This window comes from Cupressus sempervirens, chromosome 2 (assembly GCF_028749045.1).
Source record: "Cupressus sempervirens isolate cs-2001-9-10 chromosome 2, ASM2874904v1, whole genome shotgun sequence".
Lineage (NCBI taxonomy): Eukaryota > Viridiplantae > Streptophyta > Pinopsida > Cupressales > Cupressaceae > Cupressus > Cupressus sempervirens.
This window is the reverse complement of record NC_143119.1, coordinates 189,459,731-189,531,819: the sequence shown is the minus strand read 5'-3', so window position 1 is coordinate 189,531,819 and position 72,089 is coordinate 189,459,731. Positions and strand designations below refer to the sequence as shown.

The following is a 72,089-nucleotide window of genomic DNA, read 5'->3' as shown; positions in this document are numbered from 1 at the left end:
ATTTTTCCTATCATGAGTAATAGATTATGTACAAGCTTTCCAAGCCTTGCCAAATTTAGGATCCTTCATATGTAATTTATTGAGTTCCTTGAACCTAACCACTTAAACCTGCATATCAAAAAAGCTTATCTTCTACTAAGAGCATTTACAACTCTGTTAGACTTCCCACTCATGTGTTTCAAAACAAATGTATAACTCAAAACACAACCAATTTTAAATTTCTTTGACTCAAATTTCCTTGACTATTCCAAGATAGTGTCTCCACTTCTTCAATGCTTGAAATATAGCATACATTTTTTGATCATAAACTAAATGCTTCCTTTTGGCATCATTCAACTTCTCACTAAAATAAATAATAGGTCTACCTTCTTGGCTCAAAAAAACTCCTGTTGTAGTACCACTAACATCATAGTCTAATTGAAAAACCTTGCTAAAATCTAGAAGTATTAAAATATGTTTCTCTATAACTTTCAGCTTCAACATACTAAAACACTTATATGCTCCTACAGTTCACTTAAATTATTTTCTATCCCCTCTCATCATTTGAATCAAGGGTCCACAAATACTACTAAAACCTCTAATAATGTTTCTGTAAAAACTAGCTAGTCCATGAAAAGATCTTTACCTTTTTTGCACTCCATGGAGTAGGCCATTTGAGGATATCCTTCAATTTCTTAGGGTCCATTTTTGGACCATCTCCTGATACCACAAATCCAAAGTACACCAATTCCTTCTTCACAAAACTACACTTCTTTAAATTTATCAACAACTTCTCCTCCCTCATCTTATCAAACACCTTATGAATGTGCATCAAATGATCCTCCCATATCTTACTAAATATAAAAACATGATCCAATAAACAATGAAAAACTTATCCAGCAATATTCATGAGCTTCATGAAAGTCCTCGGTGAATTTTTTAGCCCAAAATGCATGACTAACCACTTCTACATTGTTTCCATTGTCTTGAAGGAAGTCTTACACTCATCTCCTTCTCTAATGTGAATTTGATGGTACCCACTCTTCAAATATGTCCTTTTAAAATATAAAATTCTACTCAAATAGTCCATAATATCATCCATCTACAGTAATAGCAATATATACTTGATCATGATTTTTTCAATAGCTCAAGAATCTATACACATCCCCCACTCTCCATTATTCATTAGTTCTAATACTATCAACACAACACATGGAATTAGACTCTCTCAAATCAACCCCTTCTGCAAAAACTCATGAAATTGTCTGTTCAACTCCTCACTCTCTGTTGGTGTCATCCTATGTACTTCCTTACTTGGAAAATTGGCTCCTAGAATCAAGTCCATCCAGTGACTAGTCTTCCTTACTAGGGGTAATTCATCAAGGACATTATCTAACAAAATATCAAGAATCTCTCGAAACTAATCTACTTCTATAGGTACCTCCTCAACATCTTCTTTACCATCTTTTAGGATTATAGAAAAACATATATGCTCACACCCCATACCATTGAGAAACTCCTTTCCATCAACCCAATATATTCTGGCAGCACTACATACCTTCTGTTTTTTCTCCCTAAATGGCTTCAACTTATGTTTCACTCCATCTTTTGTCAGAGTGTAGGTATTTTCCCACCAACCATGTACAACATGCCTATCAAACTACCATGGCCTACCTAGGAACATATGACATATGTCCATAGTTATGATATCACACAACACCTCATCCTAGTAGCTTCCAATCTTGGATTTCACTAAGCATTTCTCATTGACCATGACCTTGTGGTAATCCTGCACCCATGCAATATAGTATAGACATGGGTATTTGTTCCTCTTTAGATTTAACTTCATGACCATTTTTCCAACACCATACCATTTATGCTTCCACCATCTATGATCACATCACAATACTTATCTTCACATTTACACCTAGTGCAAAACAAGCTCCTCCTTTGATCAGGATCACTCTCGCAACTTTAAAAAAATCTTCTATTAACTAGGACTTCTCTTTCAACATCTTCATAATGTGATAATTTAGCATCTTCATCACTATGTGCACCTCTGGCCTAACCTTCTATTCTTCTATCAATCCTTCCTTGCCAAAAATTTGAATGCTCAATGTCGTTCTTCTTCATAGTGAAAGCATTTTCCATGAAATCCTCCTTTTCCAACTCCTTGCCCCCTTCCTCTTCCTCTTTGATCTCTATTATTTTAATTGTAAAAATTATTGGAATTTTTTCATCTCTATCTACTATTGCTAGCCTCATCCTTGTTATTTTGATCATCATTTTGACCTCCATGAGACCGTCCACCAAATCTTTCACTCGACCTCTTCTACTATATTTTTCAATCAAATTTCTTGTTCAAATTTTCCTTGACTCTTAGGGAAAACTAGTACACCTCTTCAACATAGTTCATTTGGACTAGAATCAATTCCTTTTGAATACTTTGCCTCAACCCATTAACGTAATGGAAAAATTTCTCCTTGTCAGCTTTTGCACACCATTTTCTGATCAGAACTCAGTATAAATCCTCATTATAATCCTAAACAAACCTTCCTATTTGCTTCAACATTTTCTTTTTATTTAGTAGATCAAGCTCATAATCCATGGAAATGAATTATTGCTCCAATTTTGCTATCATATGATCCCATCTGGTGATTTTGTCCTTTCCTCTCTTATTTTTCTCTAGTTATATCTCCAACCACCAGATCTTTGTGTGACCCTTCAGTTTGGTGTTTGAAACTTTGACCCTATCTGATCTTCAATATCTTCATACTCAAATTATTCCTCAAACTCATTGATCTAATTGATCAATCCCTCCAGTTTAATATTTCCTAAAAATGTGGGAACCTCAAACTCGGGTCTTTTTCTAATCCTAGAAATGGCCTTAAAATTCCTCTTTTCTTTAGGGTTTAAAATGGTTCGATCTTCACAATTTTCTTCTTCTTCTTCATCATCTTCATTTTCATCCCTTATGGTAAGATTTATCCCTGTGCTCATTTTTTCTAGCAATGCTTACATTTGTCTCTAGAGGGCTCCAAAACTGTGAGGTGTAACACATGCAACTCTTCCACCATGCTCTCTTCATGGAGACATTTTCATGATTTTCTAAAACCCAAGTGAAAACTACCTCACAATCGATAATATGTCTACATGCTCAGCCCAAATCATGGTCCTAGTGCAATTGTCTTATAGTCAATAATCTATTTACATGCTTAGGAACTTCCTCTATTATATAACTTGATGAAGGGTGCTTCCCTTAATATAACAATAAAAAATATAAATAAACAACAAAAATAATTGAGATAATAAAATATGGGCTTCATATTATTGTCACAAATGTGGAATTACATAATTACAATATGCCAACCTACATGGGCACCTTCCTTACAATAGTCTGCAAGATAGAGCTATGACTATCACCCAGAGTTGTCCTAGATAAGCAACATGTCTTCCTTATATAAGCACTTTTAACTACTTGGGAAGGTTCTAAACACTAAGCCCTAACCTTTGAGGTTGACCAACCTTATATTATATTATTTTATTACACTTTACTACATATGATTAACTCAAGACTATTAAAAATTACATTTTCAAAAGGGTCCACTTCTGGAGACTATGATTAGTAAACAGTTGACCCAATGGGCTATTATAACTGCATTTGAGAATCCTTGGATAGAAATCTACAAGAGATGATTGTGTAACCATCCATTATTTGAGGTTTCACCTCATTTTGGAGCCATTTAGGACTTCGTTGTTGGAACTAAAGTTTGGATAACCAAAATCCATACTGAAAATCTACAATAATTGTACCAATACATATGATATAACAATAAAAATCAACTAGAAGAATGATATATATATATATATATATATATATATATATATAAGATGAATCTCCACATATGAGATTACAACAATCTGAGCACAGAATACCAACTTACTATAATTAGCAAGTTCCCACAAATAGTAACTCTATATAGGAATAGTCCCATTGCTTTACATCTATAAGAATTGCCTAAAGTGTTCCATTTATTCTCATGAGAGATGGATTTATGTTGAATCGCTACTCATAAACCATGGATCAATGAGTTTTACTAAAAAACTACATAGTTAAATCATAATATCAATATCTAGAGGATTCTAGTTTGAAAATTAGGTGACCTCATCAACTTACTTTGTTTTCATGCCCAAAAACTAGTCAGTACAATATTTTGGGTTGAATTACAAGGATAATTTATGATGGCAGTGTTATTTGTGGTGATTTTTTTTTTGTAATTTTTCTTGATGTCATTGCAATATTGATGTTGGAGTTACAATTGTGATGCCCCCACAAGCTTAAACAAAAATAAATAAAATATGATATAAATCATTTTCCATTTATTTTAACTGTGAAGAGCTACACACAAAAGAGGCAGAGAGCTCCAAACGATGGTGGAGAGATGTGAATGTTTCCATGCACTTGTGATCAGTGCATTTGGTTGCTATGCCCTCATGATCTTTGCATTCCGTTTTCCCCTATTGCAAGATTGGAAGTAGTGAGAACTCTACTTTCCTATTTTTCTTACAATAGAACCAAAGTGTACCAAATGGATTTCAAGTCTACATTTTTTAATCGAGTTCTAGAAGAAGAAGTCTATATGGAACAACTTGAAGGATTTATTGATCCAAACAAAAGTGATATAGTATATAAGTTGCAAAAAGCTTTGTATGGATTGAAACAAGCCCCTAGAGCATGGTATAAAAGGTTGCACACATATTTCATGAAGATTGGTTTTGCAAGGAAATTTGATAATGAAAATCCATATTTGAAAAATGAATTTGAAGATGGGATACTGATAGTTGAGATATTTGTGGATGAAATCATATTTGGACAAAAGGATGCATTATGTAAATCATTTGCAAATCAACTGAGGAAAGCGTTTGATATGTCTATGTTTGGAGAGAGAAAATTCTTTGTTGGCCTACAAGTATATCAAATGAAGAAAGGAATCTACATTACAATCAAAATATATCAAGGAGATAGTCATAACTTTTGAAATGGAAGACTCAAGACCAGCTAGAACACCCATGGCTACTAGACACAAACTTTTGAGGAATGATAATTCTAGTAATGTGAAATGAACTTTATATAGATCAATGACTAACAAACTACAATATATTGTTCATAAAAGACTAGATATTTGGACTAGCAGTTGTGATGGTTGTTATATTTTCTACAAATCCTAAGGAGAATCATATGATGGTTGTGAAAAGAATACTAGGATATCTAAAAGGAACATAAGACTATGTATTGTAACACAAGAAGAATGAAAAGTTTGAATTGAAAGTGTATACTAAAGCAAATTGGGTTGGAAATGTCCATGACAAAAATAGTACAAACAATGGAGCTTTCTTTCTATGAAAGAGATTAGTTTCATAGACAAGCAAGAAGCAAAATTGTATCTACCAATCTACAATAGAAGTTGAATATGTAGTAGCAATAGTTAATTGAGCTCTAACATAGTGTGGATCAAGTAATTATTGAAAGGAATGAAGGAAGAGATCACTAAACCAATTGTCATATTCTATGATAACAAAAGTGTTATAAGAATAACTAAAAATCCTATGATGCACACCAAGACCAAGCATATTGATATCAACTTGTATCATTACTTGAGTGAGTTGGTACAAGACAAAAGTGAGATTGGAGTATGTGAATACAAAGGAGCAGGTAACTAATATATTCACAAAAGCCTTACCTAAGGATGCACATGAATATCTAACAGGTAAATTAGGGGCGATTCCCCTAATTGAGGCTACTTAAGTTGAGATTGAGCTCTACATCAAATTTTTTGATCATAATAACTTACAAATTTAAGCAAAAGGGCACATTTTAGGACCTACCTAAAGGTGTGAAGAGGAAAGCACAAGATGTTGAATTAGTCATAAGGAAGATGATAGAAGAAGAACCTAGTGTTAAGAACTAACAAAGAGATATCTACATGTGAAGTATCTTTGGCATTATTATGTAGTGCCTGCCCCTAGGTCGCATTTTTGTTATCATTATCGAACTCTTATAGGGCTAGTTTTAGGTTGATGGTTAGTAACATTATTTTGAGATTATCAAAAATTGTTTTAGATTCAGTTTATTATACGATGAGATTACTTGGTACTTTATAGTTCATGTATGCATGATGATTTTTCAAGTGATTTCAGTTATTGATGATGATTAAATAGATGGTTTATTCTATGTGTTTTTTCATGGATACTTACCCCATACTTGCATGTGTATGGTGTGTGTGTGTTTGTTTTCTTTCTGTATGTCATTTTTGATGTGGTTAAGGAAGGGAGTTGTAGTCACCTGCTAATCGGGATCTACATGATGCACCACTTCCTGCCATTGCTTATTTAGCTTAGCATATATATATATATATATATATATATATATATATATATATATATATATATATATATATATATATATATATATATATATATATATATATATATATATATTGTATGTACATGCATGGTTTTTATGTAGGTTGCAGGTACCGGTTATCGACTTCCTTGAATTGCCAGGATGAGTGTACCCTATTGCATTATCTCAATGGTAAGAGAGGGGAGATAAATTCTCAAGTCCAAATTTTGAGTACCCTTTGAATGTGTCAGATGACGTAATTCATGATATTAACCCTTTTGGTTTGATTTTGTATGTGTTTTGCTATAGTGGGTTTTTCGGATTTTATTTTATGAGTCTTTGGTGTATTTTCTATTAATTAAACGTAATTAAAAGATTTAATTAATGGTATAATTTAATGGAAAATTAATATGGTATTTTAATATTTATTTTATTTAATTAATTAGGAAATCAATTAAATAAAATAATTAAATTTGAAGATAAAAGTTATAATTTTAAAGTTGGAATGTGATAATATTTATTTAAGTTAATAAATATTTTAGCAATTAATTTTGAAAAATGAATTTAAAGGTGGAAATATATTAAAATTATTAAAAGATTCTAGATTGCATGATGTGTGCATGTGATTAAAATATAAATATATTAAGATAAAACAAGTGGAGTTATTAAAGTGAGTGCATGAGATTTAAAAAATTAAAAAATTAAATTGAAAAGAGTAAAGTGAATATTAAATTAATTAATGTACATTATTTTAATATTCATTCACATAGGAGTATGCGAACTCTTGTGAGTTTTCATGTTGACAACACAGGAGTTTGCACTCTAATTATGCATGTGTTGTCAACAACACAGGAGTTAGCACACAAATTAAGCACATGGTGTCTACAACCTTGTGACTCATCTAGAAGGTTGGAAAAGACTCATGCTTAGTTGTCAACACCTTCTGGTTGTTTCTAGAGACATTTTAGGTGCTTCCTGAGAGTTCTTTATATTCAGGCACTCCTAGAAGCTTAGGGAGAGCGTTTGGAGCGTGTTTGGAGGACTCGAGAACATTGGAGAAGGAATGAGCTTGCTCTGCGAGATTTTGAGGAGAAGTAATTTAGCATCAGTGTCCAGGTAGACACTTGTGATTTTTGCATATGTCATTTTCTCTTCTTGCACTTCTTTTCTTCTTCGTGTCTTCTAAATGCTTGCTGAGGATTTACATATCTTGGTTGTATGCATTTTGTCATGGATAGTTAAAATCTTTATGAGAAATTTTCATATGTGTAGATCTGAGGAATCTATGGGGTTAGGGTTAAAAATTTATATTCAAACCTATTAGAAGAATTAATGGGTGAATTTAAAGAACCATTATTTTAAAGGAAAATTCTTAATTTAAAGAATTAGAAGACCCTTTTTGTTTAGAGCTATGTATATGTTCTCATTTTAAATATACAAATCTGTACATATATATACATGTATGCATATACATATATATATATATATATATATATACACACACACACACACATATATTTAAAAATGTTGTTTATAAATTAATCGCAGTGGAAGAAATCTTGTAAATGCGTATTGTGCATGCTAAACATTTTGTAAAAACGTTATAAAAAACAAAATTAATAAGGATGGGAGGGGGGGGGGGGTTTACCCCACCCCGTCCCCTTTTCATATATATGTCGCCGGCAGTCCGTGCCTATTGTCACAAGTACTGCAACTATCGTCACAGGCCCTGCGACAGAGGCAGGACCACACGATCGAATTCATTATGGCAGTGGCTTTAAAAGCCTGCACCCGAGTTTAAATTCGCAGAGTTAACATTTGATAAATATGCATCATTTTATAATGTGATTCAAATGCAATTCGGTTATATGTATGTATGTATGTATGTATGTATGTATGTATGTATGAATGTATGTATGTATGTATGTATGTATGTATGTATGTATGTATGTATATATGTATATATATGTATGTATATATATATATGTATGTATGTATATATGTATGTATGTATACATATATATATAAAATATATTAAATATGTGATTTTTAAAAATTATTATATATATATATATTAATTGATTTTAATATTTGATTACTTTATAAATGTTTATGTTGATAACTATTAAATATGAAATGTTGATTTAATAATAATTTGTCAATTATTGTTAATCAGAAAGAGATATTGAATTATTAATTTCAATATAAAGGGAATAGAAAATGGTTGATTTTTAATATTAATTTTATTTAATGTATATTAAACACTATTAAATAATTAAGAGATGGTAATTTATATTGTGTTAATAATAGTTTTTTAATGATGATTATTATAATGATTTAAATTAAGAGACTTAAACTCTAATGTTATTGGATTAAGATTTAATTAAGTATTATTAAAATGATAAGAAGTCATTGTTATAACATTTTTATAACATTGCTACAATTTGAATTATTATGTTATTAATAATACGTTATGTATTATTAAATAAATTATTGATATACCTTAACTGTGCTAAGAGTTAGTTAAATATTAACCAATGAAGTTTTTGTAAGGTTTCTCTAGATCGATTAATAATAGTTTTGATGAGTTTATTATTTATTAATGTTTGTTGGGTCTAACAAATTATTAATAAATAATAGTATAAATGGTCTAAATAGTTATCAATCAATCTGATTAAAGTTAATTTAGTGGAGATTAATTAATGATTGAAATTTTGGTAAAAGATATTAATCAATTTGGATTGGTTAATAATTGGAGGGGAATAATTAATCAATTTATTAACCAACGTACATAGGAGGAATTTATTTGAGATATTAACATTGGGGATTTATTATAACTTGTTATTATTAAAGTATTAAATTGAACATTGATGGAATGAAACATAGTTGACTCTTAATGTACAAAATTATTATCAGATGATAATCATGTAGTTATTAACATAGCTACTAGTTAATTTAATCGTAGAATTAATTAAATGTAATTGATAATGGAGTTTTAATTTTTTAGTCGATAATAACGAATTCAGGGAATTTGTGGGTCACTTAATTGAAGGTGATAAGTCTTAATCTTAAAATTTAAATATTGAGAGATGCTCTTTGGGAAATGATTGGTGACATTGATTTTGAGGAAGAATGCAAATGATATGGATAAGTAATTATCTTCGAATTATTCTAGGAAATTATTTTAAAATAATGAAGGCATAACACTATGTTTAATTCGAAAAGATAAATGGGTTGACTTGTGGAAGAACCTGTACACTTGAAGAATACTTGCAAACAGAAACTGAAACCTCCACACTTAATTCAACTATGTGATTTTAGCAAACTCAAACATGTGCTTGCATTGTGTTTTCTCTATGCTTCTTATTTTAGGTTTTTGGGTTGACTAGTGTTGACCAATTATAGGATGTCTACCAGAGGCTCGGGGGTTATGATTGTGATGTCATGATGATGTCTTGATCTTGATTCTTTATAAACCCAACCATGGTAATGTGATGGTATGCTCTATGAGATTTTTGTATTTACTAATTGTTATTGCTCATTAGTATTCTTGAGTGAAGCTGAGTTATATGTGTATGAGACACTTGACCTAATCATTTTTGAGTCATCGATCAGTTATCTTTGGATTACTTTCCAGTCGCCATGATGGGACTAAAATGTTTATTTATTTCTTGATGTTGTCATGTTGTGACATGTTTTGACTCAACCATTTTGGAGTCTCCAATCAGTATGATTTTGAGATGTATTTTGGTTATTGAGAACCAATGGATACTTTTGATTATCAGTGATACCTTCAGTTGCCAATAGAGAACTTTTGTGGTCATGATTATCTATGGATTCTTTTCATGTGCTCATGGAGATTTACTACTCTTATTATGGATTATTCTTTTGGTATTTTTCCAGTCACTTGTATAGGACTGTGGTGATTTTGTGATTTATGATTCCATGAGCTTAGGGTAGGTTATCTACTTGTAGTGTCGGAAAGTGGCTCGCAATGGGGGTCAGAGCCCTAAGTGGCTACCAGGCTAACTCATTGTAAGTTGTTTTAATAAGTGAAAACATTTACACTAAATGAGGATTAAATGAACCTAATTAGATAACTGTATGTTCTCATCCGTGCCTCGAGTGCTAGTACAGACTAGGATGGGAGTAGAGAGAATTCTTGGTTGCGACCTTGCATTTTGTAGTATGCCTCATCTATATGAGAGGATACTAGTGGCCGCACAGGGATCATTAGGGGGTCGGGGTCTATTGAGAGACTGCCAAGGTAACTCTAGTGTGATCTGTGCCATGACACTTTCTCGCTTGCATAGTAGGTTTCCTACATGTCTTTGTTGTGCCTCTGAGAGTAGATGTCGATTTGTGATTGGAACCTTTGAGTTAGTATACTTTTAGGATTCTTGGACTTAGAGAGTATTTGGTTTATCTAATTTGATAGCCTGTTTGGGACTTGAGATTATCTCTTTAGTGCGGTGGGAGTGGACCATTTAGGTTCCACACGGTCGGGTGGTAGTGCTTTTTCACTCTTACCATTTGAGATCCATCTGAAACACCGTGGCTAATGCATTCTTTGTTGGCATCTATCTTCATGGATTATGATGGTAGACATGTATCCTCACATTGATGATTTGCATATGTTAGATGATGTTATCTTATGCTTTACTTTCCATGTTAGATTACTTTCCGCATATGATGTAGTATGATTTAGGAGTGACATCCCTATTATGTTAATACCGATGATCTCTTTGATGATTTGAAATGTTATGCAAGAAGGGATGGCTAGGATCCACGATGGTCTAATGATGCTATTTATGATTGGGAGGAACTGTGCACTTAGTTAATTATGTTTGTTGTTTTATGATGAAGATGTATCATGTATGACATGCGATTTCATTTATGTTATTGCATCATGGATTAGAATTAGTAGGATGATGTACTTTATTTACATGGATGTACATTCTTTTAAGCCTTTCATACCCTATGACATGTACAGTGGATGATTGAGAAATCTAAAATGTACTTACTAAAAGGACACTTGTATATTGTTTAAATATGTTGGGTGTATCATTATTATTTCATGAGGATGTGAGGTTAGATGAATAGATAAATTAGATGTGATTTAACATTAAGGGATCCTTGAAGAATGTAACCTATTATGTTATGTTATGTTTACTTTCAGTTGAATTTTTGTTATTGCTTTCGCTACTAAGTTATGAATGGTTTTCCTTTCATGTTTAAAAAAAAAAAAAGCTACCAAACTTAGTGAAACTTTAGGATTAATTCTTTGGTTCCTTTGGTGGGGCATTATGTATTGTGAAAGAGGGAGGTACGTTAAGAAGTTACCATACATGAAAGAGGGAGAAGTGTGTACATTTTATTACCAAGAATCAGAGAAAGATGTGTTGCCATGAAGAGATATTGAAGAAATTTAGAAGATGTATAGCAAAGAGGGAGACCATGTTTTGATATGTTCTAATTTGAGCTACATAGATGAGAATCAAAATGAAACTAAAAGATGAGAATTAAAACAATTGTTGGATACTGAAATGAGAATCATAATGAAACTAAGGATATTAATGAAGATCTATTACTAACCAAAGAGAGAGATTGAAGCAAGTCAATTGTTTTGGATTGAATGGTAACTAGAGGTATTGCCATCAATGCCAAAGAGGTAGATTGTTGGAAACTACAATCGAAACAATTTTTATGTTGTCATTTATGTCAAGTTTTATTGGTGAGATAGTTGATACTTGAGTAGAGTGTATATGAAGATGATTGATGAAGAATATTTGAGAAGATGAGATAACAACAGGACCTAGTGGAAAGGTTGAGTTATGTGGAATTAAAATGTGAACTTGTTTAGTCAAACTTTGACAAGATAATGTGTTGTTCAATTATAACACTAAATGGTGAAATTTGTTGAGTTGAATCCTAGAAGAGATGCAATGAAGGACCAAATACATATGCTAAATCAAGCTTCAAAGGAAAAAATTAAGAAACCTATAGTTGAAGCCAAGCTATGCTAGTGTTGATAGAGTGAACAATAGAAGCTAAGAAAATATAGTATCGTTCGAGCACCAGTAAGGATATAGTATTAGTAAAGTTAATTTAGTGAAGTTAGTATAAGCTGAGTAAGATAGTTAGTGGTGACTAAGTTATCTAGTGATGACTAAGGTCAAGGAACACAGTTTTGATCGAGTGTCAACATTTGTTATTTTGTGAAGGAACCAAGATTCCTTCTTGACATAGTTGAATTCTTGAAATACGTAAAGTGTGTTGAAGATATAGATTGATGAGTTCAAGCAGTTCATGCAAGAGGAAACTTGTTTGAGAATTTCTAGGAATGGATTCAAAGAAAAGTTTTGAGAAGTATCTAGAAGGAGAATGAGGAAACAAAATGATGGAAGGATTCAATGAATTTGACCTAAACCTAAGAGAAATGATGATGTTTAAGTGAAAAAAGATCAAAGCTACCTATTTAAGGAGGAGAAAGGATTAACCTAGAGAGGTTAGTAGTTGGTAATTTTATGGACTAGCAAGCTTTTGTAGAAGGTTGAGAAGAAGGAGAAGAGATGAGGTGAAGAGTATTTTCTTGAAGGAGTTCCAAGAAGATAAGAGACAATGATGGAGACATGAATCAATCAGTGAGTTAGCATATGAACTACATTGTGATCTATATTTGCAAAGTAAGTTGTATTTATTAGATCAAACTATTGTTACTTTATAACCATTTTATTAATTGAAATCTTATCATCAAGGTTGATTGAACAATCATTTGTAAATCCTTTAATCAACGCTACATTTTAATGGAATGTTCTTAAGTCCTCTAACAAGGCCACTCCTAATTGGGTGATTAAATCCTTTAATAGGGTCATACCTAATAATGTGTATTGTAACCTTTAACACAGTTGCCTCCTAACATAGCTCACTTCAAAAGAGTGAAAATTTGGTTACATGTTACTAGTGGTTTTTCACCAAATTGGGTTTCCACATTAAATCTTGGTGTCTTACTTGTGTGGATTCATTTGAGATGTTTTACTATTTAATGTTTTACATTTTGTAAGTTAGTTATTATTGGGACAGTGGACTACAAGTTTAAGTTACTAATGAGTTGCTATAGAGACCAAGTGCATTAAAGATTGGGTATAATTTATTTGATGAATTCAAAAGTTGAATTGGTACATTCAAACTTGATGATAACTCACTCACACCCCCCCCCCCCAAGTTATCCTAAATCATTCTAGCAGTATATCCCAAGTATTAAAATGGATTGCCATGGAAATGAAATGTGGAAGGTGATATTTAAGAATAATATCTCAAGGGGATATCTATCTAAGGCTTCCTTATGGAGGAAGTTAAACATTTGTGACCTCTTGTCAGGATATTTTACAATAAGAGTCGAAGGCTCTAATGTGTTTAAAGAAATATAGATATTTTAGGAGATGGTGAGATTACATATGAATGATAGTGGAGCAATCAACAAGAATAATACAATATGTGGGAAAAAAAAAAAATTGGTGTAACCCAAAACATAGGAAAAACTACCTAGCATTGGAGGTTGCTCAACAAATGAGTTAGACAATATGATTATAATCTTATTCAAGCATATCTTAAAGGAAGAGAGAATTATTACTAGGAAATATTATGCTCCAAATATAATTTACCTACTAATCATAGGAGAACTTATGAAGTGATTGAAAGTTCATGTATACCATTGCTTCTCCCTAGATCAATCTCTAATGCAAATGATATGTTTTTGAATGAAATTCCTTTACCCTGCCAAGATTATTTACAATCTTTTATTTTTCATCTTGGTTATAATTGACCATCTTAACTTTTCCTAGAACTGCTTCCTTGAACCTAAAGAGGGGGGAGTTATTTTCTTAGACATATGGCATAGACTATTTATACCAGAAAAACTATGTTTCTTCTAGATGTTGGAAACTACAATTGAAACAATTGGTATGTTGTCATTGATGTCAAATCTACTTATGTAACACATTTCTTTCTAATCTAAATGTCATATCTATTTTATTGATGAAGAGGATTTGAGAAATTGGACATAACAAAAGCACCTAGAGGAAACGTTGAGTTATGAAAAGGAAGCTACAATGGACATTTGATTAGTTAGACTATGGAAAGATAATTTGATTGCTTACATTCTTAAGACATGTGAAGAGACTAAAAAATTGCATGAGCTTAACTGAGTAATAGAGTAAATATTAAGGATTTTTGAAGTCTATGTTGAGTGATACTAGTGTCAACTGAGCCACTATAAAGTGTCAAACAAATTCAGTGTTGATCGAGCATTAGTATAAACTGATCGATAGTATTAATGTTGAACTAGAAGCTCTATAGTGAATGAGCAAGTCAGTGATGACCAAGTGTCAAAAGTTAATGTTGGCTGAAAAAAAAAACATTTTAATTTTTTGTGAGAAATCATGATTTCCATCCAACTCAGTTGATTTCTTGCAATATGGAAAGTGTGTTGAAGATAAGTATTGACATGTTGCATCATCTAATTCAAGGAGAAGATTACGTAAGATACCTAATGAATCAATTTTGTTAGAAGATTCTAGGAAAGAGATGAAGATGAAAAAATACAATGAATATGTTGGATCAGATCATAAACCCTAAGATCTAAGGTGATTGTAAAAAATGACAAAGGATCAAAATTATCTATTTAAGGAGGCACAAAGGAAAAATTTAAGGTGTGTGAGATGTGAAGAAGAGAAGAGAGGAGAGAAGTTCTGCATGTTTGAAATATTTCTAGTGAGGTGGAAAAATATTGTTGAGGTTGATAAGAAAATATAAGTGAAAGGCTTAAGTTTGTTGTGAAAAAAAGGGTGAATTCTTCAAGGGTTGTCAAGAAAATTGAGGACAGAGCTGACAAGGAAGGCTTATCAGGGATTCAACACATGAACACAATAGAGATTAGAAATTTCAAAGTGAGTTGTAATCATACATATCAAACCCTTTTTTTTCTTTCTAATCATTGTAAATAGTTTGTATTGAAATACTTTTAATCAAAGGTTGACCTAACAGACATTAAGGAATTAACAGTCTATGTAAATCCTTTAACTAGGTAACATTCTAATGGAATGTTCTAAAATCCTCTAACAAGGCCGTTCCTAATAGGGTCATTAAATCCTATAACTAGGTCACATTTAATAGTGTTCATTGTAACCTTTGATAGGGTTAGCTCCTAACAAGGCCCACTTTAGAAGAGTGAAGAACTAGTGACATGTTGCTAGTGGTTTTTCCCAAATTGGTTTTCCATGTTAAATCCTAGTGTCAAACTTGTATTGAATTTTTTATGGTGTTTTACATTTCAAATGTTTACATTCACCAAGTCTATTATATTATGACTATAAACTACTAGTTAATATTGTTATTCGGACTACAGTAAGGATCAAGCTACAAAATAATGTTGAACTAGAAATGTTTAAGTGTCTGATTGTTCAATTGGTACCAATGGACATATACCTTGAGTAAAATATTCACTCCCCCAGTTATTCTAAACATTCTAACAATTGATATCAGAGCACTGGTGCTTGGAAAGAGAAGTTTGAAGGTACTCAAAGCTAAAGATCATGATTCACAAAATGGAAGTACCAAAGTTGAACACGAAAAAATTTCCTGCATGATAGATGTTGGTGAGGCTACATATATCTAATATTAGTGATGCTATAATAAAATTTTTGGACAATGAATATATGAAGATAATAGTTGTTCTTCTAAGTGTTCAATAGCTAAAAGAAAAACAAGAACATAATCAAGCAATGTTGGAGATTTCTTTAGCCTTAAGCTATGTCATGTTTGATGACATAAAGGATTTTTATAGTGCAAAATAGATGTGGGACAAACTGAAGACCATATATCGAGGAGATGAAAATGTCTTAAGTGAATCAAAGAGCCTAAGAGGTAGATTTGATGAAATGAGAATAATAGATGGTAAGAACATGGTGTAGTGTACAAGAATCAAGGAAGTTGTCAATGCTATTTGAGGTGCAAATGGAAAGATTGAAGATGAAATAGTAATAAGAAAGGTATTTAGAACTCTACTTGTATATGACATTATGGTTTTTGCAATACAAGAGCTAAGATGCACTCCATGTAACAAATTGAATTTTCAAGGTGGAATTGGTAGACTTACTAATTTTGAGATGTCTAATTTTGATAATTACCATTGAATCTTCTTTTAAGTCACAACTAGTTCTTAGCAAAATAAAAGGAAAATATGTGATGAGTGATAGTGAAACCTCTGATGATGAACTTGAAGCACTTATTGCAAAAAATTTGGAAGAGGTTGAGATAAATTAAAAGGTAAACTACTTATAATTTATTTTTCATACAACAAGGTTGGTCATATTGTTGCAAGATGGTGCAAGAGTACATATAAAAATGGACAAAAAGAATACATATCTCATTAATGTTTGTTCTTAAGTTTCAAGTTAATATTTGTCAATATATTTGAGTCAATATGTAATGCTAAGTTAAGCCTTGGAATCAATTTGTAATAGATTGTCAAAGTTGTCTAGGATGGTCAAAATATGTAAATAAACCCATGGAAGGGAAAAATGTCATAAAATGTCATATATATTCTATTTTGATATGTTAGTAGGGGTTTTATGAAGTTAAAAGGTCATTAATGAGAAAATTTAAAAAAAAATCAAATATATAATAAAATATTGTCACAAAAAATTGACAATATGAAAAGTTGATGTGGCGAGGAAGGCCAAGAGTATTAGGAGGTATCCAATAGTTGGAGAAATTGGAAATATAATAAAATATTATTTAATGGTCATGATTTATAGGTTGGAATGCTTGGAAATATTTTTGAGAAGAATAGAAATGAAAGGAGTTTTTGTTTTACAAAGTTTTATGTTGATTTTTTGTATAATATTCCAGAAACCCAACTGTTGTTTCTATTGGCATAAATTCATGTGAATTGATACTGACTTGAAACTTATATTTATGGAAAGATATTTGAGTTATCTTTTTTTTTGGTTTTGGTTTGGTTGAATTTCACTATGGCTTGAAGAAGTTATAACTGTTTGAGTGAAGACTGGTCTAAATCTGATTTTTATGTAGGCAAATTTGGAAGAAGAGTAATAATTTTTATTCCAGTTATTATTTTGAGCTATAACTTTGGAAAAATGTGTTTTATTTATAGTACACTCTCTCATTAAATGAATTATTTTTACCTCTTTTTTTGTGAAATTTAAATCATATCTTCTCAAGTGAAAAAGTTTATCCATTTGTTGATTCGCTAATAAGTTTGCAAAATGTGCAATATTGTCGTGATAAGTTATGAAGTTGTAATTATGTGATTTTTGATTCCTTGTATCCTTGCATCAAATTGGTATTAGATACCAAAAGTTCTAGGCAAAGGAAATTGTGTGGAGTTGTTGTTTGTGTTTTGTAACGCCCTGCCAAGGGATCCAAAAGAATTAACCTAAAGTTTTATTAAGTTTGCCAAACATTTTTTTTAAAGAAAGAATAACATACATATCAAACATAAAGTAGAAGAAGCAATAAAATACAATCATATAGAAGAAAAAACATACAATCATATAGAAGAAAACATAACAAATTACATTTCTTAAGGATCCCAAGACATTGAATCACATTTAAATTTAAATAATACTAAGTCTAATAAATACCACATCCACATGAAAGAATAATTACAAATCCAAGTCTATTTAAATAATATACATTTGTTCCGAATGCCACTTGGCAATAAAATTTGAAATTCTCAATCATCCACTATACATGTCACATGGAATGAAAGGCTAAAAGAACATACATTTATAAAAATAGATTACATCATCCCTTTCGAATCCATGAAACAAAGTACAATACAATAAGTGAAATCATTCATCATAAAGATATAACCATCCATCATAATACGCAAGGATAGAATGAAAGGAAATCTAGACAAAGAACTCTAGCCATGGCAATAATGGATGGATCTCAATGGTAAGAGTAAAAAGCACTACCACCCAACTACATGGTAACCAAAAAAGGTCCACTCCCACTACACTAAGGAGATAGTATCAAGTCCCAAATAGGATATCAGTCCAAAAATCAAAAGTGATATCTAAGTCCAGGAAATACTAAAAGTAATCTAACTCAAAGGTTCCAAGATAAATTGACATCTAGACCTAGAGGCAAACACAGACACGTAGGAAACCTACTATGTAAGTGGCCCAGTGTCATTGCACAAAGCAACACTAGAGTTACCCTAGTATTCTAACTTGACCCTAGCCCCCTGGTGACTCTATTCAGCACTAGTGTCCCCTCGTACTGACAGGCATACTAACGATGCATGGTCACAACTAAGTATTCTCTCTACTCCCATCCTAGTCTATACTAGCACTCAAGGCATGTGCGAGAAATAGAAAGACTCTTATTAGGTTCATTTTACTCTCATTTAGTGTAGTTTTTTCACTTATTAAATAACTTACAATGGGTTACCTTGGTAGCCACTTTGGGCCACGACCTCCATTGCAAGCCACTTCTTGACATTACATATAGATAACCTACCCTAGGCTCAGAAAAGTATAGATCAAAGAATCACAAATAATTCACCTCAGTCCTATACAAGAGATTAGAAAGTATCAAAAGATAATTCACAATAACCCATCAGTTCTTTAAAAGCAATTGGAAAACATCACAAAAATACTGATTGAAGATTCAAAAAGGTTAAGTCAAGTATGTCATAACATTCATCTTGTTATCCCATAAGGACACTAAAAGTAATAGCCAATAATATAATCAAACTCATCATAGAGAATACTAACACATTACCATGATTGAGTTTAAAAGATCAAGATTAATTTAGCAGAATAACATAAACACAAAACTTCCAAGCCTCTAGTAGATGTCCTAAAACTGGTCAACACTCTAGTCAACCCAAACCCAAAGCATAGACAACATACAAATAACAGAGTAGTTCATAGTTTGGATTGATTATAAAAGCACATAGTTTTGAGTTAATAGTAAGGTAAAGTTTTTGTTCAATGTATGTTTTCGAACATATGAATTTTACATTTTACCCTTAACTATATAACCCAATTCTCATTTTTAAACAAATTACCCAGTTACCCTTATCTTAAGAAACTCCCAAGTTCACAAGTTGGTATCTTAAGATGACTTAAAATAATTATCTTCAATAAATTATAAAAATAATTGTCCATTTATCAAAATTCATTATGATTTTATTGACAATTAAAATTATTAAATAATAAATTCTTATAACTAACTAAAGTGTTATTAAATAATATTTATTACTAATTAGAAACTTAAATAAATTAAATTAATAAATAATTTCAATTAATAATTATTTTAAACCACTTTATAATTAAACTTTTATTCATCAATTAATTAACTAATAATAAAATTTATTAAATAAAACTTATTAATAAAATTAACAAAGTTTTAAAAGATTATTAATAATTATTTAACTAAATTTAACAACAAAGTTTTTTTTTTTAAATAATAATAATAAAACAAATAAAAAAATGCAAAGTCAGAAAAGCATTTATTGGAAGGCTTGTTAGCCTTTGGAAACCATGTGGCTTCCCTGCGACTATTACAAGGACCTGCGATCGTGACAGTATAGAGTATTGTCACTATCACAATACCCTACATCAGCGGCAATTAAGCTGCCTATAGGGTAAGGTGGGGAGGTGGGGTAAAACCCCCTCCCTTTTTTATTTTAATTTTTTTTAAAGATTCTATTTTAATAAAATTTATTCTTCAAAACCAATCCTCCCCCCAATAACAAATTTTTATATATATTATTTTTATAGAATTTCTTATGAAAACATTGATAGGAAAATTACAGCAAACCATTTGAATTTTCAAACTAAAAATTCTATTTATTTCAAACTCTCCTTGATTAAATTCTACTTTGCAAAATTACTGCACAAGGATTCTACAATATTTTAATCTTTACATATACAGAAGAAACTCGATACTAAAGAACAAAAGATTCAAAACAAAGATTGAAATTTTCATACAATGAAATTTGGGAAACATATTTCAACAATCATGAAGAAGAAAAGAATAATAAATAATGTAATAAACTCAGTGAATCAAAACACAAGAATCTACTTGGTTCTAATGCTAAAATTGCAAACATCCAAAAGATTTGTGAGAGAAATTTCTTCTCTCAAAACCTTCTCTTTGAAAATTCCTTCTCCAAAATTCATAGTCCTTCGAAAATGAACCCTCAATTGTTGATAAGGAGTTCTCTCTTAAATTCGGGGCACTAATTGTGCAATCACGCGAGAGGACTCCTTGCTTCCAACTCTTTAACTCTTTGTCAACCTTCTTTTATGTTTTCATGGATGTTTATTGCAATATAAAATATCTTTATTTAAATTCACTTGACTTCTCTTTTTAATTAATTTATTAAATTTTAATCTCATGCATACTTATGCAATCTTAAAAACTCTTTAATAAATTAATATTTTTTTCCATTTTTTAATTTATTTTTGAAGCATTAATTGATAAAATATTTATTAACTTAAGTAATAATAATATTTAACATTTATTTAAAAATGATCTCCTAAATATATTATTATTAAATTAAACTAATATTATTATGCTCTAAAACTAAACTTGTAATTTTATCTTTAAATTTAATTCTTTTTATTTAATTAATTTCTCAATTAATTAAATATTAAAAATATCATAATAATTTTCTATTTAATTAAATCTTTTAATTGGACTTAATTAATAGAAAATCACCAAAGACCTATAGAACAAAATATGAAAACCCATCATAGAAAACCACATACAAGATCAAACTAGAGTGTTATAATCACAAATTTACATCATACAATGCATTCAAAAGGTAATTAGCTTAGATATTTATCTTAATTTTCTAAGAAAAATGGGTTTAAAGGTTAGGATTTGGACTCAAGAATTTATCTCCCCTCTTACCATTGAGATAATGTGATAGGGTATGCTCATGCTGGCAATTCAGGGAAGTCGATACCTGGTACTTGTAATCTACATACAATCCACACATGTACAAGCACATATATACTAAGCTAAATAGGCAATGACAGGAAGTGGTGCATCGTGTAGATCTCGACTAGCAAGTGACTACGACTCCCTTCCTTAACCACATCAGAAACATCATACATAAAGAAAATATACATGCACACCATGCACATGCAATATGGGGTAAGTATCCATAAGAAAACACATATGATAATTCATCTAACTAATCATCATTAATAACTGAAATCACTGTAATAATCATCATGCATACATGAAGTATAGAGTACCAAGTAGTCTCATCATAAAATCAACCAAATATGAAACAATATCTGATAATCTCAAAAATAATGCTACTAATCATCAAGCATAAAACTGGCCTAAAAGAATTTGGCAATAATAATAAAATGTAAAGTAGGGGTAGGTACTACACGTTTTGTAGGTTGAAGAGAGAACCTAGATGCCAAGAAACTAGGTAGTGGAAAAAAGAGGAAAACCTAGGCGAGGCAAGAAAAGATGGGGCAAGAAGATATAATCTTGCTTGGAGGTTTAGGATTTTTTAGGAAGTATTTTTAGTGTAAGGATTCACAAAAGGAGAAGAAAGATGATGAAAATAAAAGGAAAGAATAAGAAGAAAAGAAGAGGAAAAATGAAGAGAGAAGGAAGAGAAAAGAAGAAGAGATGAAGGAGATAAAGGAAGAATTAATGAACTTGAAAGTAAAGTTTAAAAATATGGAAGACAAAAATCAAGCCTTGGGAGAAATGATTGAATCTCAAGAGGAAGAAACAAATCATGAACCTATTGTCCAAATTGTTAAAGAAGATGAACAAACTTCTTTATTCATTGTGGAACCTTCACTAGAAAATACTAGTGTTGATAATATGGTTATGGTTAAAGACCAAAAGGATGGTACCATTGTTGATGAATATCATGGTGAGAGTTCTATTGAAAAAGAAGAAACCAAGGTTGTGTATGAGAAAAGAGTAGAGAGTGATCAAATGCATGTTGAAATTGAAGACATATGTGAAGAGTTCCCAAGAAGACTTGAGAGAAAAGATGCAATATTTATGATTGAATTTGATACTAATCCCATTGATTTTATCCATAAATTTTTCATTATGTTCTTTTCAATGCAGATGATAGAGAAATTAGATTGTGAAGTGCATAAATATTTTCATGACAAGTTCATCTTCTTAAGCAAGAGGATTGAGAGACCAAAAGTGAAGATGAAGATAAGCTTTCTTTATGCCCCTTTCCAAGGGACTTGGAAAGATTTGAAAGTTGGGAGTATGGTGCAGGAGCACATAGAAAAATGGGGGAAAAAAAAAAAAAACATATCTCATTAATGTTTGTTCTTAAATTTAAAGTTAATATTTGTCAATATATTTGAGTCAACATGTAAGGCTAAGTTAAGCCTTAGAATCAATTTGTAATAGATTGTCAAAGTTGTTTAGTATGGTCAAATTATGCAAATAAACCCATGGAAGGGTAAAATGTCATATATATTCTATTTTGATATGTTATTAGGGGTTTTATAAAGTTAAAAGGTCATTTATGAGAAGATGAAAAAGTTTTCAAATATGAAATATAATATTATCACAAAATTTTGACAATATGAAAAGTTGATGTAGAGAGGAAAGTCAAGAGTAATAGGAGGTATCCAATAGTTGGAGAAATTGAAAATACAATAAAATATTATTTAATGTTCATGATTTATAAATTGGAATGGTTGGAAATATTTTTTGAGAAGAATAGAAATGAAAGGAGCTTTTGTTTTACAAGTTTTATGTTAATTTTCTGTATAATATTGCAGAAAGTTGAGTGTTGTTTCTATTGGTATAAATTCATGTGAATTGATACCAACCTAAAACTTATATTTTTGGAAAGATATTTGAGTTAGCTTTCGTTTGGTTTTGGTTTGATTGAATTTAACTATGATTTGATGAAGTTATGACCATTTGAGTGAAGGCTGGTCTGAATCTGATTTTTATGTAAGCAGTTTTGGGAGAAGAGTAATAAATTTTATTCCAATCATTATTTTAAGCTATAACTTTGGAAAAATGTGTTTTATTGATAGGTACACTCTCTCATTAAATTAATCAGTTTTATCTCTTCATTTGTGGAATTTATGATCATATCTTCTCAAGTGGAAAAGTTTATCCTAGTTTGTTGATTTGGTAATAAGTTTGCAAAATGTGCAATATTGTTGTGATAAGTTATGAAGTTGTAATTATGGTATTTTTGATCCCTTGTATCCTTGCATTAGATGTCTTGATGAGAAGACTAGGATGAGAGAAAGGGATGCAAGTACAAAGAAATGAGAGATGAAAAAGACTACAAGAAGAACAAGGATGACAAAGGTAAGAAATATTGTTACATTGTTGAAGAAGAAACTGCCACTGAATATGAAAGTATTAAGTAATGATGATGAAGTTATCTATGTTGCTATGAAAGAAGATTATGATGAAGATGAGAAAACTACCTTAATTTCATATGTAAACAAAAGTAGCAGATGGATAATTGATAGTGGTTTCTCTAATCATATGACTAGTGATAGATATAAATTTGAGGACATTGGACTATAAAAGGGTGGTTTTGTTAAATTTGGTAATGATATTTCATGTATTGTGAAAGGTAAAGGGACTATTCAATTGGATGACAAAATCAAGTGTGACAGTATTTATTGGGTGGAAGGACTTAAGTAACTATAATCTATTGAGTATTTCACAACTAAACAACTCATGATACTGTGTGTAATTCCATCACAAAAAGACCAAGATATATGCTGCTAATGGCAAGTTGATTGGAAGTGGTGATCAAACAAGAGGTAACTTGTTCTATCTAGATTTATCTAATGAGACATGTTTATTTTCACAACAAGAAGATGTTTGTTTATGGCATAAAGGGTTATGTCATGTAAATTAAATGACAATTTGGTGAACATTAGTAATATGAAGAAAGTAAGAGGGTTTCCAAAACTAAAGAAGCCTACCAATGTTATGTGTAAACAATGTCAATTGAGAAAAATGACAAAGTCTAGTTTCAAGAGAAAAACATACACATCCAATGATATTTTGGAGTTGGTTCATACTGATGTATGTGAACCTATTAATGTTCAAATCTATTGTGGTGATAAGTATTTCATTCTATTTGTTGATGATTACTCTAGGATGATGACTATAATGTTTCTTAAATCTAAATATGGTGCTTTTAAATTATTTAAGTGGTACTTAGCTAGAGTTGAAAAAGAAATAGGGAAGAGTCTAAAGTGTTTGAGATCTGATAGAGCTAGTGAATTCATTTCCAATGAGTTCAATACATTTTGCAATGACAAAGGAATCAAGAGACGGATGCCAACATTGAATATCTCTCCTTAGAATGGGATAGCTAAAAGGAGAAATAGATCAATCATGGATTGTGATAGAACATTGATGATGGATAAAAATATATCACAAAAATATTGGAGAAAATATGTTAGTACTATTGTCTATTCTTTGAACAAAGTGCAAGTCAAGATTGGTACAAATGCTACACCTTTTGAACTATGGTATGGATATGCTCCTAATGTGAAATATTTCAAAATATTTGGAAGAAAATGCTACATTTTTAAAGATAATAGAAATAAAAAATTTAATGTCAAGAGTGATGAAGGTATATTCCTAGAATATTCCACCAAGAGTAAAGCTTACAAGTGTTTAAATTCTAACACTAAAAAAGTTGTGAAAGTTGATGAATTTGTAAAAGGAACTTGAAGATTATAGTACATTCATATATGTTGATGATAGTTCCCCAAGCATTCCTACTAAACAATAAAACAAAACTAAAGTTTTCCAGTATATAGGGAATGAAAAGGTACAAAAATTGATTGTCAAGTAGTAGACTGTGGGTGTCAAGAAACATCCATAAGATGCCAAGTCACAAATAGATAATGCCAAGCTTTTAGAACTACATTCAGAATAAGAACAAGAAAGATATAATGAACCTGAGATAATTTTTCAAGATGAAAATGTTGAAGAACAAAGAAGGATACCACTTGTGCTAGCTAAGTATCTAAGAAGGCATCATAAACCTAAACAAATTATTGGTGATGTAGAATATAGTGTTATGATGAGAAAGAGACTCAAAAGTGGTGCATTCTTACTTTGTGAATTTGAGCCCAAATCAGTGAAAGATTCTCTAGATAATGAAGATTGGATCTAGGCAATGAATGGAGAAATTGAACAAATTGAGAAGAATAACACTTGGACTCTAGTGCCTAGACCAAAGGACGAAAATGTTATTAGAACAAAGTGGGTTTTTATGAATAAGCTAAATAAAAAAGATGAAGTTACAAGGAACAAGGAAAGATTGGTGTACAAAGGATATGCTCAAGAAGAAGGATTTGACTATGTAGAAACTTTTTCTCCTATAGCAAGATTGGAAGGAGTCAAAACTCTGCTTGCATATTTAACCTACAAAAACTTTTAGGTATATCAAATGGATGTCAAATCTGCATTTTCTAATGGTATACTTGAGGAAGACGTATACATAGAACAACCTCAAGGATTTGTGAACCCAAACAAGAAAAATATGATATGTAAACTGCACAAAGCTCTATATGGATTGAAACAAGCTCCAAGAGCACGATATGAAAGACTTTACAATTACTTGGAAAAGATTAGTTTTAAATGGACAAATGATAATAGTAATCTATACTTGAAGACTGGTAAGACCAATGATGTAATGCTATCTGAAATATTTATTGATGACATTATATTTGGAGGAAAACAAGCATTATGAAAATTATTTGCTAATAAAATGAAGAAGGAATTTGAAATTTCAATGTTTGGTGAAATCAAATTATTTGTTGGTTTACAAGTATATCAAATGAAATATGGTATTTTCATTACTTAGTCCAAATATATCAAGGAGATACTAAAAATATTTGGAATGGAAGAATCGAGACATATGAGCACACCTATGTCTATAGGACATAAGTTATCCAAAAATGAAGAATTTGTTGATGTGAGCCAAACACTGTATAGGTGAATTATTGGAAAACTAAAATATGTAGTTCATAGTAAACTTGATATTGCATTAGCTATTGGGATAGTTGCTAGATTTTTAGCAAGTCATAAGGAGAACCATATGATGGTAGTGAAAAGGATATTGAGATATCTGAAAGGTTTAGAAGACTATGGATTGTATTACAAGAGGAGTGATAGATTTGAACTAAAAGTATTCACTGACTCTGATTGGGAAGGAAATATTGACGATAGAAAAAGTACTAGTGGAGGTGCATTCTTTCTAGCAAAGAGATTGGTGTCATGGAAAAGAAAGAAACATAACTGTATTTCCCAATCAACAGTTGAAGCTGAGTATGTGGCAGCTGCAATAAACTATTCAAACATTATGTGGATCAATAAATTACTAAAAGGAATGAATGAAGAAATTATGGATCCAGTGGTTATCTATTGTGATAACACAAGTGCTATCAACATATCAAAGAATCATATGATGCACACAGAAACAAACCACATTGCTATCAAGTATCACTAGTTGAGAGAACTAGTTCAAGACAAAGAAGTGAAGTTATAATATGTACACACAAAAGAACAAATTGCTGACATATTAACTAAAGCCCTACCTAAATATGCTCATGAACATCTTAGAGGTAAATTTGGGATGATTCCCCTAAGAAAAGATACTTAAGGAAAGATGGTGCTATGCATCAAATGTGCTAATCAGAATATTGTATAGATTGATGCAAATAGTTCTATTTTAGGAGATGCTTAAGGTAGTCATGCAAAGTAAAAATGTAGAAGAACAACATAACAAACCATTCATTTATAGATGACAAAATTCAACCCTAACATGTAGTTATCTACATAATCAAGATGTATGAATAAAATGAAGCCAAGAGAGATAGTGTCTTTGGCATTGTTGTCAAAGACGGATAGAAGTACTAAAGAGGGAGAGTATGCAAGGGAGAGATTGTATCCAAGATGTAAAAGGGAGAATTTACATAAATAAGATGTCAGAAATATCTATGATAGAGGGAGTCTAAGCTCAAAACTTAGAGGGAGTTTCTAAAATTGTATGGATGAGAATCAGAATGAAACTAAGGATATTGGTTACTCATGGAAGTGAACTCTTTTGGATTGCATGGTAACAAAGAGGGAGATTTTATTCATAAACTAATATAATTGAGGTATTTACGTCAATGCCAAAGAGGGAGATTGTTGGAAACTACAATTGAAATAATTGTCATGTTGTCTTTGATGTCAAATCTACTGATCAGATATGTTGCTATCTAATATAAATGTCATATCAATTTGATTGATGAAGAGGATTTGAGAAATTTCTCATAAAAAAAGCACCTAGAGGTTGAGATATGAAAGGGAAGCTACAATTGACATTTGATTAATTAGACTATGGCAAGATAATTTGATTGTTTTCATTAGGAAGACATGTGAATTTACTGACAGATTGTATGAGCTTGATCGAGAATCAAAGTAAAGATCAATGAGTGTTGAAGTCTATGCCGAGTGATGCTAGTGTCAACTGAGCCACTGTAAAGTATCGAGAAAATTTAGTGTTGACTAAGCATCAATATTGACCAAGTTACATTATTGATGTCAAGCTAAAAGATTTATAGGGACCAAGAAATTTTGTGATGACCAAGTGTTAGAACTTAGTGTTGGCCAAGGAGAAAAATTTTAGTTGTTTATGAGAGATCATAATTTCTAGCTAACTCAATTGATTTCTTGGGATATGGAAAGTGTGTTGGAGATAAGGATTGTCATGTTGCATCATTTAATTTAAGGAGAGGATTAGGCAAGATACCTAATGAATAGATTTTGTGAGAAGATTCTAAAAAGAGATGAATATGAATAAATATAATGAATATGTGGGATCCAATCATAAACCCTAAGATCTACAATGATTGTGGAAAATGGAAAAGGACTAGAAATTTCTATTTAAGGAGGCACAAAGGAAAAAAATTAAAGTGTGTGAGATGCGAATAAGAGAAGAGAGTAGAGTAGTTGTGTGTATTCGAAAGATCTCCAGTGAGATGGAGCAAAGCTTCTGAGGTTCATACGAAAATATAAGCATAAGGCTTAAGTTTTTTGTGAAAAGAAGGGTTATCAAGAAAATTGAGGATAGAGATGACTAGGAAGGCTTATCAAGGATTCAATACATGAACTAAATAGAAATCTAAAACTATGAAGTGAGTTGTAATTATACAGATCAAACCCTATTGTTTTCATCCTAATCATTGCAAGCAGTTTGTATTGAAATCCTTTTAATCAAAGGTTGACCTAGTAGTCATTAAGGACTTAACAGTCTATACAAATACTTTAACTAGGTGACATTCTAATAGAATTTTCTAAAGTTCTCTAACAAGGCCACTCATAAGAGGGTGATTAATTCCTTTAACTAGGTCACATTTAACAGTGTGCATTGTAACCTTTGACATGGTTGGCGACTAACAGGGCTCACTTTAGAAGAGTGAAAAAGTGATGACATGTTGTTGGTGGTATTTCTCAAATTGGGTTTCCATTTTAAATCCTATTGTCAAACTTGTGTTTAATGTTTTATGGTGTTTTACATTTCAAATGTTTACATTCACCAAGTCTGTTATATTATGACAATAAACTACAAGTTAATTTGTTATTCAAACTATAATAGATACCAAGATACAAGATAATATTGAATATACAATGTTTAAGTGTTTAATTTTTTAATTGGTACCAATGGACATGGACCTTGAGTAACTGATTCTAACACTAGAACATTCTCTTGCACAAGTTAGCCATCGTCAAAGTAGATAGGGGCATTAATATTAATGACATTTTCTTTGATTGTATCTTTGCTAAAGAAATTTGAGCTTTATTTGGTTTTCATATTGATCAAATTTTAATATACATAATTTCATATTAGAAAATATCTTCAGCACCAAATGATATGTACCCTCAATTGAAATTCTATGGCTTTTGTGGAAAAAAAGAAATGATAACATATTATCCAATGTCTCTAAAAAATCTTATTGGGTCTCCTAGGAGACTCATATATTATAACATATCCTTGCAAGTCACTTTAGTGATAAAGATTAAGGAGGAAAAGTTCAAAGAATTGCTTCAAGATGGTGATGCTATTTTGCTAAAGAAAGAGATCAAATTCAAATACATAATAGAGATAGACCCTCTAGTACCCTCCATCTTTGAGAAAGCAATGAAGGAAACAAAAATGCTTGTTCAGGAAAACATAATACCTCTTGTTGTTACAACTCCAGTGGCAATATGTGATGGTTACACTAGCAAAAAAGAATATATACATACATATAAAAGAGCTAAAGATGGCTCTAAAAGCTTGATAGTGTAAGAATGAAACATCTGGTATGTTTAGTAAACATACACCATAAAAAACTATGTTTGCCAATAAACACTTACATATAATGGTGTCTAGGAATCCCTTCCCAAAGGCTACATTGAATCCCATACAAAAAATCAAAATATGTCACAAATTGATAGTTGCAAAATTCCTTGTGGAAATCCCAACGTAATGTGCACTGTTGGACTTAATTAGAAACAACACCCGATAGTCTCTCCTGTCACTCAATACGATGAGAAGAGAAGCAATTATTGGTACAATATTCTTGGCATAGTACATGGCTAGGAGTGGGAAGTGGCACATAACAAAGCCAAGTAACACATAGCACTGGGGGAACAGGCGATCGAGTCAAAGGAGATGATGCTAACAAGGCAAGGAGAGACCATAATTAGGAACTATTGAAATTAAAAATATAAACAAAGAGAAGAAAGTCATTAAGTTCAGTGGAAGAGCCATAAAAAAATAACTATAGTCCATCACAATCATAATTCACCAATGTGTCTATCAACTAATTTCTTCCCTACATGTGTGAGAAATTTGGAAGGACTAAAATTTGGCCAATAAGGACCACTGGGTTAACAAGTGACAGATCTTTTGATTATGACAAGATTTTATTTTGATTGCTTTAATGATAATTAACAAGCCTCCCTCAACATGAAGATGGTGAATCCCCATACTAAGATCCTGTTGGAGGTCAAATTTTAAATCAAAGACCTCTATAGAAGCCAAAATGAGATTGCCTCACAATCCCTAATTAAGAAACCGATACCAGATTTTCCTAGGTTACTCCTCATAGATTTGTCAAAGTTGAGCTTTCAGAATGAGTTGTTGGGAACTCTCCATCTAATCTCCTTTCTATTAACCTCTTGTTTGAGCTATGAGAATGAAGAACAAAGGAAAGGAAGTTTGATTCCATACCACTTATTTAGAACATCGTTATCCCATGATGTGACAAATGTCGAGGGAGTTTTTGTTGTTTGTATGACTCTACTTACTACTTCCTCAATGGTATTGTCAATTTTGGATATGATATGTTTTAAGGTCATAAATTATTGCCTGAACAACCTCATGTTTCTTTCCACCACATGGAATGTACTATAATTGCTTGGATAATGATCTATAAACAAGCAAAAAATGAATCTAAGTACAAAACAAGCCATTACTGGAATCAATCCCAAACTTTATTTGGTAGGAGTGAGAAATATTGTATTTTAGACAAAACATGGAACCAAGCAGGTTGTGCAAATTCATATGTTAAAAATAAGTGACCCGCTTCCCCTAAGTGATTCTTGCAAAAGATGTAGAAAAACTAATTTTTAATATTCAACTTGACCAGTCTATTGCTAGTTAAAACCCTATATTTAATTGCTAGCCCTATATCTAATCTTGTTCACTCCATCTTTGCTCATATTTTGGTGGAAATTGATATCTTTGGCTTCCCTTAGAAATTTTAATTAAATATTCAAATGGTTGTTGGGTGCAACCCATAGACTATGAAGGAATCCCTTTTAGATGTAGTCATTAATTTCAAATTGGACATGAAAAAAGAAGTGCTAAAGATAGAGTTTCAAAGGAGGTTTCATGGTAGAATGATGTTTCTTAGTGGTACTATACCGTAGAGAAGAGAAATGTAAAGAATAAGAGATTCTTGAAGGTTGTTTAGACATGTTACAAGAAGCAAAAGAGCTCCTCTAAGATTATTTGATGAGAAAGGGTGCCAAACCCAGTAACCCATCTTTCTTAGAATGATCAACCTATTAATACTAGTATGGTTTTAGAGGAGGAAGGTTGATTGAATTGTTGTGGTGTTGTTATTATTTTGGAGGAGTTGGGTTAATTGAGTAGTAGTGATGTTGTAACTTTTAGAAGAAAGGAGAAGAGAAGACATCATTTGTCTTAGGATAAGGACATAGTGGATACCCCAAATGTTGGTCTCACATGGGACAATGATTCTCATTTTAAAAACTAACCAATTAAAGATTATTGAAATGATTTAATCTATAATGATATATATATTTGGATTGACATAGTATGGCAATTAGGGCACAAGATGGATGACAAATTGTCAAAGGAGGAAAAAAGAAGAATATCAAGAATGATCCCTTTGATATGGTTCTCATATCTCACTCTTAGGTAGTAACTCTACAAAAATATAATTGGATTTATGTTGTTTGCTTGGTTTCCTTATGTGTGTTCTAAAACACCTTTAATTTGGGATGGTGGCACCCTTATTTGTTACTGCGCTTGGTCTAACCCAAGCTAGTATCGAGCTTAAAAAAATCTAATTAACTAAATTATATTTAAAATAGCTAAATATTTGTATTTTAAAGTTAAAATTATTTACTCTCCATAATTTAGTTGCTTTTAAAAAAATCTATTGCTAAATTCAATAATTTTTTGTGTTGACCAATAACAAAATGATGACAAAAAAAAATTGTTGTTTAATATTTCTTAAAGTTTTGTCACTCATACTAATTTTCCAATCACACTTATCAATTTTATAAAAATATAATTAAAAAATTATGCATGTCATTTTTAAATACAATGAAACCCTTTCATTAAGAGATTTGTGTCAGAAGAGAGTCTAAATTTAACAACAATGGTTTGTGTAAGCTGGTTTTGAAATGATAATTTAAGCATGTGAGTTTAATGCCTCTAAGTGAATGGAAGTGAGTTGTTTAATTATTAAAAGCAGAGAAGATGGTGTTTATGTCCAAGTTTTTAGCTAGGTGTGGAGAAGACGACAGAAATGGAGGCTTCCTTTGCTATGGGTTTTAACAAGCAATTCAAGGCATTTAAGGGGCCAGTAAGCAAGGAATGACTGAAGGGCCTATTGAATATTAAAATAGAGAGAATGATTGAGGTAGTTTTAGGTGTGATTGGAGCCCAGTTTCAAGAGTGAGCTATGAAACATCACTCTAATTTGGACATGATTGTGATGGTAGTGGTGTGGGGGTTGGAGCTAAATAATACAAAGGAGGAAGTGGACTATGTAGCAAGGTCACTATTTGAAGAAGACATGTTGGGTGGCCTTGATTCCATATTTGAATGGTTTGTTCGAGGTATTGGGTCAGATTTTACAAAGTGCTTTGAAGACAAGGACGAGGGGAGGCGATATGGCTACATCCCCTTCCTAAGATGGAAGGAAAAGGTAGATAAGTTTTCTCTATATAAGGCTGCAAAGGAAGCTTGGGAGAAGCTGCGGGTGGAGTTGAATTGGGTGAAAGGTGGCAAGGAGAAGCCGAAGAGTGAATGGGTCAACTTCCCACGATGATAGCACAATCCACAAGTCGGGAGAGCTGCCTCTAAATGTCAGGGGAAGATAGTGGTGGAAGATTAGTGTGAAACAAGTGCTGCTGGGTAGTCATTGGGGGTTAAAGTTTTTTAATTGTGGTATTAATAATGTATGCAATGTGTTGGTTTTAGAAGAATGTAGTGGATTCGAGCTAGGGGTAGGTTGGTTAGAGGGTTTTTGTTCATGGCTACTAGAGGTTTTGTCCAAGAGCATCAAACCATAGTTGCATATAAGTTTTTTGTTAACTATGGTTTGATGCTCTTTGAGAGCTTATATATAACTATTATTTTTTAAGTTTAATATATATGACTCATTACTGATCAAAAAAAAAAAAAAACTTATTTCCCACTCATAATTATTATTTTTTATTATTTAAAAAATATATTCAAGTACTAATTCTTTGATAAGTAGGAGATAATTTCCACAGCTAGTCAAATTGTGATATGAATATCAGGATTTAACTGTGTGATTTTTTTTTGAGTCAAACTCGATGACCCATGTTTCATGAGTAGTGATTCAACATGAATCCATCTCTCATGAGAATAAATGGAACACTTAGCACTCATTGGATCTAGGTGATGCTCACAGGGGTGAAGCACCGGGACTTCCCGGGAGGACACCCATCCCAGCACTACTCCAGCCTGAGCGCGCTTAACTTCAGAGTTTCCTCCATAGTTAAACCCAAAACTTGCAACCCCATTTGCAAAACCTTCACCAAGTGTTGTGCCTTATGAACCATTCATTAGAAAGCCCCTTAAGCTCATCAGTTGATAAGTAGGAGATAATAAAAGCTCATTACTAATTCTTTCTTATTTAGGTTGTTTTTGATATAAAAGCAACCAAAACTAGGCGACTGCGGGGCATGGCTCTTTAGGTTGTTTAGGTTGTTACTAATGTGTGTTTCTCTATTTTATTAAACACAATATCTAATCAAAATTTTAATTAATATCATATGAATTAATAGTAGATATTATATATTTACAAATGTTTTATTAGAAATAAAAAAATTAAGGTTTTAATAATAATTTTTAATGAACCAATCCCTCTCTTAAATTTATGACTATTATAAGATTTGACATTTATCATGAATTACGATATTTGAATTGTAATGTTCCCCAATCATTTTACCTCAAGGTTTAGCAAATCTCCCAAACTCCTACTTCTCAACAAGACCATCAAACAACATAAAACATAAGTCTTGTCAAAAAATATTATTAGTAATAAATGCATAAAATTTATTTCAATTTTTTTTAAAAACCCAATTATAATTTACCATTGTGTTGTAGACTCTTGCTTGAAATGCATTTCAACTAACTATTTCTTTTTTATAAAAATATACTCAAGTCTATTAGATATTAAATAGAATATTGTAAGATATATCTCAAATAAAATAATTATTAAATACAATTTTAAAACTAGTATAATTTCTTAAATAGAAGATCGTTTAACATTTTTCATAGAATTATTTAAATATATTTTTATTTAAAATTAAAAGTATTTAATTTTCTAAAATAAATATTTTTAGAAAATTTAAATTCTTAGTATTTAACTATTTTTCTATTATTTTAAAGAATTAAAACAGTAATAGAATAAATTATTTAATTTGTATATTTTATTGTCCTAAAATAGTTAAATACTATCCTTCCTCGATGAAATTATTTATTAATCAATTTAATTCATGTCTTTCATTATACTATCATTTAATTTTTATTTTTATTTTTTGATTTTTCATATATTCATACAAATGTTTTTAAAATATCCAAATTGCTTCATTGATAACAAGAGCTATGTTCGAGCATAAGTCCCTGCATTGTAAGGAAGGGAAAAAAATATCAAAACATGTTGTGGAAGAGAAGATTAAAGTATAAAGATAGAAGTAAAATTTTTGAATTGAATTAATTGAATAATTTACATGAAAAATGAAAAATAAATGATTGAATTTGCATATACATTATTTTTCACTTTTACATTTATCCTACCCTCAGGTATCATAATTTGATACACCTTTAAATAGTTATGCCTAAGAATTGACAGTAATTTGGACTACTGATATTAATAATAGATTATGAACAAATTTATCATCTGATGTCTTGCAATTACATGGAATAATACTTCTATCAAAAAGTTACATAAGCATTTTACAATATTGTAGTAGACATATACAACAATGTACCTCTACAAGAAAAGAATTAGAACTAACATTCAAGATAGAGTTTTACATAGGCAAAAAAATCAAATCTAAACATGAAATATATCATATGCATATACACCGAAAAAAATACGGAAAAAGAAATGCCATTGATAACAACTTAGGGTATCATCAATCCTAGAGACTTTGTGCTCCAAGCTTACTTTACAGACCATTAAGGCAGGCACAATGCCAACATTCCTACATATTTCCCCCAAACACTAATAGTAAGAGAGGAGGAAAAAGTGTACCAGATCATTTAACAGCAACAAGAAATAAAATAAACTATTAATTAACAAGACTAACATTGCTTAGTAATATTATAAGCATGCTAGAACCACCTGAATTAATATTTCCATTAAGAAACATTTTTTAGGAAAAAGATCATTTCTTAATATTAATAACAATCTATCCTACAAAGGGAAGCATCACTGGATTAAGAAGGCTGTCATGGAATTTATAGCATTTCAAATATGCATAGGCATGGACTACCTCCAGTTCTTTCCAAAGAGCATGGAGCCACCCATTCTAGTCCCTAAACTTTTTAGGGCTCAAGACTTGCCGCATGCTTACTTCTTTCACTCTAGGAGGCCTCTAGCAACCTTTAAATCTGGGTACATAATATGGGTAGAAAGAGTTCCATTCAGGAAACTCATTAATTGTTTCAAACAATTCCCATAAAGAAATTCTATGTAAACAAAGGTAATATCCTAAGCCGGATGGATATAAATTGAAGTATTGATACCGATATAGAGTTTAATAAACAATCTTCAATATATCTTCTGATATGATAAAGATGCAAGTTTCAAAAATAACAATATCATAACATATATATGCAAAAAAAACTTTTGGCACATAATGGAAAAAATATTGAAACAAAAAATTGACAACCAAAACCTTCCAAATATGACCATGAAAACGAGAAGTCTATATGTAAAAGATGTGTTAGGGTGAACCCACAATAATGGGTTCCACTTTAGTGGAACGAACAAAAATGAAAAAAATTGCAAAATGGGAAATTGAGTTTACCATATGTTTGCGCGAACACACTTATTGTGTTCGCGCGAACTCTTTTTTTAATTATGTTCATGCGAACATATTTCATATGTTCGCGCGAACATATGTGATATATATGTTCGCGCAAACATGATTTGCATGTTCTCACGAACATACATTCACGCGAACATGGCAAACATGTTCGCACGAACGCCATGTTCGCACGAACATGCAAAATCACAAAAAATTTAACCTTTTTTTCTTTTTCTTTTTCTTTTTACTCTTTTGACTGCCATAATTGCAGAAGAATGATCTCCTACTGTAAAATAAAAAATGTCAAAATGTGCTACTCGGAGCAAGCTTTCCAACGACTATAATTTTATTACATAATTTAATCATTAAGACTTTCAAATATGAGTTTAACTCATTATAGGTTCACTACCAATTGAACATCAACTGACTTTGACACCTCGAAAAAATTAGTAAATTAGGTCAAAAAAATTTTGAAAAATATGGAGGCACTGACTTATTGAGATACCTTTCTATTCAAAATAAAATTAAAATGGTTTATGATAAATTGACTTCAAATTATCTGTGTCAAACGGAACGTATGTCTGAATTACAGTTCATGTAACTTCAAAACTTCATAAACTATACAATATTCAACAAAAATAAATCAAACCAAATGCAGACACTGGATATTGATGTTACAAATCCAACGCCGAAAAAATTACTTCATTATCATTTCTAGAAAAAAAGTTATGTGTGTCAAACGGACTGTCACTTTTTAAAATATTGAATTTTATTATGTACCACTTTTTGGAGAAGATAAAAAAAATTGACATAAATTTTAAAAAAAATTAGATTAAAAAATATTGTTACAAAGTAGGAACAAAGTACTCAAAATCACTAGTTTATGTCATCTTGAAATTATTTATAGTTTTGGAGATATAGTCACTTGAACGTGACGTTTGTTGCAAAAATATTGATTTTAGTGTCAAAATTGGTCAAAAAGTGGAACCCATTATTGTGGGATCACCCGTTAGCTTTTCAAAATAAATAGCCACTTTCTTTTCATTTGTATTTGTCTTATCTTCATTTCAATTTTGTTTGGACTAGATACAATATACCATATAATCATACTTGTGTTGTGTTATAAATGGACACACACCTAGACAGTATCAACAAGTATCGAATCCATATTTTAAAAGGATGTGCGTATCTAGGTAAAATTAAGAAAGAGAATATCTGCACATTAAAATCACAGTAAGCACTTGTAGCAATGGGAAGTAGGGCACCAAACTATAAAGCATCAAGCTTGGCCTAATTACCCATCCTAGCTTATAGCAATTTAAGGTCTCTTGCTTGTGGACCTTTCCAAAAGAAAGGTTGCAAGTTGTTGAATGGATAATTGGGTGGGATGGTTGGAGCCCCCTGATACTTTTTAAATATCTACTTTTGATGTAAATATTGTATTCATAACCTTAATCAGCATGTTTGTGTCATTTGTTAATGATGATCATGGGCTATTGGGTTATAAACGACTTTTTTTTATCATACTTGTTTATGTGCTTGGCAATTTCTATATTGGATTCATTTTGTTTATGAAATGCTCTATTGAATCATAATGTCAAATGTCCCCATGGTATGTAGAGTAATTATTTAAATGCAACAACAATCACATGTATTATGCCAATCTGACTAGTTTGCAAAGATTTTTTCAAACATAGTATAGAATGTGACCCAGGAAAAATGACATCAATGAGCAATACTGAATAGATGAAGACATTGTGGTGTTTATCAAGTATAGAAATACAAAAGAATGAAGTACTGAAGAGGTTGATTTTGTTGTTGTAACAATACTTTGTGAATAAATCCCCATAGAAAGGTCGTAATTTCACAATTCAAGTAAAACTAAAAAGAAGTTCAAAATAGTATATGATACCAATAATGGCAAGTAAAAACATTTTTGGCAACAATGAGGCCAAGCTCCCTACCATAATGTTGCCTCGAAAATAGTTTGCAACTTAACTAGTAAGTGGGCTATCTAAATTTCTAAAACAGAACTAGGACACCTTGTGCTCAATATCAAACTTTCCTTGCCTTTGATACATAATCAAATATCTATCACTAGGAACCTGTCGCCATAGCTACAATGAATATGCTAATCTTACCTAATTGTGTCCTTAATAGTATCCTGTAACTAGTGCTCCGCTCATTCATCTATTGATGAAGTCCAACTAATAGATGCCTCTAGCCATGTAATCCCCTCCATATGTTGTGCCAACATACTTTAACATCTTCGTGATTCATGAACAAATTATTGTCCATGTCTGTGACATATGCCATTGTCTAAGGCCTTAATTTGGGCTTGTTAGCAGGAGTTCATAGACCGATGCAAGGTGTGTTGTTCCAAGAACATGGTTTTAAATGATACAGTCCACACTAATGGAGTATAGTGAAAAATGCTAATGTTCAAGATAGAAGTACGACACAAAAGTGTCACAGATATGCTCCAACTGAAAAATATATACAACACTCTATAAGCTCTTAGAGTTGAGCATTGATGATGATTCACTGGCAGCTTATATTACAAATCTTGAGAGCAAGCCATTGATTGAAGATTATGTAGATCAAGTAACAGTTGTATAACTTATAAAAAAAATTGCATTATCACTTTAAAACCCTTCTAGTAGAAGATAATTTAAACTCAAAGGCTATTGATAAATTATCATTGTTCCACTAGTAGACAATTTAAGCAATAGATAGAGATATAAGCAAGATCACTGTTGAATTTGATTCAAGTAGCAAATAGATCCATACATAAAATATTCCTTTATTGTTTCTATGTTGATCAAGCAATTCCCATTCTTTTGATTTATCTATCCAAATAAAAAAGAGGCTTTTTGAAAAATCATTTAGCTATGTTGTAGTCTAATCATGCAACAAACAAGCTGTAAAAAAATCAATTACTCCTGCAATTTACAACAAAGTAAATTTATTCCACAGAAGATAAGCAATTGTAGAAGAAACAACCAACATAGCAAAGTTTGAATATATTAGTTGGCAGACATGTTTACATATAGTAACATTCCATTTGGATATGTGAAAAACAAATTGATTGAACTCTCTCTTGATACTCTTACAACCTACAATTACATTTCATGTGTTGTCAATCCCTAAAGTAGAGCAGAAAAGCAATTGCAAATTATAAAAATGCTTGCTCCTATGGAAAAATAATTCATTTTTGTTATTTCTATGGAGGGCACCTGTACTAAAGTCTTCATGTATGGTAATCTAGTAATATATCTGCTTATATGTTGGAGTTCTCTTTGACTGTACATTTTAATTTGTCTAATTAGAAGATTTAAACTTTTGAAGCATCTTGCTTGTATCATGAAATTAAAGTAATGTCAAAGACTTGTACATCTCTTAACTACTTGAAATTGGAGATAGCTAGGTATGTCCTCTTTTTGTCCTAGCATCTCAAAATGTTTTTAGAATGGAAACGAGACCTCAAGGGACAGGAAACGTGTTCCCATGTAATATAGATATAAATTTATATTATAATGCTCTATAATTGCAATCAAACACAGAAACACCCTTAGACTTAGAAACTTGGTGTGGATGTCATCGATTTTCTTTTTCAATTAATTTATTAAACTTCAATATATGTACACATCTTAACCCTTCTCATTGTTTCCTTAATACTTCTCTAAAGTGTGGGTACAAAATTGTATAATTGTTTTTCTAGGGAAAGAAAAACTAAATTAATTTGTTGTATTTATTTCTTTTTTTCAGCCTTTTGTCTGCCATTTTAAGAAAGGCCAACGTAATTTACATGATATTTTGATTAACCTTTGCAAAACACTTCACAGATTTCAAGGATGCTTCTAGAAGGCATGTAGAGAGATTACATCAAAAAAATTCTACAAATATCCCTATTTAGGTGTTCAGGATAGAGAGATGTTTCTGATACAAGAGAAGGGTACCAAGGATCAATGTACAAACATGCTAGTACTACATTACTTTTTAGGGGTGAAATGGGTATTAATTAAGACTATATAAATGAGTTGTAGCTCAACATAACTGAGTTTAAAAACAATTCCTCTGAACTAAATATATCATCAAAGCCAGACAATAGTGAAAATCTCACTTGGACTAGAAGTCACCACAAAATCTCTTATCTAATCCACATGCCTTGATATGAAATGCCCAAACAATTGTCCTTTCCTATCAAAAAAAGGTGAAGGTCAACATTTTTCTTATACCATATGAAGATAGTACTCATCAAATAATAATTTAAGCAACAATTTGGAAGTAATAAACTAATTGACAACAGTATAATTTTCAATAGGACTTTAGAGAGAAAACCCCCCACAAAACTTGACACAGTAAAGAAAGAGCTATCATATGCTCTTTTAGAAGTAGACAAATTGTAAAAAACTGAAATGAAACACAATAAAAAATACCGTTCTCTTTTCAAAACTCTGGCCTGAAACTATAAAACCTTCTTAGGACCTTCCATAATCAGCATATGGTAGATGGAAAAGTTGGTTGTTCTTGCATGTCATAATCATATAAATAAGATGCAACTCATATATTCTTTTAACATTTGTATGATCTGTGATAGTGAGCAAGCTGAAATCTGAAATGTATAGTTGGAGTAAATTTAATATTTCTTCTTTCAAATTTGGCATTGGTCAAATTCTAAAAAGTAAACATTATTGAAAGGAATGAAACTTTTATGTCTTAAACTTTCAAAACCTTAACATTTGCGCAAAGATTTTTAAGTATTTCCATCCAAAAATGTTCTAAGATCCATAACCAGATTTTGTATTTATAATCTTTATGTACATGGTAATGACTTGGTCATATAGCATCAATGGAAGGTTAATCGGGATGTAAATAGTATTAACTTTTTGAATTTTGGGATGAAAAATATTTGATTTATATTTAGACACTGTTAAACATATTTTGAAACCCTCAAAGACTACTTTAGCACATATTCATATTTTCCAATTTTTAATTTGAGGGATTTTCCTAATGTCTTGCTCTATTTTTGTCTTCTTATGTAATCTTTGTAATATCATTTTTTCATCTATTGAAATATTTATTTAATAGATAAATGATAATGTTCAGTCTAAATGATAATATTCTTATGAATCAACTCCAGATAATGAATGTTACATGTCCTTCCTCAATTTTGTTTATGGTCTTACTATATCATACATTACTATTCCCCACCGCAAGTTCAAATGACAAGCCTATAGTTCAATTAATAAGCATCGCATATGTTAAGATATTACTATGCATCACTTGAGATGTGACACCAACCTGCTCCCAATCGCTTACTGGATTTTAATATGATATCCTTAACTTTTTGATACAATATGGTTAGAATGTCAGTCAGTTTTGTTGGATTGAAAGATTTGAACTCAGCATAATTTTAAGTGCTCATAATTTAAGGGCTTGGAAATTGTGAGGATGGACATCATGCAATCCACAAAAGTGTTGGTAGTTTTCATGCATCACGGTGTGGCCAGTGCACTCCTAGATGGTCTATGTCTCTCTATGTTGCTCTTTGTCAGGCTAAATCCAAAGGAAGCCATGAACATAGAAAAGGGTTTTCTAAACTCTTAGTTTTGGAAGCTGAAAAAGCCATTGCATGGAATATATGCAGGTGCACTAGCTACAGATCGATTGTTGATGTTTGTTAGAGTTTTGCAGGGGATTTTGATCTACAAGAATTGGGTCACAATACCTTGTGGAAGGAAAATGTATTTCGTGACTCTAATAAGTACCCCGAATACAATTGAACTGGAGTCTTTACAAATTTCCAATTTTGTAGACAAAGATGTGAAGATTCCGTAAGACCCACATGGAATTTTTCTTACAAACATAAGTTCAGTGGAGAACAATGTATTTGGATCAGACCATCCAGCTTGGAGGAGATTTTGGGGGCTCTGGAAGAAGCTACTGAAGAGAATGTTGAACTCAAACTAGTTGCAGGCAATACAAGTGCAGGGATCCAAAAAAACATGGGGTCTAAATCTTTTATCGATATCAGCAACATGTCACAGCTAAAGATTATTTCACTTCTTTCACTAACTTAACTTGCTTAGAGCCACCACTCCACTCATAGAACAAAATATGGACAAAAATAAAGGATCGCATATATATGCACAATAAACATAGCTACCTTCAAATGTTAAGCAAAACAAATATAATCACAAGCTTAATTATTTATCCCTATTATTAATAATATTTATAAATCATCAGAGGCATTATTATTTCTAAAAACCTTCGTAAAGCTAAATGTAAATTACATTAGCTATCAATATTTGAGTGAAAATATCACAAATCTGCACAGATGTAATCATACAAGTGTGCAATATCAATCAATCTTTCTCCGTAAGGTCTTTCTAAAATTGGGTATTTGTAGGACTTCGCAAAGAAACCACCTATGTTCAATACTATAAAATGGTAATCGAACAAACTCCTACCTATAGATACACTTGATAAAGTACAAGGGAACTGACATCCCAAAAAGCCCAAAATCCTTGGCATTAAGGATAAACAAATTCTCATATGGCAGAATTCCATCTCCACTAAGGATGAGCAAGTCAAGACTTCAGAATATGAGGCGTTGGAATAAAAAAATTACATCTCAGGCCTGCTTAACATCTTTTGGGATAGTAAAGATATGAAAAAAAACTCATTCCTCATGCTACGTATAAAAATTAGAGCTCAGAGCTAGAGGAAAATGCTGAAAGATTCTTTCACCATTTTCCATAAGACAACAGCAGGTCAAATTAACAGTGTATTGCAACAAAATCTGAAGCATAGAAGGGTATCAAACGTAAATTAAATATTTTATCAGGGGAAAATGAGAATTCGAAGCATAAAAGTAAATGAAAACGAAGCAGGTAGCTGGATGGAGGCACAACGGAACCACAACATATTCAAGTCGTAAGCACAAATATGTAGGAAAATAAAGTTTGCTCGTTGAAAAAAAACTGGCTGATGAAGATTATGCAACGAAAAGGAAGAAAAAGCACCAACAACTGAACATAATAACATAACGAGACTACCATTTAAAACACACAATCTGAAAAATTGGAAATGAAAACAGCAAATTCATAACGTATCCAAACCATTTCAGAAATCATGACAAAAAAATGATGACTCCAACTGAAACATTCGACAAAATCTCCTTATCGAGCAGGAAACTTTTAATGATAAAGAGACATCAGATAAATAAAGAGATGAAGGAAAGCACTGGTAATTGAATTCAACCCATTATGACTGGAATCATGGAAAACAACCCATAGCCACTACTTACCATTTTTTTTGCCCTTTTGTTTTAGACACTAAGTGGGTAACTTTGAATAATTTTAAAATAAAATTCATTATTAATGGTCAAGTGTCATGGTTAATGGTCAACAGGGCAATGCCATTTATCAAATTCCGTACTTGTCTAAATTCTTTCACAGTTACTCTTTGCCCCGACAAAGAAGAATGTCCCTTTTTGAGATGGACACTGCAAGAGGGAAAGAAGTTATAGATTTTAGATTAAAAAATATGTACGAGTACTCTTAATCCCAAGGTAATGCCAGAAATTAAATCTACTAGTATAAAATAAAGATAAAATAATCTAAAACACAAATTTCTCGCTAGGAACTGGGAGAGATGGGCTTCCTTAGCGTGCAGTGTAAAAAAAAAAGATTTTATGAATATTGGGTAGAAGGTTGCAGTATCATAGAATGGAAAATTCCTTCAATGTCGCTAAAAATACAATTTCTCTTGTTAAGGAGTCTCAGATTGAATATACTAAAGCATGAGGTTTTCTATGTTGTCTACTACAGTTTGGGAACATGACTGATGGGTGCCATTCCAGCAAGGGATATTTACATAAGTGCCCTTGATTTTCGGAGCCCACAGCAACAAACCAACAAAATACAGAACGTTGCTATTGTTCCCAACATCAAGGAACGTTGCTATTGTTCCCAACATCAGGGAAGCTTTTGCAGGTGAGAAATAAACCAATTTATGTAAGAATAGTTGTCTGCCAAAAATAAACATAATACATCTAATAACTTATATTAAATTGGAGAACGAAAACACATTTCCTTTTAACATGACCACAATATAATGAAATTGATTCCATTTGCATGAAAATTTACAGCCATAACCTAATACATTATTATGTGAAAATGTTTGAAGAATTTATCTCAAAACTGGACAATAAAAGAAATAATCTCCAAAACAAAGAATGGTGATATGGAAGTCCTACAGGTAAATTTATTTAGAAGACAGTAAAGGCCATCTCGTCTAATCAATCTAGTGAATTTTGAAAAAGTACAGAAATTAAAAAGTTGCATAAATGTTATAGAAATCTTAAATTGTGTCAAAAAAAATTGGAAAATGTACGGCAAAGAACAATTAGAAGAAGATTTTGTGAAGCCTTTTTCACCTTGGTGACAATCAAACAAGTTGTGAATTGTGTAATCAGAGAGCCTATTTCCTTTGATGATAAGTATTACTCATAGATTGCTTAATCAACATTTCCTAGTTTTATCATGTTTTGTACTCTTCACAATTTTAAAATTGGAAAAAATGTAGGATTATCATTTTCCACAATAACAGATATCTATCTTCAAGAGCATGGAATCTGCAATTGTATTTCACCAAACTTTCTATATACATTACCTCTGGAACACTGTAACGGTTGGAACCCTCCAATTTGGCAAAGCCTCGATAAATAATATAAGTATATGCAACAAACACTATTGATTTGTTGCATCGGGGAAGTTGAATCAACCACCATCTCTCCTAGTATTTATCCAATGTCAATAAAAATATTACAGCTTGCATTCAATTTCAACCTTACTTGACAGAAGCATTTTTACTGAAATAATTAACCGGAAAAACTATAGTCTTACCTTACATCAACGGATAAGAGAATTATAAAAGAAATCAGATCAACTTCAACTAGGACTTAACAAAGCTTACTCTAGATACATGCATGTAAGAATTAAATTTTACTAGTGTTGGAATTCCCGTGTAATTATTTAACACCCAATTTATTGCCACTAATAACTGTTTCAAAAAAAACCACACAGGAATACAAAGACAGATTTTTTCATGAGCAATTACCTCCAATGAGACCTAATTGAGCCGTACCCAACCCAGATGATAAATTTTGTCTAAGGCACCCAACTTCATAAATCCTATTACATTTCATGCACTCAAACTAATGGCTGAAATTTTTAGGGGAGAGACAAGCTTTATAGTTTTATCTATCAAATGCAAACCAGTAAGAACTGGTTATAAAGGCAACAAACCTAAGCATGATGGCCCCTGACATTAAAAACGAGTGGTTTTTCCTAGAGAATTTACACAAGCGATGCATTACCCTCGCAACAGAAATAGTTCTAACCCATATAATAGAAGCTCAACGTTCTGCAATCCAAACAAAAAAGGAAGAAGAAAGGAAACTGTAATATATGTTATCAAAAACCATGATCACAGATGTAAAGATGAAAATATACAACGTGCTGGTTGATATAGACTCACAAAATTACATATGACAAACAAAAAATTCAAAACTCTCGAACTTGATGGTTTCTAGAAAAAAAAAATGAAACCAGTTACCTATACCACACTACTACACAATAGAGGGTTTAAAGACATTATTTTAATTTTGTCTTTAATACACGTTTTTATATAAATAACGTATTTTAATATATTTTAATTGAAAAAAACAAGACAACAAAAGGCAGTATTATTGGGTTACATAACTTTTACTTCATTTTCCTCATCTAATTACGGCATTGAACTAGTTATTATCTCTGATCTCATCGTCTGCTGCGCTGAAAAATGATAGAAATGCAGTGATTAGTGGCAGGAATGGGCGGTAACTACTGCAAAATCATGGAAATGCAGTGCTCAACGGCAGAAATGGGCATTATGGCCATGGCGAGAAGTCATTCCATTAAATATTTTGATCGTGGTATATGTAGCATCATATTTTATATTTCAATGCCCTAGATGTCTTCCTTAACCTTTCTAAACGCAAACTCTTCTTCTTCCAACCATGTATCAACGTATTGATCTGGTTTCAGCTCCCGTGTAGCGGCCTGTCTTTGGTCTCACACCCGTCGCGCTTCCTTTCGTCATTTCCACGCGACTTATGCCCTTCAACGGAGAACCCAAATGGTAGTCCCGACACCAAAATGTTCTTTCTTTTCACATTTTTAATACTGTACTTATTTATTTTCAGATATTGGGGTTTTTATTTTCCTACTTATATTTCAAATAGATTTAGCCAGATGATGGAGAATTGTTTCAGATCTAAGCACTTTATGCTAAAGATTATTAACTATTGCTGAGGGCCTTTGGGTTTGCAACATATTGTAGTATAAGAGGGTTTCAGCTGAAATTTTTTATTTTGATTTTTTCTTCCTAACTAGGGTTTTCTTCTTTATCAATGGCTACTGCCTGGCTGCAAAGGCCGTGTCATTTGTTTGAGAAGATAGATAGAATATTGGTCATTTAACCTAGGCTTTGTTCTTCCTATCTTGCAAGATGCATAACCTTTATCGAACATGTCACGAATGTAAATTCAAAGGCTTTATTCAATGCTCACTCTCCAATTTGGAAAAAGGGTTGTAACGAGTATAATAAGTGGAGAGCTGATTTGGTGATTTCTGTATCTCGCGGTGAGTTCTTTACCCTTGGCAACTTGTGTCAATTTTTGTATCAAATGTTTATGACTTGAAAGACCCCTGCACATGTATTATCTTTGTCATCGGAACAAGTTCTTTCCTAGAATGTCCCATCTTTCATTTTCTGTATGGTCCTTAATTGCTCTAATCCGTGCAAACATCACTATATTTATGTCCATTCTTGTAATTTTATATAACTACGGCCTTGCGGGACAATATTATATGAATGCTTCAAATATCCTCAACATATTGGCTTCTAGTTATCATCCAACCATTAGATATGAGCTTAATACCTTAAAAAACCATATTTCTGAATCTATTATTTTCAGAACCATATAAACATACAAACCATATACTGAAGCAAGCATCACCAATCTATAGCCTGAGGAAAAACTCTCCAATGGCATGATTATTGCCCTTCTACCTTCATAGGTCTAGATCAAATCTGTAAAATACTGAGTTGAATCAGAGATTTGACAAAAGAAACAAAGCTTTTTTAGAGTTTTATCCTTAATAGACTTTTATCCTTAATAAGACCTTAGCGCTAATGGTATTTACAATCAGATCATTAATTTTGGTCCTGATATGTCTCGTCATTGTGGATATACTTCTAAAATATGGAGAATATGAGAGTAGAGAACTGAGCTCCCTGCGTAGCCATTCTATGTTTTTGAGAAGAAAGTGCAATAGCACAGTAAGAAAACAAAAATAGGTATTTTGTGATTACTATCTATGACTTTATGCTCATTATACAATAGCTCATGGGTATCCAAATGGTAACTGGTTTGCTACTCCAAGAGGTATTGCATTGATGGCTCTTCTAACCCATTGAACTGTGGATCATATGGGCGTGCATGTGGTTATGTCTTAACTTGCTATGGAGAAAAGTGATTTTTTTTCCATTGGTAATACTCACTGCGAAAGTTGCTTCAATATGTTCCATAACGAGAAATGCTCATTTGGTATCTATAAGGAGACTATGAATAAATATTAACAACAAAAAAGAAAAAAGAAAACCCTGATGTGTGAGCGATTGTATTCTCTGAATACCCTAGACGCACAACACACAAACCCTGTTGTCACAATGTGCCTAAAATTGGTGGCAAGGTATTGTTGAATACTTTTATTTCCAGTTCTCTAGTTATTAGGTAAACTACTTTACATTAAACCCTTTTTTATGATTTAATAACATTCCATAGAATGTTGTGTGTTTGATGGTCGGAGTTTATGAAGATTGATGCATGCACCAGTTACCAAGAATATTAACAACAACTTCACTCCACTATTTTTCCCTTAACTCCAACTCCACCATTCGTTTCAATCTACATATAGTTTTTTATTAGATTAATCATGCACCGCTCCTCCAAATGCATTATTAGTGATTGGTTAACCTAGGCATGCATAGTCTTTTTCTTTTAGTTTATTTTTGATGTCCACTGTAGTTTACGTATGTTTGCCTTAGATAAAATAGTTCATAAATCAGTCAAACTGCTACGACAAGTGGTGGAGTATAGTTTATTTTCCGTAATTTCTTCTTTCAACATAAGGTTTGTGGTGACATCTCAAATAAAGAGAGCAGTGATGTAATGAAAAGTTAAGAGTAATAAAAACTAAGTTTGTTGTTTTAAAACAGGGTATGCTCTATTCAAAATACAGAGCTCTCTTTTTTTTTTTTGATATATTGGTATTTGTTAATTATTCTTTTTGTTGTAGCTGTTGTTCTTTAGCTTGTACAGTTTAGATCCGTGTGTTTGATGGTTGGAGTTTAGATCCCTTCTTGAGGTGTTTTATAGAAACATTATAGCTGCATGTAAAAAATGTGAATATCTTTTATGTATTTTTTTTCTTGTGTGGCTGGTGAGGCTCTAGGTTCAAATGTCATCTTACATTGAAGGCCCAAATGTAAAGAAGCTGTACAAAAATAATTTGACTTTTTAGCAAGCAGGGAATAATAGTGCAAGCATGTATACATGATAAATGAAAATGTGCATTTGAATCTGAATCTAGGAACTGTGCATTCTACCAAATTTGAATAATATAGAATTCAAAATGAGTTTTCAGCATCTTTCTATATTAAGTTGGATAGTGTTTGAGTTTGGGGTGTCGCAATAAAATTTCATTTGCCTTTGCCTTATATTTAGCTATCTAGGTTCAGAAAATTTGTCCAATGCAAGAGTGGTAGAGAAACCCGCTCGATAAGAGAGCTGCCACTTTCCCAAATGATCTCGTGCATCTCCATGCACATTGCCAGCTTATGGAAAGTGCACAAAGTAGCACATGAAGAATTGTTGCTGGCCCACAAATAGTAAAAACTCAACAATATCTTGCTTTTGTTCCAAATGCAGAAGGAATCACAGTGCATTTATTAACCTTAAAAGGTCAAAATTCCCATTTCTGTTGAATGTTCAACATGATTGAGTGTCGACACATTTGCTAGGTTTCTATCATTGAGAATTTTGGACATTGAGTGCGTGTGTGCGTGTGTGTGTTTGCCAGCTAAATTTCCAATTACTATTGATATTCTATTCAATAAATATGTCCCCTGTTTACTGAGGTGGAAAATCTAGTTATTCTTATAGTTATTGCACTAGTAGAATCATTAAGTTGTGCTTATGGTAAAAGCATGCTTTCACTTTGTATACTCCAATATAGAGTTTGTTGTCTGAAGTCAGATGTCAATACTTTTTTGTTTAGGGCATTTGTATGTGATTGGTTTCTTTAGCCATGCAAACATAATGCAATTTGATCATATGTGGAGAAATGGCCGATATTGATATGCTGCATTTGGTAATTATAATTTCCAGCTCCTAAAGTGGACAGATGTGGAATAGTATGTATTACTTAAGTAAACTTCAAAAATAATGTCATATTTGTTGTTACATTGCATCAAATAATGTAATGATTTATCAACATTCAAATGCCTATTTTCAATTCAATCTTCTTTGATCATCTTTTGAGTTAAGAAAATTTATTTTTTTCCTTTCATAGACATCGTTTGGGCAGTGATATGATGACAATCTAACTTTGTTCTACAAACAATATTCTTGGTAATAGCTTAAAAATTAAAATCATGGTTGTTTTGCCTAGAAGTCCATCATTAGTACAAAGCCAAAGGTAGGTCCCTTTACAGTGATAGTTACCCTGTTAGGTTGCACAATTATAGCTTTCTCCTTCTTCAAGAGAACTAAATATCCAACTGAAAATAAGGAAAAGGAAACTAGTTACTACGACTGAGAGATAGATCCATTATCATCTTCCTACATTTCTTCGATCTCCAACAACTAGCATAGATATGATATTGTGTGGATGTTATATTTTAATTATTTTGTTGATGTTCACTATCTCCCATGTAAAAACTCTTCAATCCTTTAGATCCACGCTTCCATCCATAACTCTTTCCTATCCCTATGTGAAGGTACCATGTCTTCGTGTGGGTACATCTCCATCCATGCATTCTCTAGATAATGAATGTGAACTTCACTAATTGATGCCAGTATAAGGTTCTTTTTCCTTCTCTATCTGTGGTTAAATAATGGCTATTTATGCAACGAGATCATATTAATCTAGAGATTGTATTCTCTGTAATAACCCTAGTACATTACTTCTTCTTCTGCCCTTCGTACTATTTGTGTGTGCCCCAATTTATGCTCCACATTACTGAGGATGTAAGAAAATTCTCTTCAATATGATGGGCTAGAATTTAGTGTTGGATGTGATAGAGATGGGCATCCTGATTTGTGTATACAATTGAATGGTGAGCCACATGGACAAAGCCATAGATGAAAGTTATCATGAAACCGTAGTGTGCAAAGGAGAAATGGTTTAAATATTTATCTTGGCATAATCATGCAACAAGATCATTTTTTCAAAAAAAAAATTGGTTTTATTTTTCTTGATTTTAAAATGATTTCGGTGTTACCTGTTTATGCTCAAAGAAACAATAGGTAGTTAAGGCATTCCTTACCCCATTCCCATTTAGAATTGTGGATTTCTTAAAAAATTAGGGTACACAATGATTTCGAATGATTGCTTTATCAAATATCTTTCCTATATTACTAAATAACATTAAGGTGTCAAAGCTGAGCAGATCTTATTTTCTGGTGTAATTACAGGTTATATGTTGCATAGAAAGCCGTGCCATCTGGCTATTGCCTAGTAGGATGAGATTTGGAATGTACAAATGCAAGCTAAATGGAAAGGTTGCATTACCCAGCTAATATCTGGCCACAGAAGGAGTTGATGTCCCTCCTCAGTATGTGATTGTGTACTACGCTCCTCCAATAGTTGCTTCATAATTCCCCAAACATCAAGACATCACGCATCCACCTATGGCAGTATGAGAAGAATGGAGGCCAAGGCTTGGATTTCCACCCATGAAGATTATTATGGTAATTATTTATTTTAGAATGAATAGTTTGACATTTTTTTTGGACATTCTTGTGATTTGATTGGCTTTTACCAGTAGCAATTTTTTTAGTATTGATCATGTTCTATTTTATTTTCTTATCTTTTTTTTTTCTTCTTCAGATTAATTCCTAGGTAGTAGAGGCCAAGGGAACACATCAATGGTCTTGGGCTTCCTTAGCCAGGCCAACTGATGACCTACATTACTCCTTTGTAATAAAAGGCTCTGCCCTAGTTTCATACAAAGATGCAACCAGAAGTTGAGGTACTTCAAAATGATTCTTCAATCAACTTTTTTGTGTTACCCTTTTTGGTGCATCGAATTCAATTTTTAATTATATGATGTATTATTTATTACATTTTATGCTATAGAGCTGTATATTGGAAGTAATAGCAATTATTCCATTTAAAAATTGCCTTTTGAGCTTATCCCTTGTGCACTACCCTTAAAGGTTGCATGACATAGTTCCACGAGGTTTAATACCTAGGCTGTGCCTTTATACTTTTACTGAAATAGCTGACATTTTAGACTGTATAATTTGTTCATCTGTTAACGAATGGCTCATCTATCTATGCTACCTGTCATATGATAAGTAACCTGAAACTCAATTCGTACATTATTGAAAACTTATCTCTAGAATTCAACCTACTCAGGAGATGTTAGCTGAATAGCTCCAATTTTACAATTTTAAATAAATCAGCCAACAAAGCAAAGCGAATGAATTTCACAATCAATTTCACAAGTTGACTGGTAGTTTTGGGATGATTCTATTTTTTTAAAAACTGTATTTATATAATACTTAAACTATTTTAGATGTGTATATTTATATCTCTATCTATGTTTGTATTACAAATGGGTAAGTTTTTGGCAATTTGGAAATAGTTTATAGTTTTGCTGCTCTTGTGTGTAGGAAGTGATTTTACTTGACATAGGTGAACTCCGTTACGAACACAACATTAGCAGTAAAGTTTAATGCTAGGCTTAATGTGTATTTTGCAAAAGAGAATCCTTACATACGTTAGACCAGAGCATTTATGTACAGATTAGGTCTGATTGTAGAAACATTTAAAAGTTCATTTTCCTATTCCTGTAATTTGATGTGCAGGATTCTATGGTTTAACAATTAGACTACAATTATGTCATGGTTTATAGGCAAGATTAGAGTACACTACTTACATTTAGAAGATTCGTGGTATTCTACTTACTAGCCTTTTTGACCTCATTGCCAAGTTTGCATGCTCCTGTATGCATAGATGATGACCAGTTTTATGTTTGAGTGAGTGGGAAATTGATGACCTTTGTCTATGCCTCTCTTTATAACATTGTCGTCTGACAATGATGATCCAAAGGAGCAGAGAAAAATGAGCTATTTCTTTAGCTGATTGTATTTCTGCATCTGCATTGGCTCTATGTTTGCAGTCACAGTGTTAGCATTCATACAAGACAATATAGGAAGAGGATGGGGATATGGAATCCCATCAAGGAACATGATTTTGGCAATAACACTATTTCTTAGGGACTCATACATATGTAGAATTCATTATTGTCCCATCTCTACACTATAAAGATTAATGGAATGTATGGCATAGACTCAGAAGTTTTTCTGAATAGCTCTTATGTAGAACCTTTATTTATGTTCGAATTTGTCCAGATCTTCTACATGGACTTTGACAACACCTATGTTGTTCAAATCACTTTATGTCGAGCTGTGCCATTATGTAAATGTTGTTAAATAGTATCATTAGAATACATTAAAATCAATGTCACTCTTTGCGAAAATGTTTACCCTGCTGTACAAAACACAAAAAATGCTGATGTATACTAATAGTCTTAATACATCAAAATCAATACTACCTACACCAAAATCATGGTGTTGAAAGAAGTGGAATTCAACGGTTTTTTAAAACCTTACCTATCCAGTAACCATCATCAGCTTATGATAACACAAAAATATTGAATCTTTTGTTTTGTAGCTTTGTTCCAGAGTTAAAATTGTGGCTTCTGTTGGAATGTTGGTATTTTCCCAAATTTTTATATCAAATCAATATTTTTTTTCAAGTTTGCTTTGATAACTACAATACAAATTCAAATGTTCCAACTTCCCTTTCCAATTGTGTTGTAGGAGAGGTCCACGGCCATGGCATGTACCCATAGTAGGTGGAGTTGCAATAGCTATGTCTGAGGAAAATTTTAAGAGGTTACTAGGCTATATTTCTGAATTTCTTCCTTATGTAAGAGCAACTTTAGCAAGTGTCGGGATATTATCTATTGTTATACTCTTTGATGGATTTTTCACTCTGCTATACTTGAAACAAAGAACATATGTACCGACCTGTAGATACAGTTCTCTCTCTACTAGGGATCAACTAAATGTATATGTATGCTGAAATGAGCATAGATCATTTGCAATTTCCCTTGAGTTTCAAATTCTTCAGATGAGCTATCTGAAATATGCAGACTCCTTGATTATTTAATTACTGAATCTATCTATTTATACAGTTTTTTCTCTATATGGGATCAGCTCAATGTATATGTATGCTGAAATGGGCATATATGCTATGCATTATACCTTTCTCCACATCTCTTTTAATATCTCGTTGTTTATGGTGTATGCATACAATTTTAATCATAATTTGTATTCATTGATTCTATCTTTTGATCCTGTGTTCACTCATACCCTGTTTTAGAGACTTTCATAATTTACATATAATAGTCAAATAATTCTCAAGCTAAATTAAAGAGCCCTATTAACCTTCCTCATGCCTGATGTCATTTCTTTGGCAGAACTGCAAAACCATCTACTCTCAACCCTCAATGATATTAGTATGTGTAGTCTAAGTAATGTGAATTTGATGAGGATATACAGTATTTGGTCTTTGTTACCTCACACTTTCTTTAAATTTTGGGCGTGCAATACACAAAAGAATTTTCCATACAAATTATGACTTTTTAATTCATATTAGTGTTGTCAAAATGTACAAATACTGTACATGTCAGGCAATCAATGCCATGTGTGCAGCAATAACATATTGTTGTCAAGGTTATGTATCCTACTGCAGGGGAGCTACTTAACATTCACATGCCTGCCATGAGAACTGCTCTGAGACTCTTGACCTTGCAAGTGAGACTCTTTCATCCCATTTTTCATTGGTTAAGTTTTTTTATTGCATTTTTCTATCTCTATTTCTTAAGTTTTGAAAGTGGGCAATTTGCAGGGCTTAATGATGTTTTAATCTTTTCAGAGTGGGTTTCCAGCATAATAAAGGTTATCAGATAGTTACATTCCAAACAAAAATTATTCATCATCATCTTGTATTAGTACAAAAAATTCTGCAACCTATAATTAGAGAGGTTTTGAACTCCTACAAAATGCATGACTTGCTAACAGTTAGTTTCTCTATAATACGTCTATGGGTTATCCATTTGATTTATGATGTGCTATTGTCATGTTTCATAATTTTGACCAAGAAAATATGAATCTTCTTATTATGTAGCAATATTGTTCACATGAGTTTTCAAGGCACTTCTCATCTAATATGGATGATGATTTAGTCTTCTATTGATTTTGTTATCTATTTTTCTCATGAAACTCCTATCTCATCTCAAATTTTCTATCAATGTCCAGACATGGGATTTCTAGTCACACTTTCCTCTAATTAATTTTCCAAGCTAGAGCAGAAAACTTTCTACAAGTCAACAATCTAAGGATGAGCTGGAAAATAATTGACAACATGTTGTTCACAAGGTACATGCATTTAATAAACCGGCTTTAGAATATTTCTTAACATGTATCATTTTATCCATGGTTCTTAACATTGAAATTTATGCTTTCACTTTCTGAATTTTTTTTTTTCAAATTTAAATATTTTCCATAGTTACACCACCCTGGGGGACGGGGGGACGGCGAAACGGGGGGACAAGTTTCCGGGACGGGGGGACAAAGGGGCCTTAATTTGGGGACGGCGGGGGGACGGTGGGGGGACGGCGGCAGGGGACAAGAGGGGTGTATATATCTATGCATATGGTATTTAAAAATGTTAGTTATGAAAATATGTATTGCAATATAGGATGTAAAGATGTAAAAGAGTGAATACTTGAAACATTGCATTGAATTGGAACATCGAACATTAAACATAAATAGTTGAATTTGCAAATAGTGAATAGCAGGATGTCCCCCATCCTCGGTGGAGGTGGTGGAATCTAGTGGCACCGTTGGGGACGGGGAGACGGAGTCCCCAAGTCTCCGGTGCGTTGAAGTCTCCGAGACGTCGGGCAAAAAGGGGGGGGACGCGTCCCCGTGTTACTATGATATTTTCTATAGTTATTTTTTTGTGTGCTTTGGAGTTTTATCATGATTTTTACAAGTGTTTGAAAATATCTCTCACAATTACTTAGATTTATAGAAAACAAACTACAAAACTAATATTTTTGTAGTTTTATCATGATTTTTGCACGTGTTTTACAGTATCTCTTGTGTATCGTGAGGGTAACTATGTGGTGAACAAACTAGTGAACCTAGGAATTAATTTTCAGCTAAAAATTGAATGGGATATTAATGATAAGATCCCAATGGATCTCCAAAGCTTTCTTTGTAATGATAATAGTGGCTGATAAATTTATTGTCTTTAGAAATGGAGAAAAACTGTGGATTGCAACTTTTCGGGAGTGGAATGCAGATGTATTGGCTGGTCCTCCCTTGAGAAGTCACTAACCATGTTTGTTGGTACGTGATCAACACCACCCTGCTCATTCAGGAGATTGTCATTTCCCTTTAGGTTCTTAGGAAAATTTAAATGTGCATCTATGATAAACTCATGAGGGAAAAGATTAACTGAAGTTTCAGAAACATAAGGCGGTTGATTCTTAAAATTTACTTCACAAAGGTCCTAATCTGAAATGATCTGGGCAATGGGGTCCATGTTCAGGATGGGCGCCACCTCCTCTTAACATTTTGCTTTCGGCAACCTATTCCTTTGCAGGGGAATCTAATTCGTCCTAACTACCACTCAAAAGGGGAAGAAGTTCGTGTCCTTTATTACCCATCTTTGATTCCGCAAGCAAATCAGCATTTTCAATCCTTTCTATCAGCAGGGAATCTACCACTTGGGCCTTATATGCCAAGATATGGGGAGCTGTCTCTATTGATAGTTCTTCCTTTTGCATAAACAAAACCTCTTCATTATTTTGGCATGCCTCTGGTGGATAAAGGCCCTTGTGGATTTCCCCTTCCTCAAACTCGGTTTTGTGGTCATGAGGCAGGGATGTACATGGGCTATAGATAGTTGTTGTTGTCCCCTCCGCCCTCATGATGCCCCACGTGAACATTTACAAGTCTGGTATGGATTCAGATCAGGTGATGGGTATTCCTGTGTGGTCCACAAGTGGGCCATTTCTAATTTGTGTATTGAGCAGACCCTCCAACATCCCCTGATTCAATATATTCTGATCTTTCACAAATATGGAGCACAATGCAACTAGTGAGGCATGATCTAAACAAACTCTTTAACTCTCCTTTTGCCTTTTTAGTGTTTTTTTAATTTTTCAAATAAAATATTTACTTTGTCGATATACGACAAAACGTAAAAGTCATAAAATAATTAAGCGGGAAACGAAATTTTTTTGGTTAAAAATAAATTAAAAAATGAAAGATATTTTGGAAAACAGCCGCTAGAGTTAAGCCAATGGAAGAGCCTGGAAATGGTAGAGTGCGCTTAGGAGAACTAGGGAGGGAGGATACAGTTAGTATCTCCTCACATATTCTACGAATACAACCAGGGTGGTCATGGCAGGGGAATTGATGCCAATAAGAAGCAGCATCAGAGGATGCTTCCACTTGACGGGACAAAAACTAAAAATTTGCACAGAGGATGGGGATTATGTATGATGAATAGAAAGAGATATGGAGGCAACTCCGACAAGAGGTGACAGGAGAGGCAGAGGTAGAGCCCATCCTTGTAAAGTACCTCAGCTCCACCATTCTCATCCACAAGTACACATTTGAGAGCATGCTAGCATTTCATTTGGTGAACAAGTTTTCAATCACCTCTTTGCTCCTATCATGGAGCTCTGCAAGCTATTTCTTGACGTCTTTACATAAAACCCTCAAATACGCCATGCTCACCTTCAAGGGTTTCCTCACCTGCCAAGCACACCTATGTGGAGCATTCCTTGTGGGCTCAGGATCGATTCTCGGTCGCTCTGGTTATCCAGTGTAGGTTTTTGAAATGTTCACTGTGGACATCCACCTTGTTGCTTGCATTGGGGAGGGTGTGTTTTTTTATCATGGACAGGAATTGTCATCAGAGAGAACGTAGTTATTGGCAACAATGTCACTATTTTGATTAATGTTACACTCCATGTTGGCTGCAACACTTAATGGAGCCACTGCCACATTCATCGACAGGGTAATGCTAATCTTTTCTTTCCTAACATTCAAACTCAACATGAGTGCTTTTTTACCATTTTTTTTCATTATTTTCGCTTTCACCCCATTTGTATAGTTTAGTTTAATTATACAACAAATATCTGGGCCTTTTCCCTGTATCTCTGGATGTGCCCTTCCCTACTCCTTCCCATCCATCAATCAATGTGAGCGTAGATCTCGTTAGAAGAGGGGAGTTGTTGAGCAATCCCTTTTCCTACTGCACTGTGGCTGGCTCCTAAACAAGGGGAAATGCCTTATATTGATATACTTTCTCTATCATTTGATCCAATAAAGAAGACCTGACTGAACTGGCCTACCCTAGCGCAGGGAGATGGATAAGATGAGAATATCTCTTGCTTGAACTTCACCCAAGCATCCCTTTTCACAACCTGAGCTGGACCACCCTCACCCAAGATGGTCAAAGCACTCTCTATGGATGACTTCCCATAATAGTGTGTTGAAGAACCTGATAGGTACCTTTGCCTCTTGCTTGTATTTTCCACCAGGAAAAAGCTAGTAATGGATGGTCGAAAGTTAAAAAAAAGAAGCACTGATACCTATACTGGTGGGGCATCAATGGTAACTTGAACTGATTATGAAATATGTGTGCCATTGGGTAGATTCACCAAAACTGCCTGTGCTATTGCCTCTACCTATGGTAGATACTGCATGCTGCTAGTGCTTTCTCCTCCGTTTATGGTTCTGATATAATAGATGTTGCTTAAGCTGCGTATGTTGCCACCTTGTTTTGCTCCCACCTTAGCTTCTCTCGCGTCTGATACTATGGGGTCCACTATTAGATATGGAACCTGGAAAGGGGAATCTAGAACCGGATCTACTGCATTTTCATCTGGATATGTAGAATATGCTGCTGGTGAAACTGCTCTGGAGGATCGAGTGTGAGGTCAGCTGCTGATTCAATTAGGGAAACTGCCTTTGTTTCTTATGGTGGTACCTTTGCTCGGTCCATTCCTAGGTGTGTATACATAACTTGCGATGTTCCTATTATATATGCATCAAAGGGTGCTTTTTACCAAAAAAAATGGTATGAGGCCAGCTATTAAAACAATTGTAGGAAGCAGAATAAACCCCTGTTGCATCAGGCTGTGAACAAAAAGCAATGGCAAAAATGTAAAAAGAAAACCCTGATTAGGCTGCATTCTCTAAATGCCCTAGATACACTCAGCACAAACCTTGCCACTAACATGCACCTAAATTTGGTGGCTAAGTAGGATTAGGATCCTTTAAGAGGAGAGCTAGAGGGATTCACTATTTCTAGGCTTTTCAATTGTAATCCACACATGGAAATTTCAGACACATTTTAGTCCATGAAGCTATTCTATTTATGGGCTTTTTTAATATTAGATTTCAATCCTTATTGAGATTCAATGCAATGGATATGCTGGAGAGAGCCTACAAGGTAAAAGGCTATTATTCATTTGGATTCATTAAATAGGAGCATGTGGGAATCCATAGTTTGTAGCCTGCAACATGCTGTGGAAAAAAGATGCAAGTTTATGCTATTATTTGTGTGTATATATTTTTACATGAACTGATTTTCAGCTTGGCCATTATGGAACAAGGAGCACTCCCTGTGACGACTAAGGGATGTCTAGGTATTCTTTCCATGTAGGGTTGTCACACTGATCATCGTCAAAGATATCAAATTGCCCGCTGCAAAATTTACATTGGAATAGCAATTTCAGTTGTATTTTGTAAACTAGTCATTACTATATTTGAGCTCAGAAACGTTATAATTTCTAATTTTGAATCCAATTTCACTTATAACCTCTGATCCAAACTGTAGCTTTTAAATAATAACTGATTTGAAATTAATATTTTAAACATTATATAATATTAACAACATCAACTATGAAACTTTATATTCATATTATTTCCCAAAAGAAACTAAAATTCCCACTGTTAGTACAGATTACTACCTTATTATCCTTACACAAAGCTTAGTAAAAAAAAAGAGTCATTGTGTTTGTATTATCCTATATATCAAAATAAAAAGACAAATCTTGAACCAAAAATAATTCATTCTTGAGATCATTTTTCTTTTTGATGATGTTGTGATTAGAAATTTTTGTCTGTATGGAGATCTATGAGAATTGTTTTCTACAATGTTGGAGCCGGGTCATTAATCTTACATCTCAATTCCACTGAAAAAAAACATGCCATTGAGTTAGAAGCTAGTTTCTGAGGAGATACAACAAATGTATTAGTTTTTGCTGATCAGTTACAAAGAGACTTTGTGCTGTGTAGTGATTAAGGAGTTGCAGGTGTTTACTAATCATGGTAGAGTGTATGCAATTGTTTTTCATGTTCTGATCACGAAGTCATGTGGATTTTCTTTTTATTGCTTCATTTATTTGCAGGAGTACATGAGGAAGAGGAAGATTTATCTTGAAGAATTTTATTGTAAAGACATGCAAGAATTTCAGTCCCATTATATGTAATTTTCTCCTCTAAAATTTAATAGATGCAGTCACTTTACAGTCAAACTTCAAAAGTTTAGAGTTTTAGATATTATTCTCTTACCTCTCATCAATTTGGAAATTTAATTTCTTGCATATGAAGGTTGTGGTCTTAGAGTGTAATTCTTTTTTGGCAATTGATCATCCTATCCATAGCTAATTTGGAATATTAACATGTATATCGAATTTTATAGTTATTACCATTCTAAATGGAACATTTTATTTTGTTGGATAGAAGTACTTATGGATTGGGTGTAACTATTTAAACATTTTTTGCATCCAGAAGATCACATCTAATAAAATCAAAATTTTCCCTATACTTCAATGATGCTTCTTTTGTTCTTATTTTTCTCAGCAATCCCTAAAAAGGATGGAGTCTTTTGTTCCAATTATCCAGGGATAAAGAAAATATATGAAATAGAAAGTAATATTTGAGATTTGAACTTTTTAAATCAATTAACAAAAATAATATTTCTTGCAATTGGAGAGCAGAAATAAGCAGATGATTTGTTGCTTCCTTTTTCACAAAAAATATTGACGGGTTTTCTGTTTTTGCCAACAGTAGTTCCAAGGACATCCTAATGAACTCTTATTTGTAGTATTCCTTTCTAATACATTCCTAGGAAGTTTCCAAAGATGCACTTAATCTGATATCTGGGAATGGTTTCAATGATTTTAAGTGCAAAAACTCAGATGCTAAAAACCATTCGAGTATAGTGAAGGTGATGATAAATTATAAAAAACATCAGTGCTATGAAAGAATCTTTTGTAATACTATTATTCTTTTTCAAAATTTCTTCGACCTGTGGCTATATTGAATTCTAACAACAGACATTTCTTACTTGTACGTACAGGTCTTCATGAAAAACAAAGAAGGCCAAGGAAATGAAGAATTTGTTCTCCCACTCTTAATATAAGTTGCCAGAGGAAAAAGGCCATTGTTCAATCGTTATTACAAAGCTGGAGCTGTGATTGTTACGGTACTAATTCTACATTGCTTATATCTTATTTTCCAGTAGGATTTCTTTTTAGACTTTTGAAGTATTTCATTCTATAAATAAAGTAGAGAAGAAAGGTCTTTCTAAATTATGGTTTTCAGGCTCATGTCTAGGTTAAGGGTTTATGATAAATTATTGTCAAAAAATTGTTAAATCTGGACACAACATTGCTTAATTCTTTTTTATTTATTTTTTTGTCACTATTATCCATCTTGATTCATAAATACTTTTCTTCTCACTCATATTTTATAAGGGGATATGCGATATTTTCAAAAGTCCTTTGTACCTAATAATCATTATATTTTTAACATAAAAATATTGACTGAAGAGTCTGTTTGATATGGAGTTTTTCTTAGCATCATTTGTATTTGATGAATCTAAAACAAGTTAAACCATTGTTTATGCATTCAAGATGTAATGAATACGATATGAGGAGATTGTACGCGTGCATGAGTTTGGACACACGAATGACTTCCGTTTCTTCATTCTGATGATTAGAATGATCACAAGCTGTATCCAATTTGTTATTTTGCCCATTGAGTGTCATTCTTCATAATCCAAATTTGTGTAGGCTTTTCGTCCAACAAGCACATCCATTAAACCTGCAAAACATTAAGGAAGTATTAGATATGAATTACTAAAGAATGAAAACGATGCAAACTCCAAGACAAGTGGCTATGGAAGCTGAAAAGATTTCCATCAGGCATGACAATAGAATTCCTCAAAACCATCCAATAGGTTGCCATTTTCAAGTTGTCTCATTTACATGAATCTCTCCTGAGTGCGAATCATGCTAATGCCAATAGCTCCATTATTTGATAGACATTCCACAAACGTGCAGGAGTGCTGGTTCTAAACTTATAGATTGAAGATCATAGAAAAATAGCTTTGCCCAATCAAAATATAATCAACATCTCTGTGGTGGATTAACATTACTTCCAGAGTAAGATCAAATGCATTGCAAGGCTGTTCCTGAGGCTGGGCAAGATTGTTGAGTATATCATTGGATGTACAAAAAATTTGAATGAGACTGAGGAGGCTTGTCATCCATTATAGTGTTGCTACTGCTTGGAGTTTTCAATCTTTCTATGCCATTCTGTCTTCCATGAGTATTGAACAGAGAATCCGTGGAAGATGTATAGATATTCTCTTACTTCAATGATCAAATGACCCGGTTCAGATTATAGTGAATAAAATTCCTTTCTACTCACACTCCTATTACCCTTGCTCACAAGGAAACATCTAAAAAATGGTAATAGAATGTAGGAAGGGGAAATATCTGTTAATGAAAATAATTCCTATTGTAAGAATATAAGTTATAATTTCTATATCCGCAATAGTATCATGAACAAATTGTAAGCTACGTATGACCATCATGCCATATCTGTCCATGTTATAAATCTATACAGAGTACAGCAGAGTAAGCCATCTGCACAAACAACGATGCCTTCAATAGGATCAAGATGGGAGTTGAAAATACTTCATAGATTCTGTGCCTGATGGCATTCTCTTTAAAATTTAATGTGACCCTTTTTGAATTTGTTCATTTTCACTGAATTATATTTTTCTGCAACCACTATTGAGCATGTTAAATAGAATGGGATTTAGAGACCATTATACACGGGTATAGGATGTATATCTAATAGAATAACACCATATGACTTTGAACCACCTCTCGAGAAACTCTCGAAGGCTTCAACATGTCATTCATCATGTTATGGGGAAAGTAGAAAGTACAAGGGAATAAAAAGCATGCAAATATAAAAAAAAACATTTAAGAAAATTGACTCCATTATTCCAATATGTGATCTTAAAGATATAGAAGAGGGTGTTGAAGGTGTTGGATTTGACGATGAGAAATCACATCTTATGTCTCAGAAGAGCTTAGAGAAAAGGCTTGGCCAATCAGCAGTATTTGTTGCATCTACCTTGATGGGCCATGGTGATGTTCCTTAGTCAGCTGCTCTTGTTGATCTATTAAAAGAAGCTATCCAGGTTATTAGCTATGGTTATGAAGACAAGACATAAAGGAGAAGTGAGATTGTTTGGATTTATGGTTAAGTCACAAAAGATATTTTGACTAGTTTCAAGGTGCATGCATGTGGTTGGAAATCCATTTACTGCATGCATGTGCACCTTGCATTCAGAGGCTCAGGTCTAATAAATCTCTTTGACTATTTGAACCAAGTGCTTAGGTGGGCATTGGGTTCTGTTGAAATTCTGTCATCTATCATTGACCAATTTGGCATAGTTACAGTGGAAGGCTAAAATGGTTACAATGGAAGGCTAAAATGGTTAGAGGCAATTATATAGATCAACACGATAATTTATCTAGTGGCATCTATTCCATTGATTTTGTATTGTATACTACCAGTTGTGTATCTTCTTATTGGAAAGTTTATCATCCCATAGATTAGTATGTTTGTGAGCATCTTTTTCATTTTACTCTCTGTCTATTTTTGCAAGTGTTATTTTGGAAATGAGATGGAGTGGAGTTGGTATAGGTGAATGGTGGAGGAATGAACAATTCTAGATTATTGGATGTGTGTCATCTCATGTATTTGCAGTTGTCCAAGGGTTGTTTAAGGTCCTTACTGGTATTGACACAAAACTTCACTATCACATCAAAGGCTTAAAATGAAGATGGTGATTTCATAGAGTTGTATATGTTCAAGTAAAAATACCCTGTTGATTCCACCTAAAACTTTGCTTATTATAAACCTTGTAGGAGTAGTTTTAGGTATCTTGTATTCTATCAATAGTGGTTATGCATCATGGGGGCCACTATTTGGAAAACTATATTTTACTTTTTGGGTAATTGCCCATCTTTATCCTTTCTTCAAAGCTCTGATAGGAAGGAAGAACCGGACACCCACAATTTTTTTTGTATGGTCCATTCTTCTTGCATATATCTTCTCATTGCTATGGGTGTGGATAGATCCCTTCACTACTAGAGTGACAGGACTAAATCCAATGCAATATGGCATTAATTGCTAAGTATTTTTACTATATATATTCTTGTTGCATAGAGATTTCTTGATCATGCATTTTTCCTCATTCAACATCTTAAATTATTTACTGGGAGATCTATTTGGACATTGTTTGGGAATAAATAGTAAAGAGTGATGTGAATTTGGCATGATTTTTGAGAGTTGAACTGCCTTTACATTGTTGTTTCTGGCATTGCCTCTTACTGTGCAAGTTTTTGGATGCAGTTATATTATCTGTTGAGAATAACATTCCTATCAACCTATCGTAGTGGTGAGATGCCTTGTAAGCACTATTAAACTAAGGGACTCTATTAATGGCTAGTGCTTGGCTGCAAAGGTTGTGTCATTTATTTGAGAAGATAGATAGAATATCGGTCATTTAACCCAGTCCTTGTTCTTCCTGTCTTGCAGGATGCATAACCCTTTATCCAACATGTCACAAATGGCAATTTGAAGGCTTTGTTCAAAATTCACTGTCCAATTCGCAAAAGGGTTGTAAGGAGTACAATCAGTGAAGAGCTGATTTGGTGATCTCTTTATCTCACGTTGGGTTCTTTAACCTCGGCAACTTGTGTTAATTTTTGCATTAAATGTTTATGATTTAACAAACCCCTGCACATGTATTATCTTTTTTGATTAGACCAAGTTCTTTCCTATAATGTCCCTTCCATATCTCCTTTTATTTATGTATGGCTCTTAACTCCTCTAATCCATGAATGCTTCAACAAATATCCTTTTATTTAAAAAAAAATTCTGGGTCATGTTTAAACATCGCATTTTAATGTTTGATTTTTTAATATAGTTTTCTATTTTGATCTAATATTGTACAAACTTTTCTAATATATTCTACCTATTAGTATCATTCAATTGAACAACCTAAACAAATACAAACTTATAATGTATTGTTTAAACAAATCTAAATTTTATGAAGATAATATTATTATTCAAATGCTGATTAATTCACCTGTGATATTGGTTATAAATTGTTGGCTGTTTGATTTTGTTTGAAGTATCAACACAGAGAAATAGGAGTATTGACATCATCCTCACTTGTCTCATACTTTGACCATATAAAATCTCTAGACATCTATGCAGAGATTGTTCGTAGTCTTTGAAGTAAGTCTTCCAACATTTCTTTCAGCAAAGTCTATTATTTTGTCATATATTTCTATTTAGATAGAATACTTAAATTTTGACCAAGGAGTTTCTCATAGCATGGGAGACATTCATTTCTAAAGGAGATACATGATAAATATTCCTCATGCCATTCCCAATCAAAGAGAAAAAACACTGACCCAAGCTTGTTATGATGTATCTAGGAAAAATATAGTGTCAAGTCTCACAATTCTTCCATCACACCCCATTAACCCAATCAACTAACTTTCAAGGTTATTGCAAGCCATAGTGGCTAGGAATGTCTTCTCTTTGAGCTCAATAAACTGCCTGCCCAACAATAACTTAAATAACTAAATGCTCTCTTGGGGTTGTTTGCAGTTTGGTAGATTCATGGGAGGTGAGCTCTCCAACACAAAGACTTCCATACATTGGGCCACATAATATCTTCTCAAGACTATTGCTCACCCAGGCACCATATTTGTTGAGGCATAAACTATGTTAATGCTTTCACTCATGAATTACTATTTTTGTGTCAAGTGGGTTTATACATTATTGAGGTTTGTATGAAACTTCTGCAGGTCAGAGATCCTTACAATGACCACAAATGCTGGTAGAGGCTAGAGGATATGGACATTGTCAGATCTTATAAAATTGATGGCTAGAATCCTGGCTTAGATGTTGCTGTTGAAACAATTGCAACTACATCCCTAGTGTTCTATAGAACACGCCCTTCCTTTTCCAGGAGGCTCAATCATGCTTCCATCATGGTAAGTTTTAGCAGCTTTACGGCTTCAATCTTACTAAATTCTATGTTTTGCTGAGTACCTCATCAACCTCCTTATTCTACATTTTTGATTTTGCTGATAAACTTAGAGGATCTTATAGTAACTTGCTTAAGTCTGCAGTCTATCCATTCTATTGCTCTTCTTCTGGGTCAGAAGTAAACGTAAATAAATGTGGTATGCTTTCAGATTATATTGTAGCAAAAAATCAGTTGAATTAATTTTCTTGGGTGTTCTCTTAGGATGAACTGTTGTGGGGAGCTAAGGGGATATATAAAGCAATAAAAGGTGCCAAATATTTGATATACATATGACTAGAGTTTCAGAGCTCATTACTTTGTTTTGCTCCTTTCTTGTAGCTCTTATTTGCAAAAGCTTAAACTTCTAATTTTTCTTTTTAAAAAGGTGCTAGCTCAATGGACGAGCACCTGCCTTACAAGCAGGGGGATGATGGTTCAATTCCATCGTACCTTAACATGAATTAATTAATTATATTGTAGTTTATAATAAATAATATGATTTTTTTAATTTATTAATTTGTACTATCTTCTATCTAATCATCTTAAGAAAGGCAGTAAGTGAAATTAAAGACAAATGTATTTATAAAGACAAATTAAAATTGTCTCTAAGAGACAATAATAGTATTGTTCCTTATTGTCTTTATAAGACAATAATTTACGACAATAGTTTAAGACACTCGCTTAAAGACAATATGTAAGACAATACCCAACTTTTCTTTTGTCTCGAATTATGACAATTCACTTAAAAATTGTCTCTCTAATATTGTCTTAAAGCCCCCCTTTATGTTGTAGTGCCACCACCACCAGGCTTTCGAATCCCACAAATGCAAATGCCCCAATTCTCGGCCAAGACGAAAGGGAAAGCTTACAAAGTCCAAAGATCTCCACCCTTGCTCTGGAAACTGCAGAGGCCAATTAAACACAATCTGCACTATTTTATGTTGCTTTTAACATTGCATTTACCTGTAGCTTTTATTGCACATTTATTAGTTCCTGCCAACTGCAGGATACTTATGCATCGATGTGATGCAAATAACTTTTTCATCCCATCAATAGGAGGCACAGATTTTTTTGCTTTTAAATATATTAAACAATATTATTTTTCAATTTTATTTGATAATAGTATTTGTAATATGTATAATTCATAAGTGTTACAATTTAAAAATTATATCATTCATTGTTATTATTATTATTATTCATTTAAACAATTTATCATTTAGTTTAAATATATTTAAAGCTTCAATATGCATTTCAATATTAAATTAATAATTATATTTTATAACAAAAAACATACTATAAGAAATAACCACAAAAAAAAAGTTCAGTTCTAAAAGATATATAAATTATTATTAAGTTTTTTTTAACTATGTACAAAAATTCAATAGTTATATTCTATTTCTTTTTTATTACATTATTTTTATTCATTAACATTAAATTTATATGTATTACATCTATTTACTATTTACAAATCTACATATGAAATTATATAGACATTATTTCATGATTAAAAATTCCTCTATTCTATGAAAACATATGAGCCATCTTGCAATTCTAGGCAAAAATTAATGCATTTGCAATGCTACTTTAGAACTATGTAACCTTATTCTCACTCACCTACACATGTACAACTATTATGCTACTGCTAGTTGTCTCTTACCAAACAACATCAATCTATTAATTTCACATACCCCAACGTCGGCAGGAACTATGACGCTTGCGTCTCTTGTTAGTCATTACAAGAACAATAAATATTATTAAGTGTGTAAGTTGCCAACAATAAATATTATTAAGCGTGTAAGTTGCCAACCGGCTCCTCGAAATGTGCTCAGTACTATTTTTAATTTTTTTATTTATAATAAAACCACTGGGACCAGTAGCAAGGAAAATTTCAATAAAATAGAAATTATAGACATAAAAATAGTATAAATCATATGATTTTTTTATTTCCTCTATAGTCAAGCAGCATTAATAAGTTTTATTTGATGTGAAAACAATAGTCTCTGCCTTTACTAATAATTATTTATAACTTTAAAGTTTTTATTATTCTAAATTTAAATTTATAAAGACTTGGAGAGAATATTTTCAAGTGCCCGAGGGTTTTCTTCTGCCTCTTCGCCTATGCTCTCTTACACCTTGATCATGTAGATGATGCCCTACTGGAATTGGAGACACCCACTCTTCCTCTTTCAACAGATATTTTCCCTTCATTCTCATTCTTCATTACAGTATACACATAAACAGGGTAAACCCCCTCCTCACGTCACGCCCAAATTTAATGTTGTGCACTTCACTCACCACATTACTGCCCTCTGTAAATCGGGGAACACAAAGAAGGCCTGGGATGAATTCCATTCAGCCTCATCTAAACGCCGTCCTTTCGATGTTGTATCCTTCACTGCACTTTTAGATGGCCTTGTAAACTCTGGTGATATCCGTAGAGTTAATTCCATTCTTGCTGAAATGAAAGAGATGGAAATACAGCCAAATGTATTCACTTTTAACACCCTCATAAAGGGTTCGTGTAAATGGGACCGAATTGAGGAAGCACTTGGGATTTTCCGCCAAATGAGGCACGCTCATTGTGTTCCGGATGTTGTTACATACAACACACTAATTGATAGGATATGCAAAAGAGGTAGAATAGATGAAGCTCTTGTTTTATTTGCTGAGATGATACAATTTGGCATCTCTCCTGATGTTATTACATGCAATACCCTGATAAATGGTTTCTGCAATGTGGGAAGGGAAGATGAAACTCTAAATAAATTGAAACACAATTACTGCTTTCCAAATATTGTTACATATAACACCCTGATTGATGGCCTTTTTAAAATAGACAGAGTAGATGAAACTCTAATATTATTTTCCAAAGTGATAGAAGAAGGGCATTTTCTTAGTATCTGTATGTATAACACTCTGATAGATGGATTTTGCAAGGCTGGACAAACAGGCAAAGCATACATTCTGTTTAAAAAACTGATGGAGTTTGGTCCTTTTCCCGACGTAGTGACATTTAATACTGTTATTGATGGACTATGCAAAGATGGCATGATGCACAAGGCTTGGGATTGTTTCTATGACATGTGCAAAAAGGGTTTACAACCAGATGTAGTTACTTATAGTAGTTTGATACGCAGTCTATGCGAACTACATGAGATGGAAAAGGCACAGAAGTTGTTCAAAGAAATGCTAAGAAAAGGCAACTCTCCAGACATTGTTACCTACAATATACTAATTGCTGGTTTATGTCAGAGTAATAGGGAAAATGAAGCTTTTACACTTCTTTTTGAGTTGGAAAATATGGGACTTCTCCCAGATGTAATTACATGTAATACACAAATATGTGCACTTTGCAGAAAATGGAAGATGAACATGGTAGAGAAAATGTTGCAAGAGATGGCAAAATGAAATTTGAAACCTGATGTGACAACATACATTACAATCATTGATGGTATGTGCAAGGCAGGAGATCCTTCTAGGGCACATTCACTCGTGAATAAGATGCTAGATGAAGGCTTGATCCCTAATGTAGTCACTTACAGCTGTCTTATTGATGCTCATTGCAAAAATGGTGAAATAGATGAGGCCTTGAAGTACTTTTTAGAAATGAAAGTGAGTGGCATTGCTCTAGATGTTGTGACCTATACAATATTGATTGCTTCTTTTTTGAAGGAAAACAAACGTGACATGGCTTTGTCAATGCTGAATGAGATGAGAACAAAGGATACATTTCCTAATGATTGGACACCTTTCGCAAAAGACATGATTGTGAAAAAACTTCTTGGTTTTTGGAACAAATGAAGAAAGAAGGTTGTGCTCCAGATGATGTAACCGTCCAGATACTTGGCTGGCTGATAAAAGTTGGTAAAACAAAAGAGTTTATAGACTTTGTATGTGATGATTCCTTTCACTAATTAAAGTGGAAAAGTTAAGATACTTTGTAAGTGATGATTCTTTTATATCTTCTAGGGAAGCATAGTGCTCATGCCTTGATGATGAGCACCAACCATATCGAAATTGTTCTTAAATATTTATTCTTCCTACTATAGAATTGATATTTAGGCATCCATATCAGTCTATAAATGTGTATATCATGCAAGGATGATACGATTACTTTGATAATCAATAGTAAATAATTTCAGAATGATACATCAAAAATTATCAACAATTTTAAGCATTTTTATAATTTAGATAATATAAAATTTCTTTAATACATGCTCAACTTATAGTGTTTGTTATATTGGGCTCATTACTTTCCTTATAACTGAGGCATGAGCCCAAAAACTGTATCAGAATTAAAATGAGATTTATAACAATTTGAACTCGTCAATTATTTAAAAACATTTTCTTGAGATTGTTGATATTTTAAATTACAAGTATGCAGATTAAAATGACTTGTAACAAGAAACATACTTGGATGGGGTAAAAAGAGTTAGTTACATTTCTATCTTTAGATAATGAAATATAATATTTGCAGCTGAGTGATCATGACAACAAATGCTCTTCTATTATGCAATCCTCTTTGCTTCAGGAGAATGATGCAATATTGAAACCTACTTCATTTTCATAATTCAATGAATCTAGTCTCTTAAGCATATTTGAGCAGCTGTTAAAACTCTTGTAACAAAGATTCAGGTCGATCTAATAATCTATATGGCCAGCAAACCACTTTAGAAAATAACATTATGTCTGCACATTGTACTGAACAATCGGTAGTTTCCCTGGGTTTCCTAGAATTCATGGGATATGCCTAATTTCAGGTTAGTTTTTCTTGGAGTGGTGGTGTACATGTAGTTCAAAAAAGGGTTTGTCGATTATTGCTGAGTTGGTTTCTAGTTTGTAAAAGATTGCTTAAGCATTCCCAAAAGTTTATTATTGTGAACCTATACAACAATAGATGATTTATTCTTAATCAAGAAATGGTGATAAACTACTGGAAACTAATGGTGATAAACTACTGGAAATCTATTATCTATTGATTAGGGAGCCCTTAACTACGGGAAATAGATGATCTATTCTTAATCAATAAATGATGATCAACTACTAGAGTAAAGTCATGTTAGTTTACGATTGGTTTATGATTGAAATTTTCAGATTTAGAAATGTAATTCAAAAGGAAATCTTGGTAGGCTAAGGTCAGGGGTTGTGTCCTAATAAGCCAATTCTCAGGATTTCTACAAAATCAAATTCGTTGAATATAAGTTGGACTAGGGGAGAGGATCTAGTACTTGAATGCGTTCTAATGGTTGTGATAGGACTTGTTCAGTTGATTTCCAGACTTATGGATTTCATATTTATTGTCTTAATGCCCAATTTGTTTGACAATATTGCACCAATAATTGTGGCTTTAAAGTTGTTAGTACAATAATAACTATGCATAACTGAATGAAATGTACTCTTAGTTATAAAAAGAAACCACAGATGTGATGCCACATCAGCTGTGCAAGTATGAGAACCATTTTTGCACGACCATTGGGTCTCACTTTTTATTTGGGTTGTTCTAGACATGGCAAAAAACATGCTAATGTGGCATCATAATCGATGATGTGGACTTGAAACCATAGTTATAAGTATACGACTTGCCAAGTAAGCTACTGTAAAAAAAAATTGAAATTTTTTTGAAATTTGTACATAAGATTTTGATAAGTATAAAATTATGGTGCTCGAGTAGTGAGTCCTCTCTCCCTAGAACTCAGTGTCTATATATATATAATGCATGTTACAAAAAACCTCTTTGTTTCTGCTGCCTGACCTAGTTTTAGGTGCTTTTGACACCCAACTTTTAAATTTTTAAAAATGAGCGTCCTGGAGAAACCTTACCATTTTTCCATATTAGACACTGGTTTTTGCCAATGATTCTTTTGTGAAGTTATAATCTACGAAGGGGAAGCATT

General features: G+C 32.5%; 1 long non-coding RNA gene, 1 other non-coding gene and 2 pseudogenes across 16 annotated transcripts; all 4 read left to right on the top strand.

Annotated features, from left to right (window-relative positions):
• The first annotated feature begins 46,046 nt into the window (after positions 1-46,046).
• LOC149571712 (uncharacterized) lies at positions 46,047-66,711 on the top strand. Of its 15 annotated transcripts, XR_016359859.1 has the most exons (12): positions 46,478-46,974; positions 51,093-51,368; positions 51,508-51,649; positions 55,011-55,130; positions 60,191-60,267; positions 61,144-61,269; positions 64,503-64,560; positions 64,689-64,804; positions 65,772-65,790; positions 65,972-66,160; positions 66,418-66,463; positions 66,581-66,711. It is a non-coding gene; the product is annotated as an uncharacterized LOC149571712 (long non-coding RNA). The 15 variants fall into 15 exon arrangements; XR_016359860.1 differs by lacking the exon at positions 66,418-66,463; XR_016359869.1 differs by lacking the exon at positions 66,581-66,711 and having other exon boundaries at positions 64,503-64,548; positions 66,418-66,484.
• On the top strand, positions 62,537-64,439 carry LOC149571714 (putative cellulose synthase A catalytic subunit 8 [UDP-forming] pseudogene; annotated as a pseudogene).
• TRNAV-UAC (transfer RNA valine (anticodon UAC)) lies at positions 66,578-66,649 on the top strand. Its single transcript has one exon. It is a non-coding gene; the product is annotated as a tRNA-Val (tRNA).
• A 1,632-nt stretch (positions 66,712-68,343) lies between the features above and the next one.
• LOC149571711 (uncharacterized) lies at positions 68,344-70,174 on the top strand (annotated as a pseudogene).
• The last annotated feature ends 1,915 nt before the right edge of the window (positions 70,175-72,089 follow it).